A 71,558-nucleotide genomic window follows, 5' to 3' on the forward strand; every position below is an offset into this window, starting at 1 on the left:
CAGGACACTACGGGTCAACTGAAGCTGACACTGCTAACAGACTGTGGACCCATGGCACAGACTAGTGGGACAGGAGGCTGGTCAAGATACAGGGTGAGATGTTTTTCATCACCAATAAAATATCTGGAATTGGGGTTATGGTAATCTGTTCCAAGATCTGTGGTTAAGGGAAACTGCTACCCAGAAAGAGCCAGAAAACACCAGGGGTGTATTCATTATGCCGATTATGTTGCAAAAGGCTTCTTAAGTGGAAGCAAAAGGAAAAAATCTAGGCGGGACCTTCCCGAATTTGTCCAATGGAAACTCTAGTTTTGCTTCTGTTTGGTTCTAAAAACGGTTAACGGTTTCCGTAAGGAATTCACCCCTGTACGCCCCACCCAGTGTTCCACCCAATGACTGTGTTTGAAGGTTCCACCAGAGTTGAGAAATATTACATGAGTTCCTTAAAAAAAAAAAAAATCATAAGGTTTCTGACGATGATTCTTATTTTTGTGTTCACGTTTTGAAGCGAGTGTACTTTGTTGAACGTCTCTGGCCGCACACAGGTGGTACCAGTGAGTGGACTAGTTCTTTTTGCATGGACCGGTTCCCCAGGTGGGTGGATATTTAATTTAGGGCCCAATGAAATCTACAATGTGCACACCCCGCCCATTGATACAAGGTAAACGTTAGGTGGGAAGATTTGTAAAAAATAATAATAATAAAATGTTAACAAAAAACTGTGAAATCAATTGTGTTCCTGACATTTAATGCTAAGGCGAAGAACTTTGATTGGGAAGGTTGTGGCTTGATAGCTACGTTTGTCATGCTACTTTCATTTTTTTAAGCAAAAGTAAATGTCCAGTCGGATGTTGAAGTTGTCAAGGTATAGTAGCCCAAGGAAATTGCGTCAGTTTTTCCTCGACATATTGATACAGGTTGGTTGATTGTATGTCTCATTAATTTACTAGCTATACGAGCATAATAAAGTGAATTTTTATTTGCAAAACTTGAGTTGATAAGCTGCTCAAGGCATCGACTCTCGGTCGACGGTCGTTAGCGCCGAGGTGGATCCGCCTGTCATTGTCGTGAGTGCGGTGTGTGATGCTGCACTTTAGCACCAGGCTGTGCTGTGTTGTTAGGCCGCTAGTAGCTTATTGTTGATTTTGCACTGACAGTGCTAAATGTGTAAAGTGTATAGTCATTGCAAATTGTGTAGTAGTAACTAATATCCCTCTAGCTTCGTGCCAAAGTTTGGATGGAAACGTTATTGCTCTTCTTGCTCTCGACAAGACTGGCTATGCCGTTAACGTTAGCTACTGTAACTAGTTTAGCTAATGCTACCTGTTTAGCCTATCTAGCGCGACGTTTGCAGGCTAGCTAGGAAGATAAGTCTTGTTAAAATCACTAGCAGCAGTTGGTCTCCAACAACTTATCCAGCTTAGCTAGCTAAGTTGCTGATATGACTTGCTATATCAATTTACGCAATATGATACTGTTAACCAAAGCCAGACAGTTGACACTGACAGGTAGGCTAGTGTCACTGATTGTTGCCCAAAGGCCGGTAGATGGCGATATCGAAATGACTCAATATCGTCATCTGCCGGCCTTTGGGTTATGCAGATTTGTAGTGACTGTCGAAACTGTTCTGACTTGACACTGACAGCATACGTGGTCTTCTAGTATGTATCCCAAGTATGTATGGATTAGTTGGCTAGTAAATAGTCTGTAGATTTTCCCATGCCATTTCGAGATTGTCTTACTGTTTTTCACCTCCCTAGGCTCCAATCTACTAGCCTACTGTGGAGGCTCAGACTGTCGTAATGTCGGAGCCCAAGGCACTCACCCCGACTCCGGCTGGAGACACATATAAAGGATGGCTATTCAAATGGACAAATTACATCAAGGGCTACCAGCGACGATGGTTTGTCTTGAGCAACGGTTTACTATCCTACTACAGGTAAGAACGGGGCGAGATGGGGTGGCATGATATAGTACCTCTTCGCATCCTCTGTAACAGATAAGACTAACAGTTACCAGAAATCTTTGCTGCCTGTAATTGAGGGCCGTTCCTGCTTGTGGGCATTCCTGCATCTGCAGGAACCCCTCTTTATACTTCTATTGGTACATTTTTAAGCTAGGACTCCAGTACACAGGCAGGAGGTAGGGTGCTCCAGTACAGTAGGTGGCGGTAATGCACCTTAACATTGGATGCCAACCGCCAATAAACCCCACAGAAGAGGAGGCGGTAGCTAGCTAGGACAAAGGTAGTCTGTGTCCTTCGCCTCTGCTTGTCTGGCATTGTTTTCCCGCAGTTCTGTAAACAACGGCGAGGCCAGGTGTTCGACAAGTGGGAGTGAAGGACACTGTTCTAGCTAGTTAGTTAGCTAGCTAGGAATCCGGTACAGCAGGCGGGATAAGTAGCTAGCTAGCACACCAGTAGACAGTGTACTGCACCCCGCCTGTTAGGCACTGCTTTCCAGCAGTTCTGTTAACAAGGGCAGGTGTTTGTGCCAGTGGGAGCGAAGGACAATGTGCAAGCTAGCTTGTTAGCTAGGAGGACTCTGGTACACAGCAGGCGGGGGCGACACCGGTAGCTAGGTCATAGGATACCGGTAGACAGTGTCCTTAGCCCTTGACAAACTTTGATAATACTTTTATTTTTTATTTGACCCACATTTTAATCGCCTTGACAATCAATGGAAATCCCAAATAACAAAAGTGTCACGGAAGCATGACGATGTCGTGCTTGAGGTGGGGGCATTCCTGCAGATGCCGTAATGCCCCCATGCAGATACATCCTGAATTGCGGGCCGCAATCACATGCTATTGGAAAAATCTAGAAGAATGTCATTGTTATCCAGGGATATGGCTAGGGTCATTTTTCCACTGTCAATGTATAGACAGTTACATTATAGCTGTGATTTGCTCTGTGTTGTGTTGACATTTGTCCTGCACTATAAGGTGAATACAACTTGCTCCTTTTATATGCCTATCATGAGTTTTGACTATGGCGCACAGTATCATAAAGAAATTGAAGCTAGAGGTCATCGTGGAGTCCCTGTTTAACTCTTTGCCATTTAATGGTGTCACAATATTGCATGACTCATCTTCGTTTTGCTTGCAACAAAGACGTGTGTCTGAATGCTTGGCCTGTTTTCGGCCCTGTGAAGGAGTCATCATGTCTTCACTGGGCTGTGTAATATGAGTTGTGTTTGTTTAATGAGTTTTGGAGACACATGTCGCTGTGTACCATTCACCTCCCACTCCAAGCACGCTGTGTGTTGTGAACAGTACTGTTTGCCTAACCATTTAGAATCCGGTGATAAGCACGTTCACACACTTCATGGTCCTCTCTCTGAGTCTTGTTTTCTCTCAAATAACTTGCCAAGAGTGCATTTAGCGAGACATTTGCTCAAAGGTTTTTGCAATCATGCAAAATTGCCAAACCAGAAATATGAAATGTTTTTCCAACGCTAGGCTAGATTGTCCCTGAGATGGCATAGCTGTATTGGACAGATTCCTTTGTTCCATATGAACAAATTAGTTAGGCAACAATAGCCAATATTCCAGACTGGACCATCAGAGTCAGCTGGTTTCTATTGCAACACTTCCCTGTAATCTGAGTATTGGGTCCCCACTCCTCTTTTCTGGTGTAATCATAATGGTTCCTGGTTAAACTGGCTGTAATCAGAGACCTTTACCTAATGGAATGTAAAATAAAGCAATGTGGAACAGAGAGCATTGTTGTCCAAAATTAGTTTACTCAATTTTGCTCCAACTAGCCTAAAGCTTCCTCAGTCTGAACATATTCCCTAACCTCTTTCCCTGTTTCTGGTGTTAGTTAGGCATAATTTAAGTGATGTCTTCATCTTGGCTTCCAGTAGGGTTAGAGAAGCTTCTGCCGTATTGCTTCCTATATGGTTCCTTCAGATGAGCAAACACTGAAGAGGATCAGGTTAGGGGGCTAGGAGTTGTTTTCGGACCAGCCATACAAGCAGGAGTTGGAGCTGGTTCAGGAGTTGGATCTGGTTAAACCTACCCTTCTCTCTCACTCTGTTTCTCCCCAGGACCCAGGCAGAGATGGGCCACACGTGCCGGGGCACCATCAACCTGGCCACGGCCAACATCGCGGTGGAGGACTCGTGCAACTTTGTCATCTCTAACGGCGGGGCGCAAACCTACCACCTGAAGGCCAGCTCTGAGGTGGAGCGACAGCGCTGGATCACCGCCCTGGAGCTGGCCAAGGCCAAGGCTGTCCGCAATCAGGCCGAGTCTGGTGAGGGAGGGAGGAGAGGAAAAAGGAGGAGGGAGAGGAAGGGATTTGTCTGGGTAGAACGGTCTGTGATGGGTACAGAGAGGGAAAGGGAAGGAGGGTTGAGGGGGGTGTCTGAGTGGAGTGTATACTGTATGTGTTTGTTCATGTTCCTTTGAGAAAGAGGTGGTTATGGAGAGAGAACATGTTTTTTTCTTCTCAAGAATTTTGGTTTACTGTATAACCCCCAGTTAGAGTGAGGGGGTGGGGCTATCATTCTGACATAATCTATTCTTTTTTCTTCATATACTGTACCAGTCAAAAGTTTGGACACCTACTCATTCCAGGGTTTTTCTTTATTTTTACTATTTTCTACATTGTAGATAACATGGAATCATGTAGTATCCAAAAATATTTGAGATTCTTCAAAGTAGCCACCCTTTGCCTTGATGACAGCTTTGCACACTCTTGGTATTCTCTAAATCAGCTTCATGAGGTAGTAGTCACCTGGAATGCATTTCAATTAACAGGTTTGCCTTGTTTACATTTTTATTTGTGGAATTTCTTTCCTTAATGCGTTTGAGCCAATCAATTGTGTTGTGAACACCACCACTATTTGGTAAAAGACCAAGTCCATATTATGGCAAGAACAGCTCAGAAAAGCAAAGAGAAACGACAGTCCATCATTACTTTAAGACATGAAGGTCAGTCAATCCGAAAAATATCAGTGCAGTCGCAATAACCATCAATCACTATGATGAAACTGGCTCTCATGAGGACCGTCACAGGAAAGGCAGACCTAGAGTTACCTCTGCTGCAGAAGGTAAGTTCATTAGAGATACCAGCCTCAGAAATTGCAGCCCAAATAAATGCTTCACAGAGTTCAAGTAACAGACAGATCTCAACATCAACTGTTCAGAGGAGACTGCGTGAATCATGCCTTCGTGGTCAAATTGCTGCAAAGAATCCACTACTAAAGGACACCAATAATAAGAAGAGACTTGCTTGGGCCAAGAAACACGAGCAATGAACATTAGAGCGAAGGAAATCTGTCCTTTGGTCTGATGAGTCCAGATTTTTGGTTCCAACCGCCGTGTCTTTGTGAGCCGCGGAGTAGGTGAACAGATCTCTGCGTATGTGGTTCCCACCGTGAAGTATGGAGGAGGTGTGGGGCGACTTTGCGTATGACACTGTCTGATTTATTTAGAATTCAAGGCACACTTAATCAGCATGGCTACCACAGCATTCTGCAGCGATACGCCATCCTATCTGATTTGCGCTTAGTGTGACTGTCATTTGTTTTTCAACAGGACAATGACCCAACAAAGAGTCCTTCAAGACTGTTGGAAAAGCATTCCAGTTGAAGCTGGTTGAGAGAATGCCAAGAGTGTGCAAAGCTGTCATCAAGGCAAAGGGTGGCTACTTTGAAGAGTCTAAATATTTGTATTTGTTTAAGACATTTTTGGTTACTACATGATTCCCATATGTGTTTTTTGTAGTTTTGATGTCGTAACTATTATTCTACAATGTAGAAAAAGAAAGAACCCCTGGAATGAGCAGGTGTCCAAACTTTTGACTGGTACTGTATATTATAGTGTGTGTGTGTGTGTGTCAATCCCTTTCCTTTCTTTTCTTCTTCTCCAGACGACTCTGGTGATGAGTGTCCCACGTCACCCCCTACCTCGGGACAGGGCGGAGGGGCTCGTAACTCTAACTCAGAGGTACAGTCCACACTACGCACTCTGGGCAGCAAGGTGGAAGACCTGAGCACCTGCAACGACCTCATCGCCAAGCACGGCTCTGCCCTCCAAAGGTCAGAGGTCAACCCATCACGCTCACACAAACCTTACAATAAACAACTGGTTGAATCCCCATGTATAGACACCGATGGTAATACAACAAGATAACTTTGCCCACATCCATAGAACACATCAATGGATGCAAAAAAGCTATTGTTTTGTTCTATCCTTACAAGCACATAGTAACTGGTTGGCCAACTAAGGGCTAAGATTTTGTTATGGACCAGATATGTGTCTTGGTTGCAGAGTCGTCTGAGTGAATAAACAAATTACAAACACTACATACAAAAGGGATGGGCTGAGGGGATGGGTTGAAGGCACTGGTTGACTCTCCTTAGCTGTGCCTCTGTCCTAGGTCCCTGTCAGAGCTGGAGGGGGTGCGGCTGGGAGGCGACACGGATGGCAAGATCCGGCAGGTGACGGAGAGAGCAACGTTGTTCCGCATCACCTCCAACGCCATGATCAACGTACGTGTTGTTATTGTTTTTGTAGAGTGCGAAGGACGACACTGGTTTACAAAGCGTCGTACATAGAATACAGTCGAGGTCTAATAAATCAGTGTAATAATTTAGTAAAGACCTCGTTCTAGCTGAAGCCCACCGTACGAGCCATCTGTATCTTGACTGTTACACAACCATTTACAAGGCTTTGTAGTATATTCTGAATGTTCTAAAAGCGTTTCTGTGACGTTTCCCTAACGTACAGTGCAGAGTGCAGAGACTCCCTGGCCCAGACCCACCGTACTGTTTTTGGTGTTTTTATAAAATGTTCCTCTAACCTTTCCCTAACGTTTCTCCCCCCCAGGCGTGCAGAGACTTCCTGTCCCTGGCCCAGGCCCACAGTAAGCGGTGGCAGAAAGCCTTGCATTCGGAGCGGGACCAGAGGATAAGGCTGGAGGAAACATTGGAGCAGCTAGCCAAGCAGCACAACCACCTGGAGAGGGCCTTTAGAGGGGCCACCATACTGCCCCTCTCCCAGAGCAACCCCGCCTTGGACAGCAAGAGTAAGGCATCACCTCTGACCCACGAACGATCTGTTACATTAAACATTTTGAACCCCTGAACCTCAACGCCAATCTGGCTGTTAGCCTGCTAGTTAAGTCAACCGCTGAATCGACGACCTGCTCTCATTCATAGTATTTTGTTTTCTCCCCCTCTCTCAGGTTCGGGCTCAGTAAAGGGTGACGCGAGCGACGAGGATGATGAGAACGAGTTCTTTGACGCTATGGAGGACCCGGCGGGGTTCATTACTGTACCGGCCGACCCCAAGTATCATAGGTCAGCACGCCTCTACCTCTTTTTTTTTTTTCTTCTTTTTGTTCTCTTTTCTTTCTTTTTCTCTCGCTCAACCTCCTTTTTAACAATACAAATGGCATGGCATTTAATGAGCGATTTTTAAACTGAGCTTTTAGAAGGCAAACTGTAATTGGTAAGATGCATTTATTTTTCTCCTATATATATCTCTGTTTCTTTCTCCTCCACCCAGAAGGTCAGGAAGTAACGTCAGTGGTCTCAGCACTGAGACTGGGATTGATGACCAATCAGTGAGTGTGTAAATGTGTTTAGAAATGTATTATTTTAATTTTTATTACTTGCTTTATAGGGTGTCCCTTGAAAAAAAAAAAAGTGTGTGTGTGTTCTGCCCTCTTCTTTGGCCGCCCACAGCTTTGTGACGAGCAGTCGTTGGGGTCCAATCCGGAGTCGCCGCAGTCCCTGGAGGTTGAGCCAGTGAGGAAGAGGCGGACCAAAATCCCAGACAAGCCCAACTATTCTCTGAACCTCTGGAGCATCATGAAGAACTGCATCGGCAAGGAGCTCTCCAAGATCCCCATGCCTGTAAGAAACACGTGTAGTTGTGTGTGTGTGTGACTATAGACTACTGCAGCACACTCTAAGCATTGCTTTCAGCTCTGTGCATTGTATTGAACGAGGGCAATCGGGAGAGAACATCTTTCTGGAATGAAATGCATCGACAGGTAACTGCCAGAAATAAAGGAAACACTCTACTTGAGTAAATTAGGGATACAAAGTATATTGAAAGCAGGTGCTTCCACACAGCATGGTTCCTGAGTTTATTAAGCGGTTAAGGAGCATAGGGGGTTTAAAGTGTGTGTGAGACAACGTTTTCCATCAACAAAACACCGACTGTTGGAATGTTTCATGGAACAATGGTGTTGCATCCTTCCAATAGAGTTCCAGACATTTGCAGAATCAATGCTAAGGCACATTGACACTTCATGTCAGTGTTTCCTTTATTTTGGCAGTTACCTGTATTTTTCCCTAACTTGTCCATTCCAAGTTTCCTTTCTCTCCCCCTTTTCTCCCCTTCTCAGGTGAACTTCAACGAACCAATTTCCATGCTCCAGCGTCTATCCGAGGACTTGGAGTACTATGAGCTCCTAGACAAGGCAGCTAAATGCCAGAGCTCTTTGGAGCAGCTGTGCTACGTGGCTGCCTTCACTGTATCATCCTACTCCACTACGGTCCACCGCACAGGGAAACCCTTCAACCCCCTACTGGGGGAGACCTACGAACTGGACCGGCTGAGGGAGAGCGGCTACCGCTCACTGTGTGAACAGGTAAAAAAGGGAGGGAAGGGGGGCAAAGAGAGGAAATTGGAAAAACAGAAGGGGGAGTGAGGGCTACAGGTTCAAATGGCTAAGAGGGAGGGGGCAGAGAGGGGGAGTATTATAAAATAAGCTTTGCATCTACAGTGGCTATATGTTTTTAAAACCAATACACATTCAATAAACCACAAATTGACATCGCAACAATTTTGATCGTATCAATCTGGTTTATTGCAACGAGGAGACCCCTTCAGAACAAAAGCAGAGAAGGCCCTTAAGCATTAATCTCACAGCATCAAATGTTCTGTAAACACCAGCCCGAAAGGCTTGCAGGAAGTCGCTGCTACAGTGTCACAGATACATTATCGCTGTCCTAGAATCCAGTCTGGCGTTAAACATTAACCATAACATTCAACACTGGCAGACATTCGATACTGGCAGTTAAACAGGTCAAATGCAAGAAGATAGGTACTTGGTTACAACAGATAAATATAAACTAACAAGTGACAACTACTTAATTAGATATATTACTTAAACATACAGTACCAGACAAAGGTTTGGACACCTACTCATTCAAGGCTTTTTCTTTATTTTGACTATTTTCTACATTGTAGAATAATAGTAAAGAAATCAACACTATGAAATAACACATGGAACCATGTCGTTACCAACAAAGTATTAAACAAAACTAAATATATTTGAGATTCTTCAACGTATCCACCCTTTGTCTTGATGACAGCTTTGCACACTCTTGGTATCTTCTCAACCAGCTTCACAGAGAAAGCTTTTCCAACAGTCTTGAAGGAGTTCCCACATATGCTGAGCACTTGTTGGCTGCTTTTCCTTTACTCTGCGGTCCAACTCATCCCAAACCATCTCAATTGGGTTGAAGTTGGGAGATTGTGGAGGCCAGGTCATCTGATTCAACCATGAAGGCCTGATCCACACAGTCTTCTCTGAACTGTTGTGTCTGTTCCTTGAACTCTGAAGCATTTATCTGGGCTGCAATTTCTGTGGCTGGTCATTTTAATGAACTTATCCTCTGCAGCAGAGGTAACTCTGGGTCTTCCTTTTCTGTGATGGTCCTCATGAGAGGTAGTTTCATCATAGCACTTCATGTTTTTTTTTGCGACTGCACTTGAGTAGATTTTCAAAGTTCTTGAAATTTTCCAGATTGACTGACCTTCATGTCTTAAAGTAATGATGGACTTATTTGCTTATATGAGCTGTTCTTGCCATAATATGGACTTGGTCTTTTACCAAATAGGGCTATATTCTGTATACTTGTCACAACACAACTGATTGGCTCAAACGCATTAAGGAAAGAAATTCCACAAATTAACTTTTTTTAGCAAGGCATACCTGTTAATTGTATGCATTCAAGGTGACTACCTCATGAAGCTGGTTGAGAAAATGCAAAGCTGTCAAGGCGAAGGGTGGCTACTTTAAAGAATCTCAAATATATAAAATATATTTTGATTTGTTTAACTTTTTTGCTTACTACATGATTCCATGTGTTATTTCATAGTTTTAGATGTCTTCATTATTATTCTACAAAGTAAAAATGAAGAAAAACCCTGCAATGAGTAGGTGTCCAAACATTTCACTAGTACTGTACATGGTTAATTCCTGTTTCCCTTCCCCAAGGGAATGCATCTGTCTGTGTCTCCCCGCACATACAATTATGTTTATTACATATCAATCCATATCAACAGTAAATCAAATACAGGAAAATAATGACTCAAATCATTTCCCATTACAATTCTCACAGTACATTTACAGGGAAGGCATCGATGGGTAGTGGTACCTCTAGAAACAGCCAGTTAGTCAGAGAACTGTCAAGAGTTCCAGCACTGTCCATCACCTGTGGTGCTGAAACGTTCCCTTCTGCTGTAGCACATTCCAACAGTACGCCACATAATACCCATAAAACCACAGAAATGGTTCCAATTGTTTTTCCGCCATTCATTTTTCACATTGTGTGTTTCACAAAAGAAATTGAATTAACTGTGTTTGGTGTTGGCTTACCTTTTGCGTGATGTTTTTGATAGCCGTGAGTTTTATCAATATATTTGCCTCAATTGACAAAAAAAATATTGCTACGCTAATTATTGATAAAGTTACCTTGTCCAAGACATTTGCGCGGTTATCAACACATCACGCCAGGGTAAGCCTACACAAAACACAAACCTTATGAATTAGTTCTAAAATCCCAATGGAAAAATTAATGTAAAAAAACCCAGATTGGAACCATTTCCGGGTTTTATGACTCATACTGTGGTACTCAATTCCCTGGGAGGGAAAGAGAGGAAAACGGAGAGGAATACACCCTAGTGTCAGCTGTGAGAAACAACGTCTCTCTTTATTCACACACTTACACTTTACATACATTTTTACATGTGGTTGTGCTGGGCTAAAACAACACATCTGACTCAAATAATCGGCTAATCATCAAGCCATTAATTAGTCGAATCGGGTGTTTTTAGTGCAAAGTTAAAAATAAAAATGGTACTCTGTGGGTCCCCAGGACCGGAGTTGCAAAACACTGTGCTTAGTGACTCAATTGTAATATCACCCTACCCAATCCTCCTCCATCCAGGTGAGTCACCACCCTCCTGCAGCGGCTCATCATGCCATCTCAGAGAGAGGCTGGACCCTCCGACAGGAGATCTCCCTCGCCAGCAAGTTCAGGGGAAAATACCTCTCCATCATGCCTCTGGGTAAGGCAGTGTGTGAGGACTGATAGTTGCAGCCAATGTTTTCATCACGCTCAATCTTTGTTTGTTTAGTTGGCATTTGACATGTTTACTGTGGTGTAACTGTCTTCCACAGGCTCTATCCAATGTATGTTTGAGAAGAGCAACAATCACTACTCGTGGAAGAAAGTTACTACAACAGTACACAACATCATTGTGGGCAAATTGTGGATCGACCAGGTAAGAAAAATATCACACACGATGGCTATATCTGTTAGTGACATTATCATGCCACAATCTTTGGAATAGACATATGCAGAACCAACTGTGGGTGTTAGGAGATTTTAGACCAATCCCAAAAAACATTCAAGATGTATTTTGTTGATCTACACACACACAGAATTCCATTTTCTCTCTCTGTTTTTCTCAGTCGGGCGAGATAGACGTGGTGAACCACCGGACTGGCGACCGCTGCCATCTCAAGTTTGCCCCGTACAGCTACTTCTCCAGAGACGTGGCCAGGAAGGTGACTGGTGTGGTGGCAGACAAGGAGGGTAAGGCCCACTATGTGCTGTCAGGGACGTGGGATGAGAAGATGGAGTTCTCCAGGGTGATGCAGAGTAATAAGGGCGAGAACGGCACCGAGGGCAAACAGAAGACCGTCTACCAGACGCTCAAAGCCAAGGAGCTCTGGAAGAAGAACCCACTACCGTGAGTAGAGGGTGGGGGTGGGTGGGTGAGGGTGTGTTTTTTACATTTTATTTAGATTTATTTTTTGCTGAAGTGCAGCAAACGAGAAAGACATTTGGTGTGTCAAAGAACACAGCTTTTTCAATCATCTCACCTCTGTTTGGTCTCTCTCGCTCTCTCATTTCCCTTCTTTATTTCCCATCCTCTCATCTGCAGTGAGGGTGCGGAGACCATGTACTACTTCTCGTCGCTGGCGCTGACGCTCAATGAGCCCGAGGAGGGTGTGGCGCCCACCGACAGCCGGCGACGGCCCGACCAGCAGCTGATGGAGGCGGGCCGGTGGGACGAGGCCAACGCCGAGAAGCAACGGCTGGAGGAGAAGCAGAGGAGCGTCCGCCGCGAGAGGGAGCGAGAGGCCCAGCAGGCAGCCAACCTGCCTGAGGAGGGGGCAGAGGGGGTGGAAGTAGCAGAGGACGGTGAGAAAGAGGGAGGGGGGCGAGGGAAGGAGGTGCAAGAAGGGCTATATCCCAGTTTATCTCCTTCCTTCCAAGGTGTTCACTTTCCTGTACTTATTTGAAAGGAAATTACTGGTATAAGAAACATGGTGGAGACACCCACTAACCTATGTCTCACCAATCCAATATTTGAAGTAGTAAACAAGTGCACAATTGAGGATATTATTGGGACATGCCCAAGATGGGAGCAAGATCTATTTCTTGTGCTTGTAAGCAAGTACTCACCATTAACTTGAATGAGGAGTCTGGTCTCTTTGGCTTCTATTGTAGTTAGAGAGAGGAAAAGGAGATGGAGGCAGGTTGGAGGAAAGACAAAGTGAGTGTGTCGTCCCAGAGCTGTCTGTGTTCATAGTCTACCTGTCTGTCCCTTTCTCCTCTTGTATATATCTCTCTTTCACACGTTTGTCTGTCTCTCTGTCCCCCAAGCTGTCATTGAGGACTCTTTCATCACTGACTCGCCTTTGAAAAGCAAGTACTCCTCTCTTCCCCCTATTGTCTCACTACCTTTACTATCACACACACACACACAATCCGTTCCACTTTTCACACGGTAGGTGTATGTAATAACTCTGACGAGCCATCATATCCCACTTTATTCATCTATCCATCCTTGGTTTATGCTGTGTTCAGCCGATGCAGTGGAGATTGGTACGGAAGCGAGCCAGGCTTCGGACGAAAGCAAGTACCACAAACTCCCCCCTTTCCTCCGTCCATCTGTGTCCTTATAGCACACTCCCTCGTTTTCTCCACCCTTTCGCTCTCTTATTCCCTCTCCTTCTGACACTTGATCCTGCTATCACTTTCCGTTTAGTGTGTGTATACAAAGGTAGTTAGATAGCTTTTTTTGTGTCGCAAATATGCTTGTCAATCAATACTGTGTTCATTAGTGCACACTGTACCAAAATGTTTTGCAACAACTCTTATTTGACAAGTTCAGGTAGTCCCTTCTTGTTTTGGAATGTTTGTCTACCTAAGATGTCTAGTGAATATGACCCAGATTTCCAGGCTATGCCTAGAAATGACTTATCATTGTGCTGTGAAATTCACCTTTGAATTCTAATACTCGAGGAATGTTTAAATTGATATGCAGCAATGTCCTGTGGTAGCAAACAGCTCAGTAGCGTAGTTAAAATAGGCTAGCTTTAATTTTTCACATCACACCAGTAAGTATCATAGTATATGAAATACATTTATTTGGTTAGGTTGCAGGTTCGCCCCCCCCCCTCTTCTTTTCATAATTTCATTCCTTTGTCAATTTTTCATGTTCCTCTCTCCCCCTTCAGCGGACCCTGATGATTCTCCACCTCACACTCCAAGCAAGTAGCCCTCTACTCTTTCTCTCTATATCACTGTTTTTCTATCCGCACACTCACATACTCATCTGTCAGTCTTCCCTTTTGCAGCCTCACGTGGTCCACCCCACTCAGAGTATCAAAGCAAGTATTCATTGTTCGGGACACACACAACCATGATTTAATTCTCGTACCTTTTTAGATACAATTTCCACATCAGCCATCATTCCACCATCCCTCATATTTCCATTTGCCCCCCCCCCCCCCAGTCGATGACATGGAAGGTCATTATGGAGCTGCTGTCAAAAGCAAGTAGCACCAGTGCTGTTCTTTCTCTCTCCTTCTGTCTCTTTCTCTGTTGTCGTTTGTCTCCTTCCTCTTAGAAGCTCTAGTAGTTGCAGTATAACTTGGTTGAGAAATACTAGTTCCCAAAGTCTTGCGGTGGTCGTATGTCAAATCTTGTAGCACTAGAAATGATAACTCTGGTAACTATTGTAGCTAGACACCACCATACTGCTGCAATGGTGTCCTTGTCATCCTATTGTTCTAATGTTCTGCTTCTCCAGGATCATACCAAAGAGGGATGAGCCAATACTGTCATAATCATTGCCCAAGCAGTGACCGAAAAACTCCTGACCTCATCCTTCTTTTATATGGTCTTGATGCAGAAGTCCCTGTCCCAAAGCTTCCATGGCAGGTCCTCAACATCTATGGTTATTTCAATGGATTAAATGGCTTTCTTTTTCTCTTATTCCCGTCAGGCGTCCACCAGGACAACTATGAGGCGATGTGGTTCGAGCGGACTGAGGACGCCGTCACGGGAGAGTCCATGCACGTCTACAAGGGGGGCTACTGGGAAGCGAAGGACCACGGCAGCTGGGACGTGTGCCCCGATATATATTGACCCCCCCCCATCAGCGAATAGTACTAACCCAGGCATTTGGAATATGGAAGGCCACAAGCTGCCCTTTTTCCCCAATTGAAGAAGGGGCAACCTGGGTATCGACCCTGTTTAACCCCAACCCTCCCTCTTTCAGGATAGATTTTGGGTTGTAATGCCCCCAACCTCTCCCCTATCACTCTCTGTGGGGATGGTGTGCACAGGGGCAGTGAGACCCTGCAGGACAGTGCAACCGGACAGGGGGACAGACCTGTTTTCTTCTGCCTTCATCTTCTGTGTAGGGTCCGTTTCTCCTAGATGCTGATCTGGGGTCCGTTTTGCATTTCCCACCATTGGGGGAGCCGAAGCTGATCCTAGATCTGTAGCTAGGGAAAACGTCACCCCCGATGCTTCAGCTTCACTACAATGATTAGATATCTCCCTGTAGAGCCACTGGCTAGGCCTTAGTCTTTCTCTGTCTCTTCCTTTGCCGCTCTCTTTCTCTCACACTTCATCTCTTGCTATGTTAGTCTGTGGAAAAGACTGGGGGCAGATTCTAGCAATTTAACACTACCTTGTTCCTCTTCCTAAGGATATGGACAGTTTTGTATGAGTATGTGAAGAGAGGAGGGGGGGTTATAATAGCAATGGGTTGGTGCTTATGTCTGTTTTGAGGCTGCCAGATTTTCAAAGTTTCACAAATGCTGTAAAGAGGTGTGTGTCCTCCAGAACTTGGTGACATCACATTAGCTCCTCTGCTGCTTGGCACAAGGATAATTTGGGCTTGGAGCCTGTTTTCCATCTCAAAGCAGCGTAATGGTCTAAATGAAGGATGTATCGCCATAATACTATTTAAACAGTTCCTACTATGCCCTACATCCCAAAGATAACTTCCACCTCTTCCAACAGCAAAGCAATCTAGCGTAGCTGTAGTTTTTTTTAAATAGGATTAGTGTGTGGAGCAGACTTGATCGTAACATATTGGAATAGTGGCCTAGTACTTTACTGGGATGTGTCCAAAATAGCACCCTATTCCCTATATAGTGCACTTCTTTTGACACCTTATAGGCCGTGTTCAAAAGTAGTGCACTATAAATTAATAGGGATTCAGGGTGTGAGGCCACTCTTCGTCTACATGAATTAAAGTGTGTGTGCAGTGCTAGTACACAATGTGAGCTTGAGTGCAAGGTTTGAGTTCCAAAAATAAATCTTATTTTCAAGTGTACTTAATGTTTGAGTGTGAGGAAAAACTAAAACAGATTGCTAATATTTGTATATATATCAAATGAAGTAATAATTAGTGCGTTTAAGGTCAGAGAGAACATGAGTTTCTCCTAAAACTGAATTGTAAATTTGTTTGATCACTTCTGTTGTCCTAATCCCTGGCCCTGTACAACATGACTGAACAGTTGTGACCCAAGTTACACTGCTGTGAAGACCAATGGTTGTGAAAAAATAAAGTGCAAATACAAAAATATCAGTATCAAAACCATTCATGCGTTGTACCAGAGTTTATACTGCCATATTGGTTGTCTTTTTATTTTCAATAATTCCATCCTGTTTCTCCATTCATCATACTTTCCTATCTTTTTATGCCCATTCATTCTCTTATGGATCTTGGTCAGTGCACTGTGGTGCTCTGAGTGTAACAGCATCGCAGGGTGATTGTAATAAAGCCTGACTGGAGAAGTACACACTTGCTTTATAACATTATTCCTCTAATGCAACACACTAAAGTGGGCAAAAAGCATAATCTAATGACCCCACAAAGGTTGGGATGTGGTATAAATGTGGTTTGTTTAATGGAACATTGCATTACAAGTTAAGAATTCTTCCAGCTCACATTTGGATTTCCACAAAAGAGACAGGAGGCACTTTTTGCATCGGCAATGCTCCACAGCTGGTTAATTGTTTTTAAAGGGTTTGCTGCTCATGCTCTCCAGTCCCAACAGCCTCACACAGTTAGCATAGCCATGTCAGCCCTAGGCACATCCGAAAGATTAAGTAATATGGTAAATTCCACCACCTTTTTATCCCGGCGGAACTGCAACACCGGGTCATTGCATGTAGCAGATGACCAGTTCTCGCATATCTACATGGGGTGCTTCTGAATGTCCCATCAGTCAACTTGAGCACTCCCTCTACTTGTCCCCTTTCTGTGCAGCTTTTGGGTTCCTGGGCCGTGATTTCAGCAGCATGGCGAGTGTGTCCCTCTTCTCAATCTTCCTCAGCTGTTTCTTCTTCATCCTCTTGATCTTCGTTGTGTTCCGGATCTGGGATGGAGACGTCACAAAAAAATAAGATGTAGCTTTTAGCCTGGGGCCATATGTATCAAGCGTCAGGACTGATTTAGGATCATTATTGCCTTTTAGATCAAGAATGATGATAACATGTACATGGGGGAACCTGATCATAGAACGTGACAATTGACACATATAGCCCCTGAAGTCAGCAATAGAGATCTGCCTGGCTCACGTAGGTTACAGTGAGAAACAAAGACACCATCATTTGGGATCACGTGGGGCTGCGTGTGTTGACTTACCACTTGCACAACTTCGGCCTTCCTCTCATTCTCAGCTCGCCTTTTCAAGTTCTCCTCATGCCGCTTCCTCTTTTCCTGTATGGGATGAAAGATACCCAAACAGTTACATCATTAGGGGATGCCTAAATAATCAGTTGCACTGCCAACCTCTGTTAAAGAACTGGGAACTCAAAAATACGAGATCGGGTCACTGTGTCAGTGACAGAGTTCAAACCCCCCCCCCCCCCCAAGTTACCAGTTGTCTTGAACGCACTTAAGTCGGAGATTGCAGAGTTTCCAGTTTTGAACGCAGTTTAATCACTACTTCTTAAGATGTTAGTGCACTCATGTGAACAGGTGACAGACCTCTTTCTCCCTGGCTTTGTCCCCCTTGAGTTGCAGGGAATATTTCTTCACCAGCTCCTTCTCTCGCTTGGCTGCCATCTTCTTCTCCCAGGAGGAGCACAGTGGCTTGTCTCTTACAAGAGCAGAGAACCTGAAAAACAAGGTACTTAAAAAGGCACTTTTAATAATTTATGGACACCATTTGCAGTGTTTGCATTGGCTGGGCTGACTAGTAATAGCATATGCAAGCAGTTAATATATTGTAGACTATTGCCCCTACTGACCTTTGCTTGTTGCGGTCCTTCCATACACGTCCGGATTTCGGTTTCCCCAAAGGTATCAGGTCAAGTTTCTCATTTGACTGTGAACGAGTCCTCTTTTTGGCCGTTTTTTTTGGGCGGTCCGGAACCGTCTCCATTGGTACGGGACCAACCTTGTTTTCCTTCTCGGTGCAATGATGTGACACAGCTTGAATAAATGTACCTAATGATTTCCCTACAGGTTTGTCTGATTTGACTGGTTTTGGGTATGCCTCAGCTGTTGCCAATGCATTTGATTTGGACTCCCTGCTTTGAAGTTTTTTCGAAAGAACCTCTTCGGCAACGGGTTCCACGACTACAACCGCTGGTTTGGGTTCCGTCTGGTTCTCTGCATTCTCATTCGGTAACTCTTGAATGACAGATTTCCTTGTTCGGCGTGTTGGAGTCTTCGGTACTTCAGAGTCAAGATACACAGCTGGGGTCCGTACTCTGCGCCCGCTACGAGTCCGAGTCTCAACGGGAGGAGGCAACTCGTCCTCTTCGGCATCCAGTCCTTCATTTGGTGTTGTTTTCTCCCTTGTCGACATGTTGTCAAAATTATATGATGGCGTGACCACAACTAATCAAATACATATGTTGTTATTTACAGAACTTTTAGAGACGACAACATGAGCAGAGCTCGGAAGCCCACGTGTGTGTGTTTGATACTTACTACCACCGAGGGAGAAGAGATGACAGGAAGTATGAGCATACAGTTTGCCTTGGGCAGTCCATGAGACTGCCGCCTACCGGTAAGGCGTTGGTACTGCCATAACACATCGTCACATGACTTCGTCAACTTCCGCATCTCATTTGTTGACGTCAAGTAAGGCAGTCAGTCAGTCATTCATTCAGTGCATCACGACATTCAAATATGGCTTGCTCATGCAGGGTTGGAGATGTCCTATTTTGTTCCCTCTTTACAAGCACATTTACATAGTTCATTTCGTAGTAGCTTAGTCTGAATTAGTTGGAGAAAAAAAACAGACACATACAGCAAGCTAACGTTACCTAATCAGAATTCAAGCCAGCTTTTGGAATGCACTTAACTTGAATGATGTTTAGATTAGCCTATAACTTCAACTAATCGCATGTTCCTTGAACAATTTTTACCCGCTAGTGCACTGATTTAGCATATTTGGATTGATTGCTTTCAAAGTATAGTAGCAAGCTAGCAACATTTCAAACTCTGCTTGGCTGGCATTACCTATCACAGTTGATCTACTGCAAGCTATAGAAATTAATAACCTAAATGTACATTACAATGACCTATTTCCCACTCTGTATCTGTATTCATTTTAATCGAGAAGTAGGCCTTTTCAACGTTGGCATAGCGTCAAGTAATATAAGTACTATAAATTGCTCTCATGATGCGGTCCCTCAGACAACTCTCTCTAAAGTCAGTTTGATGTAGCCATAAAACAAACAGCACACTGACTCCATGGCTCCCCCAGATTTAAAACTACTATATGTAACTCTTACGTTGTAGAAATCTCTGTCAGCTTGGAGTGCAGCAGACCTTCAGTGTGGAATACAATAATGACTACTTCCTTAAGGATGGCGAAGAGTTCCTCTACATCTCCGGTAGCATCCACTACAACAGGATCCCCAGGGCCTACTGGAAAGACAGGCTAGTCGATATGGCCGGACTGAACTCCATTCAGGTGTATGTAGACTTAGCCTGACGACTCACACTAAGTTATTCTGCTGCTCCGTCGTTCGCTATATACTTTACTCTGAGATTGCCATCATTGAAGTCGTTTGTGGTGATGAGGGGCATTGTGAAATAAAAAACAATGGCATCAGCAATTGGATCGTCTCTAACCAATCAGAGTATCAAAGCCAATGACAATTTTTCAAACCGCCTCTTTACCCATGTGTGTTCTGGCTCTGGCACAACCCATCGGTTTCTGGACCAATGAGACGGCCCAGAATGTGTTCGGATTCGGTGAAGGGTCGGGAGGTATACTCCGATCCAGACTCATTGTGTAGAAGAAACTTAAGTCCGTAGGCTTGGCGTAGCGTTTAGCAAGGAGCCTGGGTAGCCAGGCAAATGTAGACTGGCCACTATGTCATAAATACACTGAATGCCAACCAGTTAGATTAGTGTCTTCAATGGTCCTTCTAGTTTTCAGTTAGTAATTTCAGTGGCCAATTTGGACATAGAATTAACGTTGATCAAAGTAATTCAAAGAAAGAGACATTTAATCAAATCACCTCCAAATATTGATAACCAGACAGAATTCCTTCATCGGGCCTTAAACCTCAGACAGAGCTATGATTTACCATCTGGTGGTATGGACTTAAATACTACTTCATTGTCCATTTTGGTTGAAAAATTACATTTGACATTCCAGGTACATCCCCTGCAATTTCCATGAGCTCTCCCCGGATCGGTACAACTTCAGTGGGGACAGGGACCTAGAACACTTCCTGCAATTGGCCCAAGACATTGGTCTGCTGGTTGTACTGAGGCCTGGGCCCTATACAGTGCCTTGCGAAAGTATTCGGCCCCCTTGAACTTTGCGACCTTTTGCCACATTTCAGGCTTCAAGCATAAAGATATAAAACTCTATTTTTTTGTGAAGAATCAACAACAAGTGGGACACAATCATGAAGTGGAACGACATTTATTGGATATTTCAAACTTTTTTAACAAATCAAAAACTGAAAAATTGGGCGTGCAAAATTATTCAGCCCCCTTAAGTTAATACTTTGTAGCGCCACCTTTTGCTGCGATTACAGCTGTAAGTCACTTGGGGTATGTCTCTATCAGTTTTGCACATCGAGAGACTGACATTTTTTCCCATTCCTCCTTGCAAAACAGCTCGAGCTCAGTGAGGTTGGATGGAGAGCATTTGTGAACAGCAGTTTTCAGTTCTTTCCACAGATTCTCGATTGGATTCAGGTCTGGACTTTGACTTGGCCATTCTAACACCTGGATATGTTTATTTTTGAACCATTCCATTGTAGATTTTGCTTTATGTTTTGGATCATTGTCTTGTTGGAAGACAAATCTCCGTCCCAGTCTCAGGTCTTTTGCAGACTCCATCAGGTTTTCTTCCAGAATGGTCCTGTATTTGGCTCCATCCATCTTCCCATCAATTTTAACCATCTTCCCTGTCCCTGCTGAAGAAAAGCAGGCCCAAACCATGATGCTGCCACCACCATGTTTGACAGTGGGGATGGTGTGTTGCTTTTACGCCAAACATAACGTTTTGCATTGTTGCCAAAAAGTTCACTTTTGGTTTCATCTGACCAGAGCACCTTCTTCCACGTTTGGTGTGTCTCCCAGGTGGCTTGTGGCAAACTTTAAACTACACTTTTTATGGATATCTTTAAGAAATGGCTTTCTTCTTGCCACTCTTCCATAAAGGCCAGATTTGTGCAATATACGACTGATTGTTGTCCTATGGACAGAGTCTCCCACCTCAGCTGTAGATCTCTGCAGTTCATCCAGAGTGATCATGGGCCTCTTGGCTGCATCTCTGATCAGTCTTCTCCTTGTATGAGCTGAAAGTTTAGAGGGACGGCCAGGTCTTGGTAGATTTGCAGTGGTCTGATACTCCTTCCATTTCAATATTATCGCTTGCACAGTGCTCCTTGGGATGTTTAAAGCTTGGGAAATATTTTTGTATCCAAATCCGGCTTTAAACTTCTTCACAACAGTATCTCGGACCTGCCTGGTGTGTTCCTTGTTCTTCATGAAGCTCTCTGCGCTTTTAACGGACCTCTGAGACTATCACAGTGCAGGTGCATTTATACGGAGACTTGATTACACACAGGTGGATTGTATTTATCTTAATTAGTCATTTAGGTCAACATTGGATCATTCAGAAATCCTCACTGAACTTCTGGAGAGAGTTTGCTGCACTGAAAGTAAAGGGGCTGAATAATTTTGCACGCCCAATTTTTCAGTTTTTGATTTGTTAAAAAAGTTTGAAATATCCAATAAATGTCGTTCCACTTCATGATTGTGTCCCACTTGTTGTTGATTCTTCACAAAAAAATACAGTTTTATATCTTTGTTTGAAGCCTGAAATGTGGCAAAAGGTCGCAAAGTTCAAGGGGGCCGAATACTTTCGCAAGGCACTGTATCTGTGGAGAGTGGGATATGGTGAGAGAATGACTGTAAACAATTGTTTTATGATAAATATACCTGTTGATGATATGATGTGTAATAATGTTGCCAAATTGTGCCTGTATTCCTAGGTGTTTTCAGAAGACGATAAGTCACAATGTTGTAACGACACTTCTACATCAGCTGTGTATTTCTTGACAGACTGTGATAATTTGCCAATTTCATGACTTGATCTTTAGGGGTGCTTGCCTGCCTGGCTGCTCCACAAGAAAGACATTGTCCTGCATTCCTCAGACTCAGGTGTGTATTGACCGTTAGATGAGAATGTAATGGATTCTATTAGTATTACAATATAAGAATTGTGTTTTTATGACACCTAAATCCATTTGTTTCAGATTACATTGCGGCTGCTGACAAGTGGTGTCGTGGAAATTTCCTTTATTTACCAAATCATGAGAGCAAACCACACACACGTCAGAGATAGTTATCACAAAGTAAATTTTTAATTATATGAGCTCTATCACAACCCTGTGACTCTCAGATCAATTCAGTGTCTATCAATGAATTCTCTGAGAGCCCCTTCCACATTTCAACTGAGATCCTTTATAGCAAAGACACACAGGATAAGACAGCATCGTCATAATTCATCATTCAGCTTTGTCTCCTTTCTCAAACTCAGAAACATAAACCAATCCTCTATATCAACAGGCATATATCAAATCCATCCTATATTGACAAGATCACAGAGACACACTGACTGGCACACAGACATTGTGGAGCCAAGAGATACACGCTTGACCTCTCCCCTCTCTCCGGCCCAAACAACTTAGTCTTGACATAGAACAGATACTGCAACCCCGCCACAGTATTATACAAACACATTCTGATGAGAAGTAACTTACAAACATATGATGAATATAAAACATCTTACCTATGTTCCCAACCAATTCTGATTATTCCCCAACAGTGGATGGGCAAACTACTGCCAATGTTAAAGCGTTCCTTTATCAGAACAGTGGACCCATCATTACTGTTCAGGTGAGCCATGTTGATATTCAATGATTAATAAAATAAAAAAATGGGGAATCAATAGCAAAAGTTTGGACAACTTCATATTGTGCCTTAATTAACTACAATTCAATAGAATATTGTTTGTCATGGTTCGTCTTCAGCATTGACAGGGCTGTTAGCCAGGGTCTTCTCTGGGAGATGGGCTCCAGGGAGGCTGGCCTCCCACCACCCTCTCCCCTCTCCGTCCCCTCCTTCTATGGGGGCACCTTCGTCATCCCAGACCTGCCCCAGGATACCTACACCCAGTTCCTTGACTGGAGAAAGATGGGGTTTTACCTTTAAGAAGATTTTGATTGTTGAATGGCTGTACTGTGTGTTGTTCCTGAGCAGGCACCACAACTACAAATGACCTTCTAGATAATGTGACTGACTAGTCAACTGCAAATGACCTTCTAGATAATGTGACTGACTAGTCCACTGCAAATGACCTTATAGATAATGTGACTGACTAGTCCACTGCAAATGACCTTCTAGATAATGTGACTGACTAGTCAACTGCAAATGACCTTCTAGATAATGTGACTGACTAGTCCACTGCAAATGACCTTATAGATAATGTGACTGACTAGTCCACTGCAAATGACCTTATAGATAATGTGACTGACTAGTCCACTGCAAATGACCTTATAGATAATGTGACTGACTAGTCAACTGCAAATGACCTTATAGCTAATATCACTGACCTGTGTCATCTGTGCATTGACAAGACTGGTGTTAGGCTTCTGAGCTAAAAGCCTAGGCATTAGCCTTAGACACACCTCTTCAGATCTCAGGCAAGGTTACTCATCACACAAGCGTGGTTTACTGAACCACGTTATTTTCATATACCCTGGTGCAACATACTTGTTCATGGTCCCTGACATTACTGAATCCTGAACACATCCTGAATGGTTTTTATCACTAGGGCCAGGTGTGGATCAACGGTTTCAACCTGGGCTGCTACTGGCCCGCTCGCGGCCCACAAATCACCTTGTACGTGCCCGCTAGCATCCTGAGCACATGACCGTCCTGGAGCTGGAGGGGCCCATGCACCCCCGGGCCCTGTACTGTGGAGGTCACCAAAACACTAGTCCTGAACGCCACGGTTGTCTGACCACAAACACCAGAGGGCGCTGTTCCATAAAGAGGATCTCTCATGAGCACTGATGAAAAATGCACTTACTGTATGCGATCTATTTGCAATGACCTTTTTTTAAATCAAAAAGTAATGTTTATAAATGAATCACGGGTGGCTGTACCTCTTACCTCTATTTGACAATTCAGGGTCTTAAAACCCTACGTGATTTTGTTTACACAAGCATCTGTATTCAAAGGTGAATTAAGTATGTGTCATTTGAACAGTATGTATGTTTGGAAATTGAATCAAGTTCACTAAGGAAAATTAGTCATTTAGAAGGGCTATGAACTTGATGTCAGTGGTGCTCAAATCATGACCCTGGAGGTCCATAGTACTGCTGGTTTTCTTTTTATGCCAGTGCTCTATGCAGCTGACAATGCCCCTTTTTAAAGGCATTTTCCCCGATGTTCACAGAGATCACATTCATGGTAAACGCTGGCATGTCTGCTCAAGTGTAAATTACCTTTAAAAGTTTCTTATAGTGCGCTGCGCTATAGAGCGCCTTCCATTAAATCTTGCCCTATATTGTGAATATGTAAGCCAAATGATCTGTGCCTTATTGTGTGCCACCTACCTGGGATATTATGCTTTCATAGATTTCTGTAATGAACCATTTTGGGTGTCTTGTAAATGAATAGTTATTGCGTTCAACTGGAAACCTCATCTGCTTCTTTTGCTCAATTTGATTATTTCAAATACTTTGGGATTTCTTGGTTGTTGTGATTTTTGTTAATGTGTTGTTTAATGTGCAGGCACAAACCATTCTGTACTTTTTGATTTATAAATGTTTTTAATGTGAATGCTATATGATTACACACAAATGACACAGTGCCGCACAGATGAAGTTAAGATTTGAAATACAGCCCTACATTAAAACAATCCAAATCTTAAACCCAACTATGGAACAATGAAAAGATGAACACAGGAGAGGAGTGTAAAACAGAGGAGCAACATTATACACCCTTATTCATTCCAGAAGTTGTGGCTCTATAAGCTGGCTCTGTAGTGTCTCTTTGAAGGGGTATATGGGAAGCTGCAACAGAGAGTGACAGGTCGGTGCCTCTGGGAAATGCTTTTGGGAGGAGTTGAGAAGGGTTTGGACCCTCTTCCTGCTCTGGTTCATACCCAGGATGGGCACACGATCACAGGTGGTAAAAGAGGGGAGGGCAGTAAATGACATAATATAACTTAAATTCTCAGTAGCCTACTTATGTGTTCATCTGTTATAATGAAAATGTTGCACACTTACACATGAAAGCTTTCTTTTAATCCCCTGTCAGTTCCTCAAACACCTCCCAGAGTGTGATGATGTTGGGATGCCCATAATATGGTGAAGCAATAGACACTTGACACGATTCAAACCATTTGTCAAATCAATGTATTAAAAACAAAATTTTAACCAGGTTGCAGAACGTGTTACACAGAACATGTTCACCATGAATCTCAAATCAACCCCAAGGACACTTGTTTTTTTTAGGCTCCATCTTGCCCTCTGACAGGCTAGATGACATTTTCACCATATCTTATATGTTTTTACTTGTCTAATGCTCTCAGATGAAGACAATTGGCTAGGGGCAGAGTTGGGACTGAGCTTCAGTCATGTAGTAACAACACATGGTTCTGACCTGTTTCAGCGTTTCCCAGTCGACGTTCTCCTTCCCCACCATCACTCCCCTCAGTTCCTCTGGTTGGTAGAACTCCACCACGTCCATGTCACACACCTTGAAGAAGCCTTTTTCCTGAACTCTTCAAACACCTTCTCTATTGACTGGTTGATGATGTAGTTCACATAGGTGTCAACAAACTCCTTCCTGTCAAAAGAATGACAGACTGAGTCAGCGATCCATTGAGTTGTAGCTAGTATAGGTTGGTGTCAATTCCAGTTGGTGTCAATTCAAGGAATGAGAAGACCTATTTACTTTCAATTATGGTTTTTCAATTCATACAATTACATTTCAGGTTGAGATGATTTTTGCCAAAATGGAATTGACCCCAACCCTGGTAGCTGTAGCAATGGAAAAATGTGTCACACTGCAAACCTTGTATTTTGTCAGTTGTAAATATTGCTATAATCTTGATTGTTAGCACTTGTGACGAGGTCCACCGCTATGTCACCCCACATCACCTATAAATAGTGAGTAATGAAAATAGTGAGGTAAATGAATAATGACAACACTGCAGACTGAGGGTATGGACAAATAGATGGGAGTGATCTGGGAGAGACACACTGAAATAATATAATTGATCTTATGTTCAGTTATTCATACCGCTTCACTTCAATTACCTACAGATGTAGGATCTTAATTTGAGCCAATTTGATACAGCAGGAAAATAATCCTGCAGCAACAGGAAATGTGAATTATTATGTGTATTATATTAATGGACATTTTTTGTATGGGTTTCGTAAGGGCAAATCAAGTCTGTCATTTTAAAGTGGAAATGACTAACTTTAGAAGCCTTGTAATTACTTTTTTATTTTTTAACCTTTATTTAACTAGGCAAGTCAGTTAATTAAGAACAAATTCTTATTTACAACAGTGGGTTAACTGCCTTGTTCAGGGGCAGAATTACAGATTTTTACCTTGTCAGCTCGGGGATTCAATCCAGCAACCTTTCGGTTACTGGCCCAACGCTCTAACCACTAGGCTACCTCTAACCACTAGGCCCCAGACCTTTAAAACCTAGAATACACTACAAGTTTGCATTTCCTGCTGTGAGGGAAAATTGTCAACAACAAAATAGTGATCAAATTAAGATCCTACATCTGTATTATGTTACATATTATTTGTTCATTGATCAAACGGTTTAAATGCAATACATACGGAGACAGTCATGTCCATATTTTCGACATCATCATCAGAATAATCCAAGCTGTACTGCAAAGTCCTTAAAAAGCATTGAAAATAATATGTGACAATAGATGTGACAATTATCAATGGGCAATCAATAAATCATGATGCATTAATCAATAAAAAACTATTTATCTAAATAAGTCATCATTGTTTATCCACACAGAGCAAGAGCCATGCCCCTGAGATGCAATAAAATGCCTCGAGATGCAATTTCTTAATCTGTCCTTGGTGTCCTTATAACAAATAAAACTGCCTGTAATATAATACATTACTGACTAAAGGATAAAAATACGTTATGGTATAAACTTACCCTGCTTCAATGGGGCTAAACTCTCTCAAGTCCTTTAAAGAGGGCTTGATGTTCACCAGCTTCTTGAAGAATGCCATGGTGAAGGGGAAGTGCACCATGTTGTTGTTTTACAGGGACATCCCACAGAGAAACCCAAACAGGAAATCACGCTTCTCCTCTACTCTAGGCTGTTAGTGAGGATGGGTTGGACAAGAGACAAGAAATACGCCATGAGGGAAAGTATAGGACATGCTGTTGATAACCTGATAACCTGCTTGATATGCAGTAAAGGGAAGGTAATGTGGGTTCTAGAATACAGTAGTAGGCTAGTAATACAGTAGTAATTCTGTAGTAGTTCCTCTCTAGGAACATAACATTACATACAGTGTTTCACTACCAGCACCTTTGAAGCTATTTGAAAGTCCAATGATTATTGATAATCATAAAATAATGTGGTGAGGCGTGGACAACCTCATAATCCATGTGTGATTTCCCTAAACGTGCCGTCACCTTTGCAGGGAACCAGGCCAGCGTCTTGGTGTCGCTGTACATGAACATCCCAGACTCGGGTACCAACAGCCTATCAGACAAATGGAGGAAGAAGTCCCTTTTGTAGACGTCTGTCAACCTCGCATCCTCGTCGAAATACACCTGAGAGGGGTAAGCACTACGTTTCGGCGTAGCCCTTCTCTGTTCAAAACATTGTCTCATCATTGGAAAGCTATCATTCCTAAATGGAAAGTGTGTTCGATGAGTGATGCTCTCCTCAGCCTCAGCTCAAAGAACGGAGCAGGGGGATTCTGCAATTGCATACAGTACAATATTAAGTCTTCAGTCAGTGCTCTTCTAGTACAAGACAGGTATTCATTTCAACCAGTTTCTCCCATCAAAAAGGTTAAGAAATATGGTTGGTTTCTTCAGTCGTGGCGGTCAACATTCTGGAGCTGCTTGGAATGCAGGCTTTTGCTCCGGCCCTGTTCTAACGCACCTGATTCAGCTAATCAAGGTCCTGGTGAGCAGCTGATTAGTGGAACCAGGTGTGTTAGAGCAGGGCAAGAGCAAAAGCCTGCATACACAGTCAGTTGGTCTCCAGTAGGGGGTTTAGCCACCCTGATTTATACTATCTGCTGTATATTAAAATAATATATATTGAGAAGCAAGTTTCATTACGCTTGTGAGTGCGGCATTGAAATGCGTTAAAAAATGTTTTTCTTGCTGTGCAGATTCATCGAGAATGGGTAATGACGAAAGATGGCAGGTGTCTGATCCACATCTTGAAAGTGATGGAAAAGAAAGTGTACAATGCATCTCAATTAAGGAGCTTCTTCGTCTAATTACGTTGATCTGCACTGAAATTAACTTTAGCAGGTGAGAAAGATTCTCTAGTAGGAAAGCAAAATGTTTCCTTCACTCTCTCTTTCCAGATAAGTTCAGGTAGAGGAAATCTCAAGCCTCTATTGAGATGCAGCCTAGGACACTTTCTAAGACCCAAACAACAAACATCAAAACACCTCAAGACTGACAGCAAATAGCATAGTTAGCAATCAGTGACTGATACAAAATATATGTTTTTACCTTCTTTGAACATAAACACCAACGCTTTACACCCTCCCCTAGAAATATGTGTTTGAAGTGAACATCAAAGGCAAACCAAAAATCTGGAGAGATCCAGAACGTTCTGGAACGTTCTGGGTCTCTCCAGCTTTTTGGTTTGCCTTTGAAATATAGAAAAGTAAAATACATTTTGACAATAAATACAAAATTATTAGCAAGTATTAGCAAAATATTTTCCATGTGAGTCAGCAAAATATTATTTAATCAAGTCTCAGTTAGGTCTCATCAGTTCTAAATAGGTTGCATTGAAACAGCTGCCACCCTGGCACCAGATTGGTCCCGGAAGTTGACTGGTTAAAATGGGAAATCAGCTTTATAAATGGATTGACAGTACGAGCAGAGAAGCATGGACACGGACTCTGTGGAGATGGCGTTGGTGCGTTGAATATGTTTACTTTTCACCAACAGGGCCTTCTTCCACACCCCAATGTGCTTGGTCATGACAAAGGGCTTCAATGAGTCGGTCACATCCAGGACATGATAGCACACAGATTGGCCGAGGGATAATGGCACCGGAGGGGATGGCTGCAGTTTTACGTGCTTCTAACCAAATGTGATATATATATTTATTTTTTTTGCGTTGTTTGTAACTTATTTTCATACTTATTTTGTACATAATGTGCTGCTGCATTCTCTTATGACCAAAAATAACATCTGGACATCAGAACAGCGATTACTCACCTCGAACTGGACAAAGAATTTTCCTTTAACGAGTCCGATGCGAAGGATATACTGCTTTCTCGGGAACGGGCACAAATCCCCATCATTTGCATGAAGAAAAGACGGAGAAAAAGGTTGGGCTGCCTTCTGAGAATTTGTAGGCGAGTAAGTAAACCTCCACTGCCATCCGTTCTATTGGCCAGCGTGCAATCATTGGAAAACAAAATGGATGATCTACGTTCAAGATTATCCTACCAAAGGAACATTAAAAACTGCAATATCTTATGTTTCACAGAGTCGTGGCTGAACGACGACACTGATAATATAGAGCTTGTGGGATTTTCCATGCATCAGCAGTACAGAGAAGCTATGTCTGGTAAGACGAGAGGTGGGGTGTGTGTCTATTTGTCAATAACAGCTGGTGCGCAATGTGAAGTCTTGAGGTATTGCTCACCTGAGGTAGAGTACCTTATGATAAGCTGTAGACCACGCTATCTACCGAAAGAGTTCTCATCTATATTAATCGTAGCCGTCTATTTACCATCACAAACCGATGCTGGCACTAAGACCGCACTCAACGAGCTATATAAGGCCACCTTTACTCCACACACAGAGACGCATACAAAGCTCTCACTTGCCCTCCATTTGGAGAATCTGACCATAGTTATATCCTCCCGATTCCTGCTTACAAGTAAAAACTAAAGCAGGAAGTACCAGTCACTCGTTCAATATGGAAGTGATCAGATGACGTGGATGCTACGCCATAGGACTGTTTTGCCACCACAGACTGGAATATTTTCCGGGATTCATCCAATGGCATTGAAGAGTATACCACCTCAGTCATCGGCTTCATCAATAAGTAAATCAACAACGTCGTCCCCACAGTGACAGTACCTACATATCCCAACCAGAAACCATGGATTACAGGCAACATCCGCATTGAGCTAGAGCTGTGGCTTTCAAGGAGCGGGACACTAACCCAGATACTTTAAGAAATCCCGCTACACCCTCAGACAAACCAACAAACAGGCAAAGCGTCAATGCAGGATTAAGAATTAATCCTACTACATGACTCTGATGCTCGTCGGATGTGGCAGGGCTTGAAAACTATTCAAGCAAGCTTACCAGACGAGCTTACCAGACGAGCGAAATGCCTTTCACTGAAGCATGCATGAGAGCACCAGCTGTTCCTGACGACTGTGTGATAACTCTCTCGGTAGCCAATTTGAGCAAGACCTTTAATTAAACAGGTCAACATTCAAAGCCACGGGGCCAGACGGATTACCAGGACGTGTACTCAAAGCATGCACGGACCAACTGGCAAGGGTCCTCACTGCCATTTTCAACCTCTCCCTGACCGAGTCTTTAATACCTACATGTTTCAAGCAGACTGCCGTAGTCCCTGTGCCCAAGGAAGCAAAGGTAACCTGCCTAAATGATTACCGTCCTGTAGCACTCACTTCGGTAGCCATCAACAGCATCATCCCGGACACCCTAGACCAACTCCAATTTACATTCTGCCACAACAGATACACAGATAATGGAATCTCAATCACACTCCACCCTGCCCTTTCCCATCTGGACAAAAGGAACACCTATGTGAGAATACTGTTCATTGACTACAGCTCAGCGTTCAACACCATAGTGCCCACAAAGCTCATCACTAAGCTAAGGACCCTGGGACTAAACACCTCCCTCTGCAACTGGATCCTCGACTTCCAGACGGGCCGTCGCCATCATTAAGTTTGCTGGCTACACAACAGTCGTAGGCCTGATCACCGACAACAATGAGACAGCCTATATGCAGGAAGTCAGAGACCTCACAGTGTGGTGCCAGGACAACAGCCTCTCCCTCAATGTGAGCAAGACACAGGAGCTGATCATGGACTACAGGAAAAGGCGGCCCGAACAAGCCCCCATTAACATCGACGGGGCTGTAGTGGAGCGGGTCGAGAGTTTCAAGTTCCTTGGTGTCCACATCACCAACAAACTATCATGGTCCAAACACACCAAGAGAGTCGTGAAGAGGGCACGACAACACTTTTTCCCCCTCAGGAGACTGAAAAGATTTGGCATGGGTCCTCAGATCGACAAAGTTCTATAGCTGCACCATCGAGAGCATCCTGACCGGTTGCATCACCACATGGTATGGCAACTCCTCGGCATCTGACCATAAGGTGCTATAGAGGGTAGTGCGTACAGTCCGGTACATCACTGGGGCCAAGCTTCCTGCCATCCAGGATCTATATACTAGGCGGAGTCAGCAACTGATCAATCTTTACTCCATTTCCCAGCTGCCCCTGCTTTCCATGCCCAAATGAGTAGATCTTATTGGAGGGCCCCACAAATGCTAAAATATTTCTCAACAGTTAATTCTAAAAAGGTCTTATGCTAAGATGAAAATAACCAAACAGATATTAGATATATCAGGGGCCTCCAACTACTGCCTGAGGGAGCTACTGGGTGTGAAGACTTTTGTTTAAACATAGCACACGTGTTTCAAACAGTGTACTGTTCATGGTCTTCGGTCCGGACCTTGATTACTTAAATATATTTAACTACAGTCAACATATACATTGTATAATGTATACTGTACCTGTTGTGTCCCCTAGTCCCAGTCGCCCGGCGGTGTTCTTGCTCCAGCTGAACACAGCTCCAGAAAGGGACAGAGCAAAGTGAGAACATTGTACAGGATTACACTTGTTGAAAGGTTAGACCATTTTGGTTAAGTCATATTGTGAAACTCAAGCGATTAGCGGTGTGTTCATGGTCATTTACCCTGTGTTAGTGAAATTGAATGCTGGTCTCCACATGCAAGTTACCTAACGGTTACATAGGTTATCCAATGGTCTGATAGAAAAAAATAATTAAAGAAAGAAACTGATGAATCAGATTAGAGTTGGCCCATTTGAATTAAATGATGAATAAATAGTTGTTATACTTTAGCTATTTGAATGTGGGGGTGGCTAAAAGGTCAATCAAAACATTGACACTGAATTACTATAAGGTATTGCTCACATTTTTTAGGGTAAGCTATGTATAAATGCATCATTATATGGAATGGAACCCAACTGGGAATATTGGCTTTGTCCAAGCAGAGAACCCGGCCCTCTTCAGACAGTAAACCGGTATGAGAATCTCCGCAACTCAGAGCCCGAATCATCTCCTTACTACAGTTCACAATCTCTAAAGCACATAAAACATATGATTCCGCAACTCAGAAAAATATGTTATAAAAATTGATTGGAAAGGAGATTAGACCTACTCAGTTTCCCTGTGATTATTATCCCATCTTGGTCCTCTTGAATCCGCGCGACTGAGACGTCTCCCATTATTTCTGATAAACGAGACCACATTGTTACCTGAGGACAGATCCTGAATTTTCGATTTTAGATTGAGGTGTATAAAATCAATGCAACTAATATCAGTTTTGGTCGTATCTAAACCATTCGGCTTCACTAAACCAAATCCAGAATGACTATCCTCTCCCCATGAAATCATTGTTGTGTAATATTTTTAAACTAGCCCATATAGTTTCTAACACTTGAAGGACAGCACTTTGCGATGCTCCGTCTCAATGATGGGTATGTGATCAATATCATGCCAAATGTATTCACAAATGTAAATCACCAATCCACAAATGTAAATCACTTTCCACAAATGTAAATTAAGCATTTCACTGTAAGGTCTACCTACACCTGTTGTATTCGGCACACGTAAACTTTGATTTGAATCACCAATCTACAAATGTAAATCACCAATCCACAAATGTAAATCATTTTCCACAAATGTAAATCACCAATCCACAAATGTAAATCACTTTCCACAAATGTAAATCACTTTCCACAAATGTAAATCACCAATCCACAAATGTAAATCACTAATCCACAAATGTAAATCACATTCCACAAATGTAAATCGCTATCAACAAATGCAATTCACTATCCACAAACAAACCCCTTTTGATTTGTATTTGTAAATCGATATATTGCATTTGAATTATTTTACAAATGCAGATATACAGGTCATTTCCAAAGGCCTTCTCACGTGTAGAAAAAAAGTAGAAAGCGATTTGTATTCTTTGAAAAAAACGTTTATAGCCATTGAAAGCGATTTCAATGGCTCCTGCAGGAATTATAGTATGGTAAATATGTTAACCATATGTGTAACCATAGTATGTCCAATTTAAATAATCGAAACCCGAGCACTAGATTACTATATATTTGCAAACCAAAATTGCGGTGTACACTCGTTCATCACCCAAATAGTTGAATTAGCTGGCTAGTGTGATAGCACCACTAAATGTGAAGGATATGTCATACATTGTAAATTATTATAATCCATCCTGTAAATTATTATAATCCATCCGCTGTCTCATGTTGCACAGACGATGAGCATTAAGGAGACATTAATAACGCTTGAAACATTACCACCTAGTCGATACCTATTACCTACATGCATTTCAACTGGCTGCTTCACCTTCTTTATGCATTTCAACTGGCTGCTTCACCTTCTTTTTAAATGCTGATCTGAAAATTGTTTCTGTTACGTATACGCTGGGAGTCGGAAAGCGAGTTCAAGAAGTGACTTTTAATAATAAATAACACAAGGCACAAAACAAGAGTCGCGTACAGACATGAAACAACGGAACAGAAACAATAAGGCCTAGGGAGAGTACCGAAGGGAGTGACATATATAGCGAAGGTAATCAGGCAGATGACTGAGTCCAGGTGAGTCCCGGAGAGGGAGTATACGTTATACGTGACAGTTTCGGAGTTTGAAAAGAACCATGCCTCAGAGACGTCCTTCAGATTTGCCGTGTTTTTGTGTGTGTGTTTTTTTTCAGATGTTATAATAATTACCAAACTTCCTTTTTAAGCTCACGTTTATCATGATTATTTCTAAAAAAAGATCTGTCAGCAGTGTTTTGCAGCGATTACAGCTGTGAGTCTTTCTGGGTAAATCTCTTAAGAATTTTCCACACCTGGATTATGCAACATTTGCCCATTATTCTTTAAAGAATTCTTCAAGCTCTATCAAGTTGGTTGTTGATCATTGCAAGACCACAATTTTAAGGTATTGCCATAGATTTTCAAGTAGATTTAAGTCTAAACTGTAACTTGGCCCCTCAGGAATATTCACTGTCTTCTTGGTAAGAAACTCCAGTGTAGATTTGGCATTGTGTTTTAGCTTATTGTCCTGCTGAAAGGTGAATTCACCTCCCAGTGTCTGGTGGAAAGCAGACTGAACCAGGTTTTCCTCTAGGATTTTGACTTTGCTAAGCTCCATCCCATTTATTTTTCATCCTGAAAAACCCCCAAGTCCTTGATGATTACAAGTATACCCATAACATGATGCAGCCGCCACTTAAAAATATGGAGAGTGGTACTTACCAATGTGTTGTAATGGATTTGCGGATTTGCGTTCAGGAAAAAAATTGTAATTGCTTTGCCACATTTTTTGAAGTATTGCTTTAGTACCTTGTTGCCAACATGATACATGTTTTGGAATTTTTAAAATTCTGTACTGGCTTTTCACTGTCAATTAGGTAGTATTGTGGCGTACCTACAATGTTGTTGATTCATCCTCAGTTTTCTCCTATCACATCCATTAAACTATGTAACTGTTTTAAAGTCACCATTGGCCTCATGGTGAAATCTTCCTGGTTTCCTTCCTCTATGGCATCTGAGTTAGGAAGGACACCTGTATCTTTGTAGTGACTGGGTGTATAGATACATTATCCAAAGTGTAATTAATAACTTCACCATGCTCAAATGGATATTCATTGTCTGCTTCTTTAAATTTTTATCCATCTACCAATTGGTGTCCTTCTTTGCAAGGCATTGGAAAACCTCCCTGGTCTTTGTGGTTGAATCTGTGTTTGAAATTCCCTGCTTCAACTGAGGGACCTTAAAGATAATTGCATGTTTGGGATACAGAGATGAGGGAGTAATTCAAAAGTCATGTTAAACACTATTATTGCACACATAGTGAGTCGATACGACTTATTATGTGATTTATTAAGGACATTTTTTACCTCTGAACTTATTTAGGCATGCCATAACAAAGGGGTTGAATATTTATTTTTTAATTTTTTATGAATTTATTTAAAAAATCATAGAACGCAATTCCACATTTACATTATGGGGTATTGTGTGTAGTCTAGTGACCAACAATCTAAATTTAATACATTTTAAATGTAGGCTGTAACATAACAACATTTGGAAAAAGTCAAAGGGTGTGAACAATTCTGAAGGCACCGTTTCTCCCCAGACCAATTCAGATAAAACGACAGCCTACCAGTTGGTTGCTCGTTGTAGCCTACTCCTCATTTCATCAACTTTTCTTCTAATATATATATATATTTATTTTTTTTTACATAGAATTAAGCATAAAGATTATGGCTCAAGATTGCAAGAAAAGGTATGTGTGTATGTGAGAGAGAGAGATTATGTACAGTATCTAATAGAGAGGAAGAGGAAGAGAGTAAGAGGAAGTGTTATACAGTCCTCTGAGGAAGTGAGACCATTCAAAGGACTGTTAAACAAGTTCAGAAGGTGAGATTGAAAATCTAACAAATAATTATTTGGATATTCAATTTCTATGGGTATTTCCGAATCAATGAAATAGCGCAAAGTTCTCTGTATCGAGCATAGCAAAAGCTTTCTCAAACAAGGAAATTAAATAGGCTAGTGGCAACTTAAGAAACAATATTGTCATGCAATCAAGGTATGCACTTAAGGAAATATACTGCTAAAGTATCTGCTGACAAATTAACAATATGTTTGCAGTGTACATGATTATTCTGTAGCATAATTAACTGTACAGCAACATTATATTTTAGCAACCTTTGACCAGAAATAAGAAGCAGGAAGTAAAGTTCTAGATGTGGGGAGACTACAGTAAAGAGGAACTATAATGTTTCAGGAACTTGGGTGGTTTTCTTAACCTGATTTGAGTTGATTCTAGTGACTAATTGTGACCTTATACAGTCATAATGTAAGGTAACATTGTAATATACAGTGGGGAGAACAAGTATTTGATGCACTGCCAATTTTGCAGGTTTTCCTACTTACAAAGCATGTAGAGGTCTGTAATTGTTTTATCATAGGTACACTTCAACTGTGAGAGACGGAATCTAAAACAAAAATCCATGAAATCACATTGTATGATTTTTAAGTAATTCATTTGCATTTTATTGCATGACATAAGTATTTGATACATCAGAAAAGCAGAACTTAATATTTGGTACAGAAACCTTTGTTTGCAATTACAGAGATCATACGTTTCCCATAGTTCTTGACCAGGTTTGCACACACTGCAGCAGGGATTTTGGCCCACTCCTCCATACAGACCTTCTCCAGATCCTTCAGGTTTTGGGGCTGTCGCTGGGCAATACGGACTTTCAGCTCCCTCCAAAGATTTTCTATTGGGTTCAGGTCTGGAGACTGGCTAGGCCACTCCAGGACCTTGAGATGCTTCTTACGGAGCCACTCCTTAGTTGCCCTGGCTGTGTGTTTCGGGTCTAGGTCATGCTTCTTCAATGCTCTTACTGAGGGAAGGAGGTTGTTGGCCAAGATCTCACGATACATGGCCCCATCCATCCTCCCCTCAATACGGTGCAGTCGTCCTGATGTTTCCACCACCATGCTTCACGGTTGGGATGGTGATCTTGGGGTTGTACTCTTCCTTCTTCTTCCTCCAAACACGGCGGGTGGAGTTTAGACCAAAAAGCTCTATTTTTGGCTAATCAGACCACATGACATTCTCCCATTCCTCCTCCGGATCATCCAGATGGTCATTGGCAAACTTCAGATGGGCCTGGACATGCGCTGGCTTGAGCAGGGGGACCTTGCGTGCACTGCAGGATTTTAATCCATGACGGCGTAGTGTGTTACTAATGGTTTTCTTTGAGACTGTGGTCCCAGCTCTCTTCAGGTCATTGACCAGGTCCTGCCGTGTAGTTCTGGGCTGATCCCTCACCTTCCTCATGATCATTGATGCCCCACAAGGTGAGATCTTGCATGGAGCCCCAGACCGAGCGTGACTGACAGTCATCTTGAACTTCTTCCATTTTCTAATATTCAACGGTTTGGAAGGAATCAGTGGCTAACTGCAAGCATTGCAAAGCAATCATTAGCCTGCTATTCAGTGGAGTGGCTGTGTTGTACCAAGTCTAAGATTAAGGGTCTCTTTTCCTAGTTTAAAATGATAAACATTCAACATTTGTGCCACGCTCAAAACAACTGTTAACTCGGAACTGCAAAATCTGACTTCAGTGAGTTCAAGACAACTGGGAACTCGGGAAAAACAAGCTACGACTTTCGACCTTTCATCCAACTCGGAATTGTAAATCCGGGACTTGGGCCTCTTTCTAGAGCTACAACCTGAAGATCACTGACTTCATCATGATTTGACCTTTTTTTCTTCTAGTTCCCAGTTCTTTTGAAAACACCATAAATCCAGAGAATGGCAGACTTTGATGACAAAGTTTGATGACAAAATTTGCCCACAAAGGACCGCCGCGCCACCTTCCTGTTCAAGTGAGCACAACAAGGTGAGTCCAAACATGTATTGTATGCTGCTGCATAAATTATGTAATATGCCAGGGAGATATGTATACTGTAGCTAATAAAGTAATACTAAGTGTATGTTGTGTAGTAAGCTGTTAGTAGCCCATGTGCCTCACCCAAATCATTTGGTATTTTTTCACCTCTAAATTTCGCCTACGGTTCTGACTTGGTGGTGCACATGTAGCCTATAACCTGTTTTTGAGAAATGTAATCATCGAATATTGTAAGAACTGTAATTGTCTGCTTATATGCCCCCTTTATTTCTCCTGCGCTTCTGACTTTGTGTACAGGGAGAATAATGTAAGAACAGCCCATGTTCTAAATTCTGTCTGTCTGTACATTTCAAAAGTGCTGAACAAATAGTTATATTGACTACGTCCTTCCTAGCTCACTCATTGTCTTAATCAAAGTTACGGATTGCCTCTTATCCGCTTGTCATCCCCTTATTTCATAGTTTGTACATCTCAATTGTCTGTAGAAACCACATTTGTTTAAGCAAGTCAGCCATATCAGCTATGTTTTTTGAAAAGGCAGTAAATGAGGCTGAATGAACTGTTTCGCTGTCAGACAAGGCTCTGCTGATAGCCAGGTGTAGCAGTGGTAAGGTGTTGGGACTGCTGTTAGAACTCTGCTGTTGGGACAGCTTTATGTAGGTCCTAACAGTTTGTGGGCACCGTAAAACAGTGCCCACAGTAAAATGTTTGGATTCAGGTGGATTGCTGTGTCCTCACCTTTGTTCTGATCATTTCCTCATAGTCTCCAAAGTGTTCCGTTTCAGTTTTTAGTATGGTTATGCGTAGGCATCTCATATTTCTTCAGTTAAAAACATTTCAATTCGGCCCTCTCCATATAGGACAATTCCCAAGAGTGTAAAGGGTTAAAATCATTGAAAGAAAAAATGTGATACAAGGCTAAGAAGTGATTTTTTTCGCCCCCCCCCCCCCCCCCCCCAAAAAAAAAAAAAAACGGTAATGGAAAATATTGATAAAAGGTCAGATCGCACACAATTGCAAAATTAGATTGTTGTCATGAAAAGTTGGGTCCCACATGTGTAGTTTGTCAGTTTCCCTGGGTTTAAATAATATGTTCAACTACTCTCTATTCTTTAGATTACTACTGTGGTAAAGCAACTGGACATTGCTCCTAATGTAGTGGATGACCAGTTTATTCAATGTCGAGAGCAGATGCTAAAGAAGGGCGTTTATTGAAAGCAGAGTTGAATGCCAGTATGGAATATCATGCTTCATGGGAGGCAAAGCAATGTACAATGTTAATCCCAGGAAGTGTCAAGGAACACACGGCTGCTTGGTGGCTTACGGACATGGGGAAAGGATTTACAAAAGACTTTCAACGATGCAGTGGAGACTCAGGGTGGGAGTGTCAATCTCTACAACGGTGACTTCCGGTTATAATCCCTCCATTTCCTGCTGATGGATGCCATGAGGCTTTTGAGGACAGAGAACCTCAAACTGTATTTCGTGGCTCAAGCCAAAAGTATGAGGCACAATTAAGGTCAGAAGTGCGAATTGGGAGGTTTACCTCAAGCGAGGCCAAACTTTCCAACTCGGAGGAAACTGCTACAGACAACGGGACCCTTTTCAACATCACTTCCTGCACTGTAGTCGATGTGGATGCCCACACTTGTGACTCAGAATGCACTGAGCAGCTGTTTTCTCCAGCAAGGGTCTTTAGTATGGCTGAAGTATATGAAGTAGTGAACAACAATGATGAGGAGAAGTACAGCGAGATTGTTTTTGACAAATTCAAGGATTCACAGCAATCACAACTGCTACCTCTTTTCCAGGTAAGACCCGGCTTAGTTTCTAGTGTGTGAAAGGTTCAGATTCAACTCTGTTCATGTGCAGCAATCTTGCTCATTGGAAATGAACCCCCTTCCACAACCCCCGGGTCTCTCTCTCCCGCTCGTTCTCACTTTTATCTCTTACACCAGGTCTTCTTTAACCTCTGAAGGCTCCTCTAATAGGTTGCTGAGCAATGGCTGCATTTCTCTGTTTTCCTGACCGTTGGGACTGACCTATAACAAACTGAAGGTTTGCAAGACATGCATGCATGCACACACAAACAAACAATTGCGTGTATGTAGATTAGGTACTAATTCACAGACAATTGCATTTGTATTTATTCCGGATCCCCATTAGCTGTTGCCAAGGCAGCAGCTACTCTTCCTGGGGTCCAATCACAATTACATACAATACAACAATACATAACACAACACATTATTACACGCTACTCTACCATAACACATTTACAATACAAAATCAATAATACAGCAAAATGACAATATTAAAATGTATGTGTGCACAGTGTTCAGTCATCAGCATACATATACATAGACACACAGGCTTCACTCAGTGTCAGTGGCAAGTGTGTTAGCGTGTGTTTGAGAATGCCATGTGTGTGCCATTGTGTGTCTCTTCGTAGTCCGTGCTGTTCCATCAGAATCCATCTGATTTTACTGCTTGACTGAGTTACGTGATGTAGTCATGGCTCTATGTAGTACTGCGCATTTCCCGCAGTCTGTTCTGGTGGCACATCTTGTGGGGCAAGAAGAAGAAGACAAGAGAATGGATGCAGTGAGTCCGAGAGCAGTTCTGGTGTTTCCTCAACAGTCTTTTTTTTAACTTGCTACATCAACAAAATTAGTGAGTCAGGATCATAATGCAGCCGTTTTTCATATCAATAATTAGATGATTGAAGTAACAATTAAGTAGCCTACCTTACTGTAATAGTTTTCTATTAAAATGGTCAACAGAAACAAAAATAGCTATTTTAGCTACAACCAAAAATCTCACCAACATTTAAACAAAAATGGATTGCAACAATAACAATGTTACACATTAATACAGGGACATACCTGTGAATACAATTATTAAATTAAATAATAGAACACCCCCCCCCCCCGTTTCATCCCCGTGTCAGCATTATTGTCATTTTGTTTTCCCCTGTCAAGACGCTGTCCATATTCTGTTCCTGTCCGTGTTTCATTAAATGTTCACTCCCTGTACTTGCTTCTCGTCTCCAGCGTCTGTCCTTACAATACCCAACATCAGGCTGTAATCATGGATGACACACTGACACTCTATAGTGGTTTATTCGTGTAGGGGAGAGCTTGTTGGGGGCCACTATAGCGTGAGCAATGATTACAGGGGAGAGCGTGTTGAGGGCCACTAGAGCATGAGCAATGATTGTCAACTGTATAGACTGGTGTGTGACATTGTGTTGAAATACAGTAGCCTTGCCTTTGCACTTAATTAAGAGCTTCTCGAAGCAGATCTTAATAACTAGTAGTTCTTCATAGTCCAAATGGACCTCTCAGATATGTCATTAGGAGCAGTTTGGAGAAACATCATCACCCACGTTCCTGTCTTTTCTTGAACAGTGAATAAATCAAGTGAACGATGAACACCTGAAAAATGAGGAAGTGCAACTTTTTAAAGTACGGATTGAAGATAGTGTTAAATCACAAGCATTGGACAACAAACACCTTTATTCAATCAATGCATACTCACACAGTATCCAGCATAGGCAAATAGACTAGAGGCATTCTGTAATGAAAAAATTGCAGTTTTAACAATTATTTGCACAATTTATATACTTGGGTACATTCATGAATATTGCACGCTAGCATGAGTTTTACATCAAGTGTCTGTGTATGAAAAATACATTGATTGGTGCTAAATGACAATTTTGAGAAAATACAATATTATCCAAATGCTGTTGTGCCTCTTTAAATAAATGTAAACATTGCAATATGCACACTGCCTTAAAAAGCCAGTAAACACTATATGATTGAACTCTGCACCCATCAAAGCTGCACAACATAAACTTGAACATTTCTGACAAAGCATCACAGTAGCTGAACCTAAAATATTCACTATAATGGAGGTAAACACATTTTATTTTCAAATAACCTTGAAAAGAAAGTATTTGAGATGCTACGTTTGGAAAATACATGCACAATGTTTTATTTTTTTTGTAGCATTACTTTACAATCATACGTGTAGAGAGCGAGAGAGAATCAGAGACAGGAATGTGAGGAAGATGGTGAAATAACATGCTTGTTGAGCATCTCATTCCAAAATCATGGGCATAGGCCTCCCTAGTGGTGCGGTAGTCTAAGGCACCGCATCACAGTGCTAGCTGTGCCACTAGAGATTCTGGGTTCGCGACCCGGGAGACCCATGGAGCGGTGCACAGTTGGCCCAGCGTCGTCCGGGTTAGGGGAGGGTTTAGCCGCTAGGAATGTTCTTGTCCTATCGCGCACTAGCGACTCATGTGGCGGGCTGGGCGCAGTGCATGCTGACACGGTCGCCAGGTGCACGGCGTTTCCTCCGACACATTGGTGCGGCTGGCTTCCGGGTTAAGTGGGCATTGTGTCAAGAAGCAGTGTGGCTTGGTTGGGTTGTGTTTCGGAGGACACACGGCTCTCGACTTTCGCCTCTCCCGAGTTCGTACGGGTGTTGCAGCAATGAGTCAAGCCTGTAACTACCAATTGGATACCAAGAAATTGGGAAGAAAAAGGGCTAAAAATAACAACAACAAAAAACATTTCTGTATGGACCTCACTTTATGCACAGGGGCATTGTCATGCTGAAACAGGAAAGGGCCTCCCACAAACTGTTGCCACAAAGTTGGAAGCACGGAATCATCTAGAATGTCATTGTGTGCTGTAGCGTTAAGATTTCCCTTCACTGGAACTAAAGGGCCTAGCCCGAAGCATGAAAAACAGCCCCAGACCATTATTCCTCCTTCACCAAACTTTACAGTTGCAACTATGCATTGGGGCAGGCAGCGTTCTCCTGGCATCCGCCAAACCCAGATTCATCCGCCAGACAGCCAGATGGTGAAGCGTGATTCATCACTTCAGAGAACATTTCTACTGTTCCAGAGTCCAATGGCGGCAAGCTTTACACCACTCCAGCCGACGCTTGGCATTGCACATGGTGATCTTAGGCTTGTGTGTGGCTGCTCGGCCATGGAAACCCATTTCATGGGTTTGGAACTTGGTAGTGAGTGTTGCAACCGAGGACAGAGGAGTTTTACGCGCTACGCTCTTCAGCACTCTGCGTTCCTGTTCTGTGAGCTTGTGTGGCTCACCACTTCGCAGCTGAGCTGTTGTTGCTCCTATAACTTTCCACTTCACAATAACAGCCCTTACAGTTGACCGGGGCAGCTCTAGCAGGGCAAGAATTTGATGAACTGACTTGTTGGAATCCTATGACTGTGCCACGTTGAAAGGCCATTCTATGCAAATGTTTCTCTATGGAGATTGCATGGCTGTGTGCTCGATTTTATACACCTGTCAGCAACGGGTGTGGCTGACATAGCCGAATCCACTAATTTGAAGGGGTTTTGTGTAATATATAGTGTACACAAAAAAGTAGGGGCGTGGATCAGAAAACCACCATCAATCTCATGCAGCGCATCTCATTCGCACATCTCCTTCACATAGAGTTGATCGGGAAGTTGATTGTGGCCTGTGGAATGTTTTCCTGCTCCTTTTCGATGGCTGTGCGAAATTTTGAATATTGGCGGGAAATGGAACACTGTCGTACACGTCAATCCAGAGCATGCCAGACATGCTCAATGGGTGACATGTCTGGTGAGTATGCAGGCCATGGAACAACTAGAACATTTTCAGCTTCCAGGAATTGTGTATAGAGCCTTGCGACATGGGGCTGTGCATTATCATGTTGAAACATGAGGTGATGGTGGCGGATGTCAGAAAACCGCTCGCTCACACAACGCCATACACGTGGTCTGCGTTTGTGAGGCCGGTTGGACGTACTGCCAAATTCTATAAAATGACCTTGAAGGTGGCTTTTGGTAGAGATTGGAACATTGAAATATCTGGCAACACCTCTAGTGGACATTCCTGCAGTCAGCAAGCCAATTGCATGCTCCCTCAAAACTTGAGTCATCTGTGGCATTGTGTGATGTGACAAAGCTGCACATTTTATTGTGGCCTTTTATTGGGTTCAACTCATTTGGTAGGTGAACCTAATATTTGGTGTAATCAGTGTATCAGTGGAGGCTGCTGAGGGGAATAAGGCTCATACTAATAACTGGAACAGAGTGAATAAAATGGCATGTATTTGATGCCATTTCACTTATTCCTCTCCAGCCATTACCACGAGCCCATCCTCCCCAATTAAGGTGCCACCAACCTCCTGTGCAGTGTACTTGTATGACTTGACTAGTACTTTTTCTGTTAGACTCTGCAATCATAACCGGTCAACCCTTTAAAACGTAACGTGTTGTAGTACTACGCCAGAAGGACCTATATTGCCAATTGACATTACAGTGATAATCCCACTACACAATAAATAACTGCAGTATACTTTCACTGGCATTAGTGTGTGTGTGTGTGTGTGTGTGTGTGTGTGTGTGTGTGTGTGTGTGTGTGTGTGTGTGTGTGTGTGTGTGTGTGTGGGTGTGTGTGCACTTGCCCATGCCAGTGTGTGCATGCGACCACTTGCGTGTGCATGTGAGTGTCCATGTGTGTGCGACTGTGCGTGTGTGTGTGTGTTTACAAGGTGATGAGATGCTTATCAGAGAGAGGGAGAGCGAGTGCTGGCATGTTTATGTAAGAGCCCAGAGCTCTGGATTAAATGTCTTCATGGAATCAAAGAGATGGAAGGGTGGATTTTTATCAAATTCTCAGATTGTGTTTTAATACTGCACTATTTCCCATGATGATTAGTTTTAGTACACAGTGCACAGTACTTCACAGTACGTCCTCATGAAATACTTTCATGTTGATGGCTAAATGTGTGTGTGTGTGTGTGTGTGTGTGTGTGTGTGTGTGTGTGTGTGTGTGTGTGTGTGTGTGTCTGAGTGTGTGCATGTGTGTGTCTGCGTTTATCCCTCAGTGATTACAGTGCTAAAAATTGCCTTAACCACAGTAAGTATACACCACTGTACAGTGGGGAGAACAAGTATTTGATACACTGCCGATTTTGCAGGTTTTCCTACTTACAAATCATGTAGAGGTCTGTAATTTTTATCATAGGTACACTTCAAAAATCCAGAAAATCACATGGTATGATTTTTAAGTAATTAATTAGCATTTTATTGCATGACATAAGTATTTGATACATCAGAAAAGCAGAACTTAATATTTGGTACAGAAACCTTTGTTTACAATTACAGAGATCATACGTTTCCTGTAGTTCTTGACCAGGTTTGCACACACTGCAGCAGGGATTTTGGCCCACTCCTCCATACAGACCTTCTCCAGATCCTTCAGGTTTCGGGGCTGTCGCTGGGCAATACGGACTTTCAGCTCCCTCCAAAGATTTTCTATTGGGTTCAGGCCTGGAGACTGGCTAGGCCACTCCAGGACCTTGAGATGCTTCTTACGGAGCCACTCTTTAGTTGCCCTGGCTGTGTGTTTCGGGTCTAGGTCATGCTGGAAGACCCAGCCACGACCCATCTTCAATGCTCTTACTGAGGGAAGGAGGTTGTTGGCCAAGATCTCGCGATACATGGCCCTGCAGGATTTTAATCCATGATGGTGTAGTGTGTTACTAATGGTTTTCTTTGAGACTGTGGTCCCAGCTCTCTTCAGGTCATTGACCAGGTCCTGCCGTGTAGTTCTGGGCTGATCCCTCACCTTCCTCATGATCATTGATGCCCCACGAGGTGAGACCTTGCATGGAGCCCCAGACCGAGGGTGATTGACCATCATCTTGAAATTCTTCCCTTTTTCTAATAATTGTGCCAACAGTTGTTGCCTTCTCACCAAGCTGCTTGCCTATTGTTCTGTAGCCCATCACAGCCTTGTGCAGGTCTACAATTTTATCCCTGATGTCCTCACACAGCTCTCTAGTCTTGACGATTGGGGAGAGGTTGGAGTCTGTTTGATTGAGTGTGTGGACAGGTGTCTTTTATACAGGTAACGAGTTCAAACAGTTGCAGTTAATACAGGTAATGAGTGGAGAACAGGAGAGCTTCTTAAAGAAAAACTAACAGGTCTGTGAGAGCCGGAATTCTTACTGGTTGGTAGGTGATCAAATACTTATGTCATGCAATAAAATGCAAATTAATTACTTAAAAATCATACAATGTGATTTTGTGGATATTTGTTAGTGTGTCTCTCGCAGTTGAAGTGTACCTATGATAAAAATTACAGACCTCTACATGCTTTGTAAGTAGGAAACACTGCCGATTTTTCAGGTTATCAAATACTTCTTCTCCCTGTATATCTCTCTGTATATCACATAGCAAAAAACAATCCTCGCTTACATATGACATATATCTCATATATTTAAAAAAGAAATGTCACTGTACACTTCGTATAACGATAAAAGCAGCTTATGAGACAAATTTTAATAACAAAATGGAACATCCTATCATTCTCATTTATACTCAGGAAATTGCAGGCTGACAGAGAAACACTGAATACTCTATATTTCCCCAGGTGCCCCTCTCTCTCTCTCTCTCTCTCTCTCTAAAAACAATATAATATCAGGACATACAGTTCACAGCTATTTCCAGCTGTGTGGTATCAGTCTGCTGAACTGACGACAAGCTGATAAAGGATGTATGATTATGGTACAGAAAGACACATTAATAAACAATCTTCCCTTTTCATTATTTTGTGTTATATACACTATGGCTCAAAAGTTTGGGGTCACTTAGAAATGTCCTTGTTTCCCATGAAAAGATACATGAAATGAGTTGCAAAATGAATTGGAAACATAGTCAAGATGTTGACAAGGTTATAAATAGTGATTTTTAATTGAAATAATAATTGTGTCCTTCAAACTTTGCTTTTTCGTCATAGAATCATCAATTTGCAACAATTACAGCCTTGCAGACTTTTGGCATTCTAGTTGTCAGTTTGTCGAGGTAATCTGAAGAGATTTCACTCCATGCTTCCTGAAGTACCTCCCACAAGTTGAATTGGCTTGATGGGCACATCTTACATACCATACGGTCAAGCTGCTCCCACAACAGCTCAATAGGGTTGAGATCCGGTGACTGTGCTGGCCACTCCATTATAGACAGAATACCAGCTGACTGCTTCTTCCCTAAATAGTTATTGTATAGTTTGGAGCTGTGCTTTGAGTCGTTGTCTTGTTGTAGGAGGAAATTGGCTCCGCCGTCCACAGGGTATGGCGTTGCAAAATGGAGTGATAGCCTTCATTCTTCAAGATCCCTTTTAAATCAAATCAAATGTATTTATATAGCCCTTCGTACATCAGCTGATATCTCAAAGTGCTGTACAGAAACCCAGCCTAAAACCCCAAACAGCAAGCAATGCAGGTGTTGAAGCACGTTGGCTAGGAAAAACTCCCTAGAAAGGCCAAAACCTAGGCAGAAACCTAGAGAGGAACCAGGCTATGAGGGGTGGCCAGTCCTCTTCTGGCTGTGCCGGGTGGAGATTATAACAGAACATGGCCAAGATGTTCAAATGTTCATAAATGACCAGCATTGTCAAATAATAGGTCTGGGACCGGTAGCACGTCCGGTGAACAGGTCAGGATTCCATAGCCGCAGGCAGAACAGTTGAAACTGGAGCAGCAGTTTTGTACCCTGTACAAATTTCCAACTTTACCACCACCAAAGCACCCCCAGACCATCACATTGCCTCCACCATCCTTGACAGATGGAGTCAAGCACTCCTCCAGCATTTGTTTTGCATCTCACAGATGTTATTCTTTGTGATCCCAACACCTCAAACTTACATTTGTCTGTCCATAACACTTTTTCCAATCTTCCTCTGTCCAGCGTCTGTGTTCTTTATCCCACCTTAATCTTATATTTTTATTGGCCAGTCTGAGATATGGCTTTTTCTTTGCAACTCTGCCTAGAAGGCCAGCATCCCGGAGTCGCCTCTTCACTGTTGACGTTGAGACTGGTGTTTTGTGGGTACTATTTAATGAAGCTACCAGTTGAGGACTTGTGAGGCTTCTGTTTCTCAAACTAGACACTCTAATGTACTTGTCCTCTTGCTCAGTTGTGCACCGGGGTCTCCCACTCCTCTTTCTATTCTGTTTAGAGCCAGTTTGCGCTGTTCTGTGAGTACACAGCGTTGTACGAGATCTTCAGTTCCTTGGCAATTTCTCACATGGAATAGCTTTCATTTCCCAGAACAAGAATAGACTGACGAGTTTCAGAAGAAAGTTATTTGTTTCTGGCCATTTTGAGCCTGTAATCGAACCCACAAATGCTGATGCTCCAGATACTCAACTAGTCTAAAGAAGGCCAGTTTTATTGGGTCTTTAATCAGAACAGTTTTCAGCTGTTTTAACATAATTGCAAAAGGCTTTTCTAAGGATCAATTAGCTAATCCAAGTTTATCATTTTAAAAGGCTAACACAATTGGAACACAGGAGTGATGCCACGTTCGTCATAACGAGGAGACCAAGGCGCAGCGTGATTAGAATACATTCTTCTTTATTTACACAAAGGACACTAAACAAACTAACAAAACAACAAAACGAATGTGAAGCTATATTAACCGAGTGCTGACAGGCAACTACACATAGACAATAACCCACGAAATACCCAAGGAATATGGCTACCTAAATATGATCCCCAATGAGACAACAATAAACAGCTGCCTCTGATTAGGAACCAATCTAGGCAACCATAGACATATAAATACCTAGATATACAACAACCCCTAGACAATACAAAAACTACACAAACCACCCTCGTCACATCCTGACCTAACCAAAATAATAAAGAAAACAAAGATAACTAAGGTCAGGGCGTGTGATGGTTGCTGATAATGGGCCTCTGTACGCCTATGTAGATATTTCATACAAAAATCTGCCATTTCCAGCTACAATAGTAATTTACAACATTAACAATGTCTACACTGTATTTCTGATCAATTTGATGTTATTTTAATGAACCAAAAAAAAGTGCTTTTTCAAAAACAAGGACGTTTTCTACGTGACCCCAAACGTTTGAACAGTGGTATATATGCCAAACCACCAACCCCTCCTAACAATCTTTCAGTGGGAGACTGCCTGAGGCAATAGCCAGTGAGTAATAGATGTGCGCACAAACACACACACTGGTAACTACTGGTAAGCTCTGCCTTCATTGCTTAGTCCAGATGTCCCAAATCTGCCCACGAATCTGCCTGTTGAGACAGCAGCCTACCAGATGTCCAGTCAGTGTCGTGAGATGGGGGTGTGGAAATGAGAAAAGGCAGGAATAAATGCTTTTGAAAGCTAAGCAAATCGGGAAAAAAAAATTGAATGAATCTCACTGCATCAAAGAACAACTGCGTTTGCAGCAAACTCAGAGAGAAATACTTGTGTTTGGTAAAATAAAAAAATATGTAAAGGCTTGCTTGGAATGTTTGAGGGACAGTTCAGAGGGTGAAACGTTGACAACGACTTTCCAAACCACTCGTGAACATTCTAGAAGTTGGTTGTGGTCGTCATCAACATCTCACGAGAACTGATCGTCGGCCACATCATCGGGGTCACTGCAAAGGTTGGACTTGGCTACCGCCGGTTGGTTGCCATGGTTACCATTGTTATCTCCGTTAACACTGGCATTGCCATGGCTGCTGGAGGCGGCCTTTTTGAAGCTGTGGTGGCGATGGTTGGGAATGTTGGTCCTGGTGTTCACGCGGGAGAGGGTGCACATGCTGCCCTGGTGACCGGATTGGTGGCGGGTGGTGTTGTTGCGCAGCTCCAGCTCGTCATAGCTGGATACCCGGACGAACGGGCACCAATAGAACACCCGCTTGAAGCCCGCCCGGAACCTTTATCCAAACCACAACCCAAACCAGACAGATATACAATGAATGCATTGTCAGATATTTCACATTTGAGGGGTGGCTAACGAATTCTAAAGAAGGTACACTGGTAGTTTTCTCATCTGGTCTTATTTATCTAGTCAGTGGTTGCCTAGGTTGTGTTCAGTAGGCACAAAGAAGAAAACATTTTTAAACTGAAAATCTAAATGAGTTATGGGTAAGGCTTAACTTCATCGTATGTTTTAGTGCCTACTGAACAGCACTCAGGTGCTAGATCCTACCTGCTGTTGAGGCAGCAGTAGATGATGGGGTTGTACATGGTGGAGCTCATGGCCAGCCACAGCACTGACAGGTAGACCTGCTGGATGGACTTCCACCTCATCAGAGCCTTGTTGAGGCCCGTCGCGATGAAGTAGACGTGGTACGGCAGCCAGCAGAGGGTGAAAGTCACCACCACAATGATCATCATCTTCACCACCTGGGAGTTAGGAATGGGGATAGTAGGAGGATTGGAGGAATAGAGAGACAGGGAAGGAGGGGGAGACAGGGAGGTGGAGAAAGCAATGAGAAAAAGAGAGTAGAGAATAAGAAGAGAGAGAGGAAAAATAAAGTATATTGTCTTTATTTTGTGTAGCTTTGAGACTCGATCAAAAATCAACAGCTGGTCGGCCACCTCATGCCAGGTTTCACAGAGAGCCTGATTCTGAGATGGACAGAATGTGTGATGCTCAATATATTCTCACAAGCGTGGGCACCATGATTGATTCATCATCAGGTTGGCATTTTCATTCCGTCCTGGAAGCCACAGCAATTTAGGATATACTTTTTTCATCACGACAACACCTTTCAAAAGAGCCATTCACACAACCTCAAAATAGAATTGCTTCATTTGCACATAAATGGTCAGGACAACCATTGGTGGTCCAATGGTCCATACATTGGCGATGGTAGAGCCACAATAGAATTAGGGGCATTCTATAACCTGACAATCTATAGCCATCACAAAGGAATCAGCTCACTTCAAAGATCCTGTGAAATTCTTGAACTGATTGTGTCAATTAAAATCCTCCAAGAGCATTACTAAACTTGAAATCGGATCTGCATTCGCAAAACGTTAGCACTTTGTTGCCTTGTATGGAGGAGTTCTGACAAATTTCATCTAATAGAATTTGACTTTTGTTTCTTTACACCGAATATCAAAGCTCAGACACGCCTGAACCATGCAAACTGCTCTTTGTCCATCTTGTCAGTGACAAAGATTTCTGTCCATGTACAGTTGAAGTCGGAAGTTTACATACACCTTAGCCAAATACATTTAAACTCAGTTATTCACAATTCCTGACATTTAATCCTAGTAAAAATTCCCTGTTTTAGGTCCGTTAGGATCACCACTTTATTCTAAGAATGTGAAATGTCAGAATAATAGTGCACAGTGTGATTTATTTCAGCTTTTATTTCTTTCATCACATTCCCAGTGGGTCAGAAGTTTACATACACTCAAATAGTATTTGATAGCATTGCCTTTAAATAGTTTAACTTGGGTTAAAGGTTTCGCATAGCCTTCCACAAGCTTCCCACAATAAGTTAGGTGAATTTTGGCACATCCCTCCTGACAGAGCTGGTGTAACTGAGTCAGGTTTGTAGGCCTCGTTGCTCACACACTCTTTTTCAGTTCTGCCCACTAATTTTCTATAGGATTGAGGTCAGGGCTTTGTGATGGCCACTCCAATACCTTGACTTTGTTGTCCTTAAGCCCTTTTGCCACAACTTTGGAAGTATGCTTGGGGTCATTGTCCATTTGGAAGACCCATTTGCGACCAAGCTTTAACTTCCTGACTGATGTCTTGAGATGTTGCTTCAATATATCCACATAATTTTCCTTTCCTCATGATGCCATCTATTTTGTGAAGTGCACCAGTCCCTCCTGTAGCAAAGCACCCCTACAACATGATGCTGCCACCCTCGTGATTCACGGTTGGGATGGTGTTCGTCAGCTTGCAAGCCTCCCACTTTTCCTCCAAACATAACGATGGTCATTATGGCCAAACAGTTCTATTTTTGCTTCATCAGACCAGAAGACATTTCTCTAAAAAGTATGATCTTTGTCCCCATATGCAGTTGCAAACTGTAGTCTGGCTTTTTTATGGCGATTTTGGAGCAGTGGCTTCTTTCTTGTTGAGCTGCCTTTCAGGTTATGCCAATATAGGACTCGTTTTACTGTGGATATAGGTAATTTTGTACCTGTTCCCTTCAGCACCTTCAGAAGGTCCTTTGATGTTGTTCTGGGATTGATTTGCACTTTTCGCACCAAAGTACGTTGATCTCTAGGAGACAGAACGCATCTCCTTCCTGAGCGGAATGACTGCTGCGTGGTCCCATGATGTTTATACTTGCAAACTATTGTTTGTACAGATGAACGTGGTACCTTCAGGCATTTGGAAATTGCTCCCAAGGATGAACCAGACTTGTGGAGGCCAAAAAATGTTTTTCTGAGATCTTGGCTGATTTCTTTTGAATTTCCCATGATGTCAAGCAAAGAGGCACTGAGTTTGAAGGTAGGCCTTGAAATACATCCACAGGTACACCTCCAATTGACTCAAATTATGTCAATTAGCCTATCAGAAGCTTCTAATGCCATGACATAATTATCTGTAATTTTCCAAGCTGTTAAAACTTCTTAGGGCTGAGATCCCGGTAACGGGATCGATATGACAACAGCCAGTGAAAGTGCAGGGCGCCAAATTTAAAACAGAAATCTCACAATTAAAATTCCTCAAACATACAGGTATCTTATACCATTTTAAAGGTCATCTTGTTGTTAATCCCAGCACAGTGTCCGATTTCAAATAGGCTTTACAGCGAAAGCACCACTAACGATTATGTTAGGTCAGAGCCATATCACAGAAAAACACAGCCATTTTTCCAGCCAAAGAGTGGAGTCACAAAAATCTGAAATAGAGATATAATTAATCACTAACCTTTGATGATCTTCATCAGATGACACTCATAGGACTTCATCTTACACAATACATTTTGTTCGATAAAGTTCATAATTATATAAAAAAAATCTCATATTACATTGGCACGTTCAGTAGTTCCAAAAACATCTGGTGATTTTGCAGAGAGCCACATCAATTTACAGAAATACTCATTATAAATGTTGATGAAAATACAAGTGTTATACATGGAAATATAGACAAACTTCTCCTTAATGCAACTGCTGTGTCAGATTTCAAAAAAGCTTTACGGAAAAAGCAAACCATGCAATAATCTGAGTACGGCGCTCAGAGAACCAACAAGCCAAAAAGATATCCGCCATATTGTGCAGTCAACAGAAGTCAGCAATAACATTATAAATATTCACTTACTCCCAGGAATCCCAGTTCCACAATAAATGTTTGATTTGTTCGATAATGTCCATCATTTATGTCCAAATAGCTACTAATGTTAGCGCGCTTGGTAAACAAATCAAAACTCACAAAGCGCGTTCACTTAGTTGCAGACGAAATGTCAAAAGGTTCCGTTACAGTCCGTAGAAACATGTCTACCGATGTATAGAATCAATCTTCAGGATGTTTTTAACATAAAACTTCAATAATATTCCAACCAGAGAATTCTTTTGTCTTCAGAAAAGCAAATGGAATGGGAGCTACCTCTCACGTGAATGCGCGTGACCAGCTCGTGACTGCTGGCAGACCTCTGACTCATTCCCCTCTCATTCGGCCCCACTTCACAGTAGAAGCCTCAAACAAGTTTCTAAAGATGGTTGACATCAAGTGGAAGCCTTAGGAAGTGCAAGAGGACCAATATCCCACTGTATCTTCAATAGGGGCTGAGTTGAAAATCAACCAACCTCAGATTTCCCACTTCCTGGTTGGATTCTTTTCTCAGGTTTTTGCCTGCCATATGAGTTCTGTTATACTCACAGACATCATTCAAACAGTTTTAGAAACGTCAGAGTGTTTTCTATCCAAATATACTAATAATATGCATATATTAGCAACTGGGACTGAGGAGCAGGCAATTTACTCTGGGCACCTCTGGGCACCTTATTCATCCAAGCTACTCAATACTGCCCCCAGCCATAAGAAGTTTTAAAGGCACAGTTAACTTAGTGTATGTAAACTTCTGACCTACTGGAATTGTGATACACTGAATTGTAAGTGAAATAATCAGTCTGTAAACAATTTTCGGAAAAATTACTTGTGTCATGCACAAAGTGCAAAGTATTCTAACCGACTTGCCAAAACTATATTTGGTTAATGACTCCAACCTAAGTGTATGTAAATTTCCGACTGTATCTTCACTGTTGTGTTCACTATTGTGTTACTACTGTGTCATCACTAAATCAGGTACAGTAGGTCATCTCATGATATAGTCTAATCAACTATACTATGTTCACAATGTCATGTGACAAGATGGCTGCCAGCCATAGAGCAATAGTGATTGTGATCTCCAATGAATGGTTAGTCTGTCAGTCAAACAGTCTGAGAATCTCCCCAAAGCCTTTCACATAGATTCCATTCTGTCACTAGTCTCTTTAGATTTAACCTACATTCGCTAAATAAGTTAGCATTTGGAGATGGTGGCCATACAAACAAAACCAGGATTGCTCTTTTTAACCTTGTACATAGGCTGCTTACAGGGTAAGGAAACTAATATGTCACTTTGTTATTTGGCTGAACCATCCTTTTAACTCCCAAGTAGAAAATGAATACAAATACAGCAGTACTTCAGCCCCATAAGGTCGGAATTGAATTACCCTTGATGTAGGAGCTCTGAAGTCAATCTCACTTTGGTGGAGAAGGCTCACAGCTGGTGTTAAGCCCTTCATCACAGACTAAGGATAGTCATACAGAGAACAACAACAACGGCATCTGACGATGAATGATTTTGTCGTGATTGCAGTCTGTTGGGGCACACACGAACACAACTCCATAAAAGGCAACAACAAAAAAACATTTTACGACAGCTGCTTGGGTTAAACAAGTTAGGCTAAATGAATGAATTAGAAGAAGGTGCTCTTTAGAGGGGTTCATAGTTCATGTTTTCATGTATGAAAACATTCCAAAGCACTCTTCGGATACGAAATCAGCATTTACATTCTTTAGCTTTTCTAAAGTGGTTTCACAGCTTTGACAACGGATCACATTGAAACGCGGGTCAAACTTTATTCATTAACTTCCAACATGAAAAGGATAATCAAGTGATCAATCAAGCTGTCAGTTACCTTGTTTATGAACAATAACAATTAGGATCTTATAATGAAGGATCAACTAGCTCTACCTGCATTATCTTCTGGACGGTTAATAATGTGGCATAAAGCTTATGAAGCGGTGGCATCTCTTTGTATGTACAGTGTGTCTGGGACTCTGGGTCCAATGACGAGCAAACGGTGTCTGGTAGAATTCTCTCTGGAGCTACATAAAGCAGGAGAAAGGGTATTCATGATGCATGACACAGCAGGTCAGCAGGTATTTGACGTGAGAGCACTGGTGGTCTGCCTGAAGCCGTCACAGCATGGGTAAATTGAGTTTGGTGGGAACAGATCGCTGAACTCATGAACAACTACTTTTAAACTAACTGCCGAGTAGGACCTGGCGGTTTGACAATGGGTAACATGCAGCCTAATGAACCTCTCTCAGCACTCTTCTAGCTAAGGTTAAAAGGGTTTGGCAGGGACGTTAATGGCAAATCCAGCAACGGGCTTATGAAAATGATCCAGACATTTAGCAGGTGCTTTTATCCTAAATGACTTCTAGTCTGTATTTATGGCCTATTCAAACCCACTGAGTAATTGGAACGGTGTATACGTGCAAGTCGGTTAACCCTCCATCCGCTGCGTTGCTCAAACTAAATCAAATGAAATCAAGTTTATGTGAGATGCATTTCACACAAAAAAACATCAACAACAACAACAACAACAACAACAAAAACTATAAAACAAACCAGTTCTGAAATAAGAGCAAGTAACAACACCAAACATGTGCTGGTGCCCAGATCAAATGTCAGGCAGGATCACAGGGGTACATCCCTGGTTGAAACTAAATTATTATGGTTTCATGGCCTCAGCCATCTGTCCAAAACAAAGAACTAGGTGTGCTGATCCCCCCGTAATCTGAGTGTAATCCTCATGAATAAAACAATAACAACCCTGAAATATAGACTGGGTTTCCTCACAGGGTGTCCTTGAATAATCCCATATCCCAATTATTCCCCTATCTAGTAGATGTGTCATATTGGCCACTGCCTTTCTATAATCTATGCTCCTGTAATGTTAAACCCACATCTGGCCTAATAGATGTTAGTCATACGGGTTCAAATGACCTGAATCCTTATGGATAACTGTGGGGACCAGGGTCAGCATGTATCAAGCATTTCAGAATAGAAGTGCTGATTTATGACCAGTTTAGCTTTTTAGATCACAATGAATGAGGTAACATGGACAGGGGGAACCTGATCCTAGATCAGCACTCCAACTCTGAGACATTTAAGACATACGGCGCCTGGACTCCAAGCAGAGATGAATGAAGAGATAGACTGTGTCCAGTTAATAGAATGCATTTTCATCTCTAAAGAGGAGACGAATCTCTGTTGTTTCCCTGCGTAACGTTGGATTACCTGATGGGTAGCCAAATCCAGTGGGGACTACAGAGAGATCATTGTCTTATGAACATTTGGTCATTGGTCATTTATGAACATTTGAACATCTTGACCATGTTTTGTTATAATCTCCACCCGGCACAGCCAGAAGAGGACTGGCCACCCCACATAGCCTGGTTCCTCTCTAGGTTTCTTCCTAGGTTTTGGCCTTTCTAGGGAGTTTTTCCTAGCCACCGTGCTTCTACACCTGCATTGCTTGCTGTTTGGGGTTTTAGGCTGGGTTTCTGTACAGCACTTTGAGATATCAGCTGATGTACGAAGGGCTATATAAAAAAAAAAAAAAAAAAAAATTGATTTGATTTGATTTGATTTATGATTGTGCCAGTTAAAGTGAATGGCTGAATCTACTGAATTCAATTAATGGTTGACGCGTTGGTTTACAAATGGAATACACATGCTTTACCAATTGACCTTATGTGGATAATGGAGTTGTACTTTTGCGTTACCTTCCTCTTGGCTGTGAGCTGGCTGTGGTAGTTGTCTGATGCTTCCCCTGGGATCTCTCCTCCCCACAGCGTCACCCCCACAATGGTGTAGGTGATACCCATCACCACTAGGGGCAGCACATACACCAGCACCGTCACAATGATATGATACCTGTATGCCAGAGAAGAATAGATAGCTGTAAGAGGAAGGAAAAGCAGAGCATTCCTGTGAATGTAATGGAAAACATGGTAATTTAGCAAATTATAGTTCATCTATTTCACATTCATATTCATTAGTATAGTTTGCTCTCCTCCTTAACTAGTCTGCACTGGTTGTGACAGGAGAGCAGATACCTGATAAATAGATGGATCGAGATCAATCTATCTAACTAATCTCATTATCCTGAGTGTAGTAAATTCCCATGCTCAAACGGACTGACTTTCCATTTACCCAATCGCCACCCAGTTCTTCCTCCAGAAGCAGGACACTCACCACCTTAACTTAACTCACCTGTATGCAATCAATGTGGCAACCTTTGAACAAACCTTCAGTTAATTTTAGTTTTTGTTGATACAAACAATTATTCAAGGATGTGCTTATTCAAAGTACACTGAACAAAAAATATATACTCAACATGCAACAATTTAAAATATTTTACTGAGTTACAGATCATACAGGGAAATCATTCAATTTAAATAAATGAATTAGGCCCTAATCTATGGATTGCACATGACTGGTAATACAGATATGCATCTGTTGGTGGCCACAGGTATCTTTAAAAAACAGTAGGGGCGTGGGTCAGAAAACCAATCAGCATCTGGTGTGACCACCATTTGCCTCATGCAGCGCGACACATGTCCTTCGTATAGAGTTGGTCAGGCTGTTGATTGTGGCCTATGGAATGTTTTTCCGCTCCTCTTCAATGGCTTTGCGAAATTGCTGGATATTGGTGGGAACTGGGACACGCTCGTACATGTCAATCCAGAGCATCCCAAACGCTCAATGGGTGACATGTCTGGTGAGTATGCAGGCCATGGAAGAACTGGGAAATGTTCAGCTTCCAGAAATTGTTACAGATCCTGATGAAATATGAGGTGATGGCAGCGGATGAATGGCTTGACAATGGGCCTCAGGATCTCATCTTGGTATCTCTGTGCATTCAAATTGCCATTGACAAAATGCAATTGTGTTTTGTCCGTAGCTTATGCCTGCCCATACTATAACCAAACCGCCACCATGGGGCACTCTGTTCACAACATTGACATCAGCAAACTGCTCCCCCACACGATGCCATACACTCTGTCTTCCATCTGCAGTTGAAACCGGATTCATGCGCGAAGAGAACACTTCTCCAGCGTGCCAGTGGCCATCGAAGGTGAGCATTTGCCCACTGAAGTCGGTTAGGACGCCACAGTCAGGTCAAGACCCTGGTGAGGATGACGAGCACGCAGATGAGCTTCCCTGAGACGGTTTCTGACAGTTTATGCAGAAATTCTTCAGTTTCATTAGCTGTCCAAGTGGCCGGTCTCAGATGATCCCACAGGTGAAGAAGGAGGATGTGCAGGTCCTGGGCTGGCGTGGTTGCACATGGTCTGCGGTTCTGAGGCCGGTTGGACGTACTGCCAAATTCTCTAAAATGACGTTGGGCATACATACTGCCAAATTCTCTAAAATGATGTTGGGAGGTGGCTTATGGTAGAGAAATTAACATTTAATTATCTGGCAACAGCTCTGGTGGACATTCCTGCAGTCAGCATGCCAATTATCGACTCTCTCAAAACTTGACACATCTGTGGCATTGTGCTGTGTGACAAAACTGCACATTTTAGAGTGGCATTTTATTGTCCTCAGCACAAGGTCCACCTGTGTAATGATCATGCTATTTAATCAGCTTATTGAAATGCCACGCCTGTCAGGTGGATGGATTATCTTGGCAAAGTAGAAGTTATGACAAACAAGGATGGCGCCGGAGCGTGCCGGATGGGATGGCGACCAAATTATCGGCTCTTAACCAACCATGCTATTTTGTTTGTTTTTTCGCGTTGTTCGTAACTTGTTTTGTACATAATGTTGCTGCTACCATCTCATATGACCGAAAAGAGCTTCTGCACATCAGAACTACGATTACTCACCTCAGATTAGATTTAGAGCTTTTCTTCAATGAGTCAGACGGGAGGGATATACTACACACACCCGACCAGGCCCAAATCCCCATCAATCGCTGGAGAAGGAAACTGAGATTTCGCGGAAAAAGATCAGGGTGCCTTGTGACGAGTGGATAATCTTCCCTTGCCTTCCGTCCTGCTAGCTAACATTCAAACGCTGGAAAAACAATGGGACGAACTGAAAGCACGTATATCCTACCAACGGGTCATTAAAACTATAATATCTTATGTTTCACTGAGTCGTGGCTGAACGATGACATTAAGAACATACAGTTGGCGGGTTATACACTCTATCGGCAGGATAGAACAGCAGCCTCTGGTAAGACACGGGGCGGGGGCCTATGCATATATGTAAACAACAGCTGGCGCACGATATCTAAGGATGTCTAGGTTTTGCTTGCCTGAGTTAGTGTGGTCTACAGCTTATCATGAGATACTCTATCTACCTAGAGAGTTTTCATCTGTATTTTTCGTAGCTGTCTACATACCACCACAGACCGATGCTGGCACTAAAACCACACTCAGTGAGCTGTATACCGCCATAAGCAAACAGGAAAACGCTCATCCAGAGGCGGCGCTCCTAGTGACCAGGGACTTTAATGCAAGGAAACTTAAATCAGTTTTACCTAATTTCGATCAGAATGTTAAATGTGCAACCAGAGGGAAAACATTTGTAGACCACATTTACTCCACACACCGAGACGCGTACAAAGCTCTCCCTCTCACTTCATTTGGCAAATCTGACCATAATTCTATCCTCCTGCTTACAAGCAAAAATTGAAGCAGGAAGCACCAGTGACTCGCGTTTATACAAATGTGGTCAGATGAAGCAGATGCTAAACTACAGGACTGTTTTGCTAGCACAGACTGGAATATGTTCCAGGATTCTTCCACATTGAGGAGTACACGATATCAGTCACTGGCTTTATCAATAAGTGCATGGAGGACGTAGTTCCCACAGTGACCGAACATACCTACCCCAACCAGAAGCTATGGATTACATGTTAAGGGCATGTAAGCATTTCACTGTTGTATTCGGCGTATGTGACAAATTATTTGATTTGATTCTTATTTTTTTATTATAAATAAGCATTTTGTGCATATGGAATATTTCTGGGAACTTTTATTTCAGCTCATGAAACATTGGACAAACAGTTTACATGTTGCGTTTATATTTTTGCTCAGTAAAGGTTTGTGCTCCTTTATAGTTGTCACGACTTCTGCCGATGTTGGTCCCTCTCCTTGTTCGGGCGGCGTTCGACGTCACCGGTTTTCTAGTCACCACCGATCCACGTTTCATTTTTCATTTGTTTTGTCTGCATTGTACACACCTGGTTTCCATTCCATAATTATTGTCCCCTATTTAACCCTCTGGGTTCCCCCTTGGTTTTGTGCGTGTTTGTTCATGTTACGTTGTCTCGTATATGTGAACTGGTATTTTGTCTCCTTCTTCGAATGTTGTTATGAGTAAAGTTACGGTATTTACTCATCTCTGTGTCCTGCGCCTGACTCCGCCTTACCTGCATCACCTAGACTCTTAACAATAGCGTAGCTTTGATTTGAGCCCATTTGATGTGTTTTTCTATGTGCCATTATTCATAGTATTATTTGTTGGTTTCTAAGTAGGTTTGTTTGTGTAGATATTGATTATGTTACTTAGATATTTTTCATATTGTAGTTACTATTGAGTTTTGAGTATATTTGGATGTATTTGCTTTTGACTAGTGCCTGCATAATTGGCCACGTTAATTGCCTTACAATGCTGTTTCTGGAGAGCTACCCTCCTGTAGGTTTTCAATCAAGTTGTAACTAACCTGATTCATTTTATCAACCAGCTAATTATTCAAATCAGGTGCGTTAGATTAGGGTTGGAACGAAAATCTACGGGACGGTAGCTCTCCAGGAATTAGGGAAAGAGCCCTGCCTTACATTGACATGTAAGGTGATTCTATTGTTGATTCCTAGAGAGAAGCATACTTATCCTAGCAACATTCTTTAATCTATTAATAAACGGGGAATTAGCCCTTTTGAAGTGTATCTCCACCTCCCAGTGTTCTATTTGATACACCACCACGGTAGTCCAAACCACCAGCAGCAAGGTGAACACCTTATACAGTTTCATTACCAATCAACCCAAAACTGTTTTCAGATCAGTGAAGATGAATAAGAGGAGGTGAGTCAAGGTAGCCACTTTAGACTATTGAGATGCACCCGGAGTGTCTCACTCACATGAAGGAGTCATCCGAGGGCCGGGGCCAGGCCACGTAGCATATGGTCCGGCGGGGCAGGATACGGATGGTGGAGTTGAAGCAGAGGGGGAAGGCCAGCACCACGGCCAGCGCCCAGATACACACGATCACCACCTTGGTAGCTGTAGCTGACAGCCGTGGTTTCAGCGGGTGGATGATGGCCATGTACCTGCAGGGATGTCAAATCAAATGAAATCAATCTTTATTTAATAGCACATTTCAGACATGAATGTGACGCAATGTGCTTCACAGGAGAAAAAAAACATAAATAAAAAAACAATAAGTAGAAAGATAAATATTTACTACACAAACAAACATAAGACTATAAAAAACTAAAGAACAATTAAAACTGAAAGTCTAAAAAAAGCACCCTTTTTTTATCTAGGCAAGAACAAACTCTTATTTTCAATGACAGCCTAGGAACAGTGGGTTAACTGCCTGTTCAGGGGCAGAACGACAGATTTGCACCTTGTCAGCTCAGGGGTTTGAACTTGCAACCTTCCGGTTACTTGTTCAACACTCTTACCACTAGGCTACGCTGCCGCCCCTAAGGAAAAGCAAAACTAAAAAAGGTGTGTTGTAAGATATATTTTAAATATGTCCACAGTTTCGGCTCCTCTCAGGTTGTCTGGCAGACATTTCCAGAGGCTGGGGTAGTAGTAACTAAAGGCTGCCTCTCCATGCCTCTTGGTCCTAGGCTTTGGGATAGTTAAAAGGCCAGTGCCAGAGGACCTGAGGGACCTCCTGGGTACATAACTCAAAAGCATGTCTGACATGTATTGGGGTGCACAATTGTGGATTGATTTGAAAACCAATCGAATCTTAAAATGTATTCTTAAACGCACAGATAGCCAGCGCCGAGACTTTAAAACGTGTAATGTGTGCTCTTTGTCTGGCCATGTTGCTGCAGTCTGTATGTTTTGCAGTTGGCCAATGGCTTTCTTGGGTAGACCAGACAGGAGAGCATTACAGTAGTAAAGCCTGCTGTAATAAAAGCATGGGTGAGTCTCTCTGTATCAGCCTGAGATAGAAATGGCCGCAACTTGGCAATGTTCCTCAGGTGGTAAAAGCTATTTTGGTCACATTCCTAATGTGTGAATCGAAATTGAGTTCAGAATCTAAAATGACACCTATGTTTTTTAGCTAGTGTTTTTTTTATCTTATTTGAAAGTGAATTAAAATATTAATATTAAAATATGAATTAAATATATATAGATTCTGTGTGCATTGGCTCCAATTATAAGTACCTTGGTCTTGTCTTGATTTAGCTGAAGGAAGTTGTGAGCCTTCCAAGTATTTAAATCACTAATACAGTCTAATAATTTATCTGTGGGGCTAAAAATGCTCTGGTGACACAGAAATGTAAAGCTGTGTATTGTTTGTGTAATTGTGAAAATCAATGTTGTGCGTTCTGATAACAGTACTGAACCCAAAATCGAACCTTGTGAACCTTGTGGAATGCCACATAGGATATGACATTTGACTCTCGACTAGGTCCTAAACCAATTTAGAACTAGAGGGAAGAGACCAACCCACCTCTGCAGTCTGTCCAAAAGGACAACATCATGCAGCACTTAAATCAAAGAGTACATGGAAAGAGAGCTGTTCAGCATCTGTGTTGGCTCTAAGATCATTTAACACTTTAACTTAGGCTGTCTTAGGTTGTGCTTTAGCGGGCAAGACAACAATATTGGATTTTTTTCAAAAATAATTAAGCTGTTTAAAAAAAACAATTTCTGGACGGTTGGAGATTGCTAAGAGCTGGAGAATCTAGATTACATTTCTTCAGAAGGGGTTTCACCATGGCAGTTGTTAGTGGAGTGGGAAAAGTGCCTGTGAAATAGGGAGTGATTAACCATGTAAAATAACTCCATAGTGCCTTTGCGTGGTAAGCTAGGGCACATACCATCACACTTTTCATCAGGTCTTGCTTGACTGATACCCAGCCTAATGTTTATTATCTTATCTCTGAAATATGCCACAAACTCATCACATTTAGATGTGGAGGAAAGTTCATATAGGTTTATGGGGGTAGGATTTATCCGGCCATCAATGGTCGAGAATAGCACTAGCACTATTGAATTATTCTGATTATTAGTGATAAAGTTAGAGAAATAAGCCTGTCTAGCATTTCTAATTGCCTTGTTATATATGCCAAGTTTCTCTCTCAGAATATCATAATGGACCTGCAACTTTGACTTTCTCCACTTCCGCTCTGCGTTTCTGCAATTCATCTTTAGTCTATTTGTTTCCTCACTCATCCAAGGAGCTCTCCATTTGGATGTGGCCTTTTTCAACCTTACTGGAGCTATGGCATCAACGGTAGCCCTTAATTTGCTATTAAGGTAATCGACTAAATCAGCACAAGAGGAAGGCAGAATAGGTGATGGTGTATTGTTCATACACTTAATAAAATCTGTAGCAACTTCAGAGCTAAGATAGCGTTTCTTAAAAATGTATTCAGTGTAACCTAGAGTTTGGCCGCAGTTAAGGGTGGGCCCAGCCACATGTTGGATAAAGTTCATAGGGCTCAAAAGATTAATCAATTCAATGGCCTTGGTGTCAGTTTCTTTGTCAACATGAATATTAAAATCGCCCAACACAATGATTTGTATCAAAGTTCTCAAGAACAACAGTCAATTGTTTTGAGAAATCAGTCAAAAAAAAGTGGGGCAGTGCTTTGGTGGCCTAAACAGGGTTATAGCCGGTTATAACTGGTGACTGACATTTAAACAGTATAGCACAATGAAATTATATGTCCTTACAGATGAGAGCATTTGTAAAAATGGAGGCTGCCCCCCCCCCAGCTGTAGTCCAGGGGGAGGCTTCAACAAGAGCGGCACTACAGTCTGAAGACTGCCACGTTTCAGTGAAAAAGATGCAATCAACTTTGCGCCCAGTAATGAGTGTGGGCCACTCTGCCCCTGGGGCATCTGCCTCGAGGTAACCAATAGAATAACAACCAAATTATTAACATTACAACCATGTTTTTCTCCAGTCTATCAGAATAGAAGACATGACAATTTGTATGAACTCACTAAAAGTCAAACTCACTACAGCAGGCTTCACGGTCCACCCCTCCTTCACCCGGTCCCAGCGGGATTCGGCTCGCACTCCCGAGGGAGTATGATGGGACGGCTGCCGGATGCCAGGGGTTACTACTCCAGCTGGAGCTCTACCTGGCGACCGTCCACCCGGCTCATTCGGGACGTGAGAGCATGTCCGCCCTCATCTCCTGCCTCTCAGGCAAAGCCGTGGAGTGGGCCAACGCCGTATGGAGTGAGGGAGAAGCGGCGTTGGACCATTACGCAGAGTTCACTCGCCACTTTCGGGCAGTTTTCGACCACCCACCTGAGGGTCGAGCGGCAGGTGAACGTCTGTTCCACCTGAGGCAGGGGACGAGGAGCAGGCAGGATTTCGCTTTGGACTTCCGGACCATGGCCGCCAGCGCGGGGTGGAATGACAGGGCCCTGATCGATCACTACCGGTGAAGTCTGCGCGAGGAAGTCCGTCGGGAGTTGCCCTGCCGAGACACAACCCTCACGTTGGACCAGCTGGTGGACCTGTCCATCCGGCTGGACAAACTGCTGGCCACCCGTGGACATCCGGATCGGGGTCCTTCAGTTCCATCCCCCAGCACCTCCGATCCGACGCCCATGGAGCTGGGAGGTGCTGCGCTTAGGGCGATCGGAGGAGGGGTCATTCCCTGCACCATCTGTGGCCGTTGAGAGAAGCCTGCTGGTCGGTGTTGGGGGGGTTCCTCATCGACGGGGGGATTGTGCAATAAATCTCCTGGTAGACGCAGCACTTCCCAGGAGTCACGTGTATCCCCTGTCACAGGAGGAGACGGCGGTTATGGAAACATATGTATCTGAATCCCTGGGGCAGGGATACATTCGGCTCTCCACTTCACCTGCCTCCTCAAGTTTATTTTTTGTGAAGAAGAAGGATAGGGGTCTGTGCCCGTGTATTGACTATCGAGGTCTCAATCAGATCACTGTGAGGTACAGCTACCCGCTGCCTCTCATCACCAGTGCGATCAAGTCAATGCACGGGGCGCGCTTCTTTACAAATTGGATCTCAGGAGTGCTTACAAGCTGGTGGGTATCCGGGAGGGGGACGAGTGGAAGACGGCATTTGGTACCACCTCAGGGCACTATGAGTACCTCGTCATGCCGTACAGGTTGATGAATGCTCCATCAGTCTTCCAGGCCTTTGTTGACAAGATTTTCCGGGACCTGCATGGGCAGGGTGTAGTGGTGTTTATCGATGACATTCTGATATACTCCGGAGAGTATGGAGAGTGACTGCATTTCAGCCGTGCGTAATTGGCCAACTCCCACCACGGTAAAGGAAGTGCAGCGGTTTCTAGGGTTTGCCAACTACTACAGGAGGTTCATCCGGGGTTTTGGTCAAGTAGCAGCTCCCATTACCTCACTGCTGAAGGGGGGACCGGTGTGACTGCAGTGGTCGGCTAACGCGGACAGGGCTTTTGGTCACCTGAAGGCTCTGTTTACATCGGCACCCGTGCTGGCTCATCCGGATCCCTCTTTGGTGTTCATAGTGGAGGTGGACGCGTCCAAGGCTGGGATAGGAGCACTCTCAGCACTCGGGCTAGCCACCAAAGCTCCACCCCTGTGCTTTCTTTTCGAAGAAGCTCAGCCCAGCGGAGCGAAACTATGATGTGGGGGACCGGGAACTGCTTGCTGTTGTCAAGGCTCTGAAGGCGTGGAGACATTGGCTTGAGGGGGCTAAACACCCTTTTCTTATCTGGACTGACCACCGCAATCTGGATTACATCCGGGCGGCGAGTACACTGAACCCTCGCCAGGCAAGGTGGGCCATGTTCTTTACCAGTTTTGTTTTCACTCTGTCTAACAGACCAGGTTCCCAGAACGCTAAGGCAGACGCACTATCCCGGATGTATGACACAGAGGAGCGGTCCATGGATCACACTCCCATACTTCCGGCCTCTTGCCTGGTGGCACCGGTGGTGTGGGAGCTGGACACGGACATCGAGCGGGCGTTATGCACAGAGCCCACTCCCCCCCAGTGTCCAGCTGGGCGCCTGTACGTTCCATCTGCTGTCTGCGACCGTTTGATCTATTGGGCCCACATGTCACCCTCCTCTGGTCACCCTGGCATCGGTCGGACAGTGCGTTGCCTTAGTGGGAAGTACTGGTGGCCCACCTTGGCCAAGTAAGTGAGGGTTTATGTTTATTTCTGCTCGGTGTGCGCGCAGTGCAAGGCTCCCAGGCACCTGCCCAGAGGGAAGTTACAACCCCTACCCCCACAACGGCCGTGGTCGCACCTGTCGGTGGACTTCCCGACGGATTGTCCTCCCTCACAGGGCAACACCACAATCCTGGTTGTTGTGGATCGGTTTTCTAAGTCCTGCCGTCTCCTCCCTTTGCCCGGTCTCCCTACGCCCCTACAGACTGCGGAGGCCCTTGTTCACTCATGTCTTCTGGCACTACGGGGTGTCTGAGGACATCGTCTCTGATCAGGGTCCCCAGGTCACGTCCAGGGTCTGGAGAGCGTTCATGGAGCGTCTGGGGGTCTCGGTCAGCCTCACCTCAGGTTTTCACCCTGAGAGTAACGGGCAGGTGGAGAGAGTAAACCAGGATGTGGGTAGGTTTCTGCAGTCATATTGCCAGGACCCTGATCAGAGACGATGTCCTCAGTCACCCCGTAGTGCCGGAAGACATGAGTGAACAAGGGCCTCCGCAGTCTGGGGAGTGGGCTGCGTTCATCCCCTGGGCAGAGATGGCCCAAAACTCACTCTGCCACTCCTCCACTAACCTCTCTCCCTTCCAGTGCATACTGGGGTATCAGCCAGTTCTGGCACCTTGGCATCAGAGCCAGATCAAAGCTCCTGGGGTAGACAAATGGTTTAAGTGCTCGGAGGAGACCTGGAACGCCGCCCATGTGCACCTGCAATGGGCCGTGAGGCGGCAGAAGGCGAGCGCCGACCGCCACCGCAGTGAGGCCTTGGTGTTCGCACCGGGGGACCGGGTCTGGCTCTCGACCCGAAACCTGCCCCTCCGCCTGCCCTGCTGGAAGCTGGGTCCGCAGTTTGTGGGGCCATTCAAAGTCCTGAGGAGACTGAATGAGGTATGCTACAGGTTACAGCTTCCCCCAGATTACCGTATTAATCCCTCGTTCAATGTGTCTCTCCTCAGGCCGGTGGTGGCTGGTCCACTCCACGAGTCATAGGTGCAGGAGGTTCCTCCGCCACCTCTGGACATCGACATCGCATTCAGCGGTCACCGATCCACTTTTCTAGCCATCACCGATCCACTTTTCATTTTCCATTTGTTTTGTTATATTATGGAGTAAAATTGCTTTCATTACTCATATCTGCTGTCCTGCGCCTGACTCATCTCACCAGCTACACACAGACGCATTACAGGACTGGAGCACTACCAGACCCTGTCAGTCAGTCTCTAAAACAGTTCAAGAGGTCAAGAGGTCAGTCAGGGGGTGAAAGCAAAGATGGTGGATAAATGAAGAAAATGATTCAAGCCCCGTTTACCATTAAAAAACTGTTCCGGTCTACTTAAGGGGTGGCTCTCCCATAGACACCAATGCGATCGCCTCCTGGGTCTGGTCTACTTAGTTCATTGACTGTATATGAACCAGAAAAAAAGGACCCAGTGAGGTGTCTCGCTTCCTCTTCCGTCTCTGGTGAAAGGTTATTAGGTCAAAGTTCAAAGGTCATGGTTGATTGGTATTTTGTTCCTCCATACACTGCTTACTTGAGAGGTTTGACTTTTTTATTTTGAGTTGCGCTTTTGCCCTGACTAAAGTTAACGCATACAATTTAGTATGCAGGACCCACTGGGCACACACTGGTTGAATCAACGTCATTTCCAAATAATTTCTATGAAATTACGTTGAACCAACGTGGAATAGACATTGAATGTACATCTGTACCCAGTGGGAAATGTCTTGTTGTACAACTGCATTTTCCCCCGAACGTGAATAAAACAAGCTCCTCTTGACAAAAGCCAGAGGGCAGGTTGAAATACTACAATGTCAAATCAAACAGTAAATAAAATACCAATCTTCTCTGGAGCAGCCATCATAAGGATAGTGATGTGTGTGCCTGTGTCTGTGCCCAACTTCAGATTGCTTTCAGGTACTCAAAACAAAGGATGCCCCATGTGGAGCTAGTTATGATTGTTTGACTCTTCCCAGTATATCTTTAATTGGATTCAACAGTGCTGTTTGTTTGGTTTTCGGTAAACAAAGATTCCATTTCCCCAGAACTCACTGCTAGACTGTCAGGTTTCATCCTGTCCTTACCTTACCTTACCTTACCTTACCTTACCTTACCTTACCTTACCTTACCTTACCTTACCTTGTCTGTCTGTCTGTCTGTCTGTCTGTCTGTCTGTCTCAAAGGCCCACAGTAGGCCTATAAGTAGTCATGTCGTGGTCATGCAGGTGCAGATTACCTCCTTTGACTAACTTCAAAGTGAGATGAAAAGAGATATTGGACTGTAGTCCTACTATGCAACACAACTTGTAAAGGTATCGAATTGACCTCCAGACACCTGGGACCTCATTTATTTATGTTTTGATGTTAAGGCTATAAAACTGTCAAATAATGCACTGTGCCAAATTATTAGCAGGCTATTGTTATTTGAGTGATTTCTGAAAAAGTGGAACACTTTTTGCATTTCTGTCTTCTGTAATCTCTTCAGACATCTATCCAACACATGATACGTTGCTGAAATCCTCAGATGTTTTTTGTAGAGGTGTGGTGCAGAATGTTTAGACTTTTTAAACCTCTACAGGATCGGTGCCCCCCACCATGGGGGTTAAGCCAGCGTAATGTGATTAGCATGAGGTTGTAAGTAACATGACCATTCCTGGACATAAACATACAGTTGAAGTCGGAAGTTTACATACACTTAGGTTGGAGTCATTAAAACTCATTTTTCAACCACTCCACAAATTTCTTGTTAACAAACTATAGGTTTGGCAAGTCGGTTAGGACATCTACTTTGTGCATGACACAAGTAATTTTTCCAACAATTGTCTACAGACAGATCATTTCATTTATAACTCACTGTATCACAATTCCAGTGGGCCAGAAGTTTACATAAACTAAGTTGACTGTGACTTTAAACAGCTTGGAAAATTCCATTAATAAATCAATTAGGCACGTTTGGGCAGTCTTATACAGCATTTTGAACAGATATGTAATGGTTCATTGGATCAGTCTAAAACTTTGCACATACACTGCGGTCATTTAGTGGGCGGAATCTAAATTGCACCTTGGATGGAATAATACATTACGGACTTTCTCTGGCATTTCAAAGATGATGATACAAAAAACAACAACAAAAAAAACATTTTTTTCTTTGTATTATCTTTTACCAGATCTAATGTGTTATATTCTCCTATATTAATTTCACATTTCCACAAACTTCAAAGTGTTTCCTTTCAAATGGTATCAATAATATGCATATCCTTGCGTCGGGTCCTGAGCTACAGGCGGTTAGATTTGGGTATGTCATTTTAGGAAAACATTTAAAAAAAGGGTCGGATCCTTAAACAAAAAATCCATGCCTAATCCGCCTATAGCGAGTGACAAACACTGGCCACACGTTCAGCACGATTGTCTATTGAACAATTTAAAAGTACATGCTGCCTACAGCCCACACTTCTATGCAAAAGACAAATTGTTGTTCAATATTTTGTTTATCAATACATGATTGTGTTTCTATCTCCTGCCTTGGTATAGGCTCTGAGATTAAAATGTATATGTTGTGCTCCTATCGCACAGCCATACTAAAGCCTACCGTTACTGTCATAGGCTACCGGTCTATTTACTTTTGCGCATGGTTGGCTATTAAATGAGCGACGGATAAATGGTAGCCTAATATTTTCTTGTATAGAGGGAATAAACCAGTTATGTCAGAAAAGTAGAGATTTAGGCCTATATAATTAAAGTAAATATAGGCTATTAGGCGAGATGCTGCTATGTCATCTTCTTACCAAAGCCAAATGCATCTGTTTTATATAGGCCTACGTTTTAATGTTTTTATTAGCCTACCATTAATTATTATAATTTCCGTGCATCAAACACCTCCATTTCCCCCAAAATAACAATATTTGTTTGCAATACAGTTGATCAACCAACATAAGTTCTGAGTATGCATGGTCTTAGACACCTTCCCATCAAGTTCAAAATGGATAAATACAAACTTTTTGTAGGTAAACTGGCACAGCAGTGTAAATCAAGTGTGTGCTTGTGTGTGTACACACTTGTGTGTACACACTTGCTTGCTTGTTTGCATGTGTACGCACATGTGCGTGTGTGTATGTGGGGCCGCTTGCTCGCTCGTGTGTGTCTGTGTGTTGGTGCGAGTATAGCTTTCATATAAGCACTCTTGGCACTTAAAGACATTATTTCACTGCAGGTACTCCATTTTAATTATTTAATCAGCACGTCCCTCCATAATGATAGGTTGTCTGCACAGTGGAGCTCATTAGAAGTAATCTGGCTCTTTTATACACCAACTGAGTAATGAAATGCTTGATCAAATCCTCAAGAACCTCAATTGTTTTCTAATTTTGTCTGCCACCCAAATGGCACCCTATTCCTTTTATAGTGCAGTGATTTTGCCCAGCACTCATAGAGATCAAAAGTGGTGAAATCAAATAGGGAAAGGGTGCCATTTGGGATGCACATTGTGTTGCCGGATCATTAAAAGCTACATTCTTACATTCTCATTTTGACAGAATGTAAGGAGAGGGTTGGTTTCCCGTGTGTGTGTGTGTGTGTGTGTGTGTGTGTGTGTGTGTGTGTGTGTGTGTGTGTGTGTGTGTGTGTGTGTGTGTGTGTTAATAACCTGTATGCATACATAACATGCATAACAGGCTACTATGATGATGTATGAAAATGATGGCAAATGAGCAACATCAGGGTACCTTGTTATACCGTTAGGCCTACCTTTTTCTTATTTATTGATTATAGAATCTGTACATTAGGCTAGTATTAAATAATGAATAATAAATTGTCACATTTAATATGTAATAAAATGTTAGAGATTGAAGTTGATGTCTCCAGAGCTCACCTGTCGACTGCGATTGCGCACATTGAATAGATGCTTGAAAACACTGCTGTGACAGGGAAAAAGTTGTGGAACTTGCAGTATGATTCTCCAAAGTACCAATTGCCGTGAGCAGCGTATATGA

At 42.9% G+C, this 71,558-nt stretch overlaps 3 protein-coding genes and 3 pseudogenes across 9 annotated transcripts in view; 2 read left to right on the plus strand and 4 right to left on the minus strand.

The window, feature by feature from the left end:
* The first annotated feature begins 565 nt into the window (after nucleotides 1–565).
* On the plus strand, nucleotides 566–16,366 carry LOC139374887 (oxysterol-binding protein 1-like). Of its 7 annotated transcripts, XM_071116094.1 has the most exons (18): nucleotides 908–1,067; nucleotides 1,761–1,939; nucleotides 4,050–4,258; nucleotides 5,879–6,047; nucleotides 6,389–6,500; nucleotides 6,838–7,036; nucleotides 7,196–7,310; nucleotides 7,519–7,576; nucleotides 7,698–7,868; nucleotides 8,366–8,611; nucleotides 11,199–11,319; nucleotides 11,432–11,535; nucleotides 11,726–12,006; nucleotides 12,202–12,461; nucleotides 12,927–12,968; nucleotides 13,131–13,178; nucleotides 13,784–13,816; nucleotides 14,554–14,932. In XM_071116094.1, the coding sequence occupies exons 2-18, from the start codon at nucleotides 1,803–1,805 to the stop codon at nucleotides 14,694–14,696; spliced, it is 2,448 nt and encodes an 815-aa protein (XP_070972195.1). In that variant the 5' UTR covers nucleotides 908–1,067; nucleotides 1,761–1,802; the 3' UTR covers nucleotides 14,697–14,932. The 7 variants fall into 7 exon arrangements, with proteins under 7 accessions (XP_070972198.1, XP_070972197.1, XP_070972199.1 ...); XM_071116097.1 differs by lacking the exons at nucleotides 908–1,067; nucleotides 12,927–12,968; nucleotides 13,131–13,178; nucleotides 13,784–13,816 and adding an exon at nucleotides 566–661 and having other exon boundaries at nucleotides 14,554–16,366; XM_071116096.1 differs by lacking the exons at nucleotides 908–1,067; nucleotides 12,927–12,968; nucleotides 13,131–13,178; nucleotides 13,784–13,816 and adding an exon at nucleotides 680–865 and having other exon boundaries at nucleotides 14,554–16,366.
* An 84-nt stretch (nucleotides 16,367–16,450) lies between these two features.
* On the minus strand, nucleotides 16,451–18,529 carry LOC139374888 (coiled-coil domain-containing protein 86-like). The gene is made up of 4 exons (XM_071116101.1): nucleotides 17,823–18,529; nucleotides 17,560–17,689; nucleotides 17,215–17,289; nucleotides 16,451–16,945 (listed from the first exon to the last, which is right to left on the minus strand). The coding sequence occupies exons 1-4, from the start codon at nucleotides 18,383–18,385 to the stop codon at nucleotides 16,814–16,816; spliced, it is 900 nt and encodes a 299-aa protein (XP_070972202.1). The 5' UTR covers nucleotides 18,386–18,529; the 3' UTR covers nucleotides 16,451–16,813.
* Nucleotides 18,530–25,073: 6,544 nt separating this feature from the next.
* On the minus strand, nucleotides 25,074–31,005 carry LOC139374421 (probable E3 ubiquitin-protein ligase HERC6; annotated as a pseudogene).
* Nucleotides 31,006–31,015: 10 nt separating this feature from the next.
* On the minus strand, nucleotides 31,016–33,022 carry LOC139374422 (probable E3 ubiquitin-protein ligase HERC4; annotated as a pseudogene).
* A 4,499-nt stretch (nucleotides 33,023–37,521) lies between these two features.
* LOC139374423 (T-cell ecto-ADP-ribosyltransferase 2-like) lies at nucleotides 37,522–39,902 on the plus strand (annotated as a pseudogene).
* A 9,628-nt stretch (nucleotides 39,903–49,530) lies between these two features.
* Nucleotides 49,531–71,558, minus strand: part of LOC139374153 (neuromedin-K receptor-like) — a 22,281-nt gene continuing 253 nt past the window's right edge. The window contains exons 1-5 of the mRNA XM_071115160.1: nucleotides 71,438–71,558; nucleotides 61,327–61,515; nucleotides 56,953–57,103; nucleotides 50,125–50,321; nucleotides 49,531–49,849 (exon numbers count right to left, since the gene is read on the minus strand). The exon at nucleotides 71,438–71,558 is cut by the window's right edge and continues 253 nt beyond it. Coding sequence (XP_070971261.1) covers nucleotides 49,531–49,849; nucleotides 50,125–50,321; nucleotides 56,953–57,103; nucleotides 61,327–61,515; nucleotides 71,438–71,558 — 977 coding nt within the window. The remainder of the gene's footprint in view (nucleotides 49,850–50,124; nucleotides 50,322–56,952; nucleotides 57,104–61,326; nucleotides 61,516–71,437) is intronic.

The sequence above is a fragment of the Oncorhynchus clarkii genome, chromosome 19 (assembly GCF_045791955.1).
Source record: "Oncorhynchus clarkii lewisi isolate Uvic-CL-2024 chromosome 19, UVic_Ocla_1.0, whole genome shotgun sequence".
Lineage (NCBI taxonomy): Eukaryota > Metazoa > Chordata > Actinopteri > Salmoniformes > Salmonidae > Oncorhynchus > Oncorhynchus clarkii.

Bases quoted from the DNA above. Each gene is read 5' to 3' on its own strand.
- LOC139374887 (XM_071116094.1), top strand. From the start codon at position 1,803: ATGTCGGAGCCCAAGGCACTCACCCCGACTCCGGCTGGAGACACATAT. The intron at 7,577-7,697 runs GTGAGTGTGTAA...GGCCGCCCACAG, and splicing joins CTGGGATTGATGACCAATCA to CTTTGTGACGAGCAGTCGTT. The intron at 12,007-12,201 runs GTGAGTAGAGGG...TCTCATCTGCAG, and splicing joins TGGAAGAAGAACCCACTACC to TGAGGGTGCGGAGACCATGT.
- LOC139374888 (XM_071116101.1), bottom strand. From the start codon at position 18,385: ATGTCGACAAGGGAGAAAACAACACCAAATGAAGGACTGGATGCCGAA. The intron at 17,290-17,559 runs GTCTGTCACCTG...CATCCCATACAG, and splicing joins ACAAAGCCAGGGAGAAAGAG to GAAAAGAGGAAGCGGCATGA. The intron at 16,946-17,214 runs GTAAGTCAACAC...TCTCCATCCCAG, and splicing joins AGGCCGAAGTTGTGCAAGTG to ATCCGGAACACAACGAAGAT.